This window comes from Nycticebus coucang, chromosome 19 (genome assembly GCF_027406575.1).
Source record: "Nycticebus coucang isolate mNycCou1 chromosome 19, mNycCou1.pri, whole genome shotgun sequence".
Taxonomy (NCBI): Eukaryota; Metazoa; Chordata; class Mammalia; order Primates; family Lorisidae; genus Nycticebus; species Nycticebus coucang.
In genome coordinates this window covers 33,557,035-33,629,123 of record NC_069798.1, presented here as the reverse complement: position 1 = coordinate 33,629,123, position 72,089 = coordinate 33,557,035, and positions in this window count along the sequence as shown.

Genomic DNA, 72,089 nt, shown 5'->3' with positions numbered 1-72,089 from the left:
ATTACAAGTACTCATTATAATCCTTGTGAAGCAATCTATCTTTCAGCACAGTTGACCCCTCTTCATCTTCATTAGTGAACATGGAAGGCTCAGACTGGTGTGAATTTATATAGAGGAATGTGCAAACACAGTTAGATAGGACAAAATTTTCAAGGAAATAGAAATATTTTAAGGAAGAGTCAATTCATAAAAAGCTTTCATTTTGGAAATATTTTCCCTTTTCTAGTGCCACCAATCTCTGTTTTACTATCCCATCCATGAAATAAATTCATGGATGATGAATCTATAATGGGTGATAAAGAGAAATGAAGTTAATAACAATAACTCTCATTTATCTACTGCTCTATACATTTCAAAGTGCTTTCAATCATAAATGGTATTTGATGAAATACCCTACTGAGGTTGGCAGGGTGGAGATTCGTAGTGCTCTAGGAAGAGCACTAGTTAAATGAGAACATTATTTTGTAAAACTTGAAAGCCTTATGAAACACATACTATATATACATATATACATAAAAATCTCCCCCAAAGAGTGATGATAATCCAATTCAAAACAGAAATATTGAAATTCTCTAATGGAACTATAGTAACTGCACACAGTTGCAGTGTATGCTAGCTTTAATTTAAAGATGAGGAAACAAAGGCAGCTAGAAAGGTATGCTTGATTATCCAGCTAGAGTGCTTGAAGTTTTGAAGACAAGATAACAGGGGACAACCCATTTCCTTATTTTATATTCCCTATTGTCTCTGTTAGAAGCAAAATCTGCACTGAATGGCCCATGTGTCCAATCAGTGTAGCTTTTCTTGTTACTTTTGAGAAGATTTTCTCAGGGAGTAAAACACTTTATTTTCTGTGTGAGTTTTGCAGAAGCTTTTTCTCTTTTCACATGACTAGGTTGTGGACTATTGTATTGGGAAGCACTTTGAACTCCTAGGAAGATAAGTACTATTTAATTGTGAAGTGTTATTAGTCCGGTGACTGTCATTATGTGCATCAGCACAATTTTCCTGTTAATGCATCTCAATATTATGCTGTTGACTTTTTTAACTTTTTCCCTTTTTTTTTTTTTTATTGTTGGGGATTCATTGAGGGTACAATAAGCCAGGTTACACTGATTGCAATTGTTAGGTAAAGCCCCTCTTGCAATCATGTCTTGCCCCCAGAAGGTGTGGCACACACCAAGGCCCCACCCCCTCACTCCTTCCCTCTCTCTGCTTTTCCTCCCACCCCCATGGATGTCTCTGGGGACTGGTTACTAGAAAGTAGATTCAGAGTCTCTTGCTTCTAGGTCTTTAATATCAAACACATTGTACATTACCTCATGGTGAATGGTATTTCTGTAACATCAATACTATCTCACCCATGATAGGCAATGCTGCAACATTACTCACCAGGTTTACTTGATTGGAAGACATCAATTTGAAGAGAAATGCAGGTCTTATTCTGAGCTTATGATGCCAACATTTCTATCCTGCAAAAATAATTTGTTTCGCTATTTGTATTCCATTACCTTTCTTTCTTTCTAGAAGGGATATTGTAGTTAAAGATTTTAATATTGTCAAGATATCTTAACTTGTCAAGATAATTTCATATGGTACATTCTTTTAGGTTCCCACTTCCCTCCACTAGCTCTGCCCATGACCATCTTTAAGCACTCAATTCTTTTCCATACTGTGAGTTCTATGTCTTTTTCATTGTTTGCCTCTTATAATATGTTGTCAACGATCATTCTCTAAATCACCAAATTCTCTATTTCCTACTACACAGAGGTACAAGCTAATTGAGTGATTTAGAGGAATATTCTTAGAAGTCAAAGAATGGAATTTATATTTAAGGGGAGGGGGCTAAAACATTTTTGTAGGAAAGAAATATATACAGAACTTATTATCAAATAAGCCAAAGAGTTTTATAATTATTAAAACTCCCAGAACAAGCTATATAGGGGGACAACCTTTTATCCTTGCTATTACTTTTTTGTATATAAAAATATGCTTAACAATTATAAATAAAACTGATTTGGGAAGAGAAACATGTTATGTAACGACAAAATATGCTTTGGAATTGAAACGAGTAATAGTACATAATCTTTTTATAGGAATTTTTTTGTGATACTTAACTATTGATGCACATTAAATATAGCTCAGTTTAATTGGAATCGATTCATTACATTTTCCATGGTCATTCATAAGTGTATACCAATGTTCTTTCTACATTTGCTTGCCATCAAGGACCTTAGAGAATCAGTGGGTAAATAGAGAGTAAGTACATGAAAAAAATAAGAAGGCAAAAGATATGACTTAATAGATACTTTAGCTCCAAAGCATTCTGACAAAACATAGCATTATACAATTCAAATCAGTATTATTATCATGACATAATAAATTATGCAGTAAAAACAAGATGTACTTTAGCGAATCAGAAGGCAGATACTAAAGTCATTTAGATGACAGTACAATAACCTCAGGGAACAGCTATGTTTTGATATCAGCCCTAAAAGTTATGCTGGGCTTGGATGATCAGAAGCAGGAAACTGATCTTTGTCTTCGTTTAGATTTCCCCAGATGTGAAACCTGAGATAAGGATCCAAGTACACAGAATTTATTCAGAAGGTGCCAGTATGCAACATGATACAGGGAAGGGGAGGAAGTAAGTTTGGGAATGTGACTAGAACTTAATTCTGCTGGGAAACTTGAGGAAACATGCTAATGACCTCCTCGAAAGGTAAAAGAGCTAGGTTGTTTGCAGACCTGCTACAGAGTCATGAGTTTCTTTTCCTTTTCTTTCTTTTTTTTTCTTTTAATGGAATGACTTTTAATTTTTTTATTAAGTCTTTTGTACATAGATCATAAATACATTTGTGCCATTTTCAATTTGTTGATTATTTGTACAAATTGGAGTGCTTACATCATGCTAATCAACATAGCTTTCACCTCATTTACCCAATTATAGCATTAGGACATTTGTGTTCTACACATGATAGATCCAACTTGTACTTGAAATATGCTCATGGATTTCATGCTGCTGGTGAGGCTGTTAATTCCTGGGCACTTGTTTCCAGACATAAAGTAGCCTTCCAGAGTTCCAGAAAAAAAGTTCTCAGATACCGGCAAGCAGTTTGTAGCCTGCCAAAGCCATTGTAATACTAGAAGGATATACGGGAGGGACCTATAATTTCTACTGAGAGATTTATAAACAAGACTAAAAGGAAACAAACAAACCTCAACCAAATGAAAGAAGAAGAGGAACCTGCAAGAGGAAGGTGCATATGTTGTAGGAACATCAAAGTACAGAAGTATCCATAATTAAAGTGGTCCACTTATATGTAGATCCTTAAAATCATGGATTTAAGGTCGTGGAAAAAGTAAAATTACTTCCTAGAGGTGTATTAGTGATTTAGAGGAATATTCTTAGAAGTCAAAGAATGGAATTTATATTTAAGGGGGAGGGATAAAACTTTTCGGTAGGAAAGAAATATATACAGAACACTAATGAGTGCAAGCATCCACTCATTAACATTTTTACAAAGAATATTTAGCATATTATGCCACATTGTCTCATTAGAAGGATTGGGAGTAAGGCAGGAAGGAGAAAATTTATGTTGGCTGGAGTAAATGGAGAAATTGCTTTAAAGTGGGCAAGAAATTGACTTGTTCCTTAGAAAATGGTTGAAAGATTAACCATGTGTCTAGATATGTATTATTTTAAAGGACACTAATCACTTCCTGAAAAATATAAATGTCATAATTTTCTCAAGGCGGAAATCATTTAAATATACCAATAATCATTTTTTAAAAATTGAAAAGTTAAAAAATAAGTTAACTCACAGAAAAGGAGCTAGACATCATAATTTTAAAATAAGTTTTATCAAACCTTCAAGAACAGATTGCCCATTTCGTAGTTACCTTTTTCTTTTTTTTCTGAGTCTGGTTGAACATTGGTTCAAACAAAGGGCTAAGGACAGAATAAGAAAATATTATAGTATTGTTTCATTTATGAATATAGACATAAATTTCTAATTAAAATACTAGTTTACCAAGTTCCATAACATACTTAACAGAGGTACATTATAATAAAAAATAACATAGGACATATTCCAGGAATGTAAAGGATGACTGGTGAGTGTCTTAGCATGTAGAGTGTTGCTTTAAAGGAATACCTGATGCTGGGTAATTTATAAAGAACAGAGGTTTATTTGGCTCATGTTTCTGAAGGCTGTTCGAGAAGCACGGCACCATCTTGTACCTCTGTTGTGGGCATAAGAAAGCTTCCACTCATCCCAGAAAGCAAAGGTGGGTAGGCATCACATGTCAAGAGGACACAAGCAAGAAAGAGGGGCAAGGTGTCAGGCTCTTAGCAATTAAAAGAAAGAGAACTCACTAATTGCTATTGGGACAGCACCAAGCCGTTCATGAGGGATCTACCTCCACAATCCAAGCACCTCATTTTAGAACTCACAGCCAACATTAGGAATCACATTTTGATAGGAGATTTGGAGGGAACAAGTATATAAATGAGGGAAAAAAGAAAATAAAAATAAAATAATATTAGTAGATGCGTGAAAAGCATGTGATAAATTATAAAACAACTTATAATGTTTAATAGGAGTAGAAGAGAAATTTTTTAATGTAAAAAAATCTACAATAAACTTTCTGAAATATAATTGAAAAAGACATTTTAGACACAATTATTTTAAAAGCTGTACTCACACAATATACTTATTGTCAGCACTAGTATTTAATACAGCTCTGGGCCAATATAATAGGACATATGAAGGAAATAAAATTTATAAAAATTACAAAGGAAGACAAGTTATTATTTTAAAATGAAATAATTGTGTATCTAGAAAACCCAACAAAATATAACTTCTAAGTGTGTGTGGGGAAAACTAATTAGAAATTTGGGCAGGATTTCTGTACGTTATACACACACATACAATCACACAATATATTTATATATGTATAATAAAATATCATTTATGATAATAAGAGTATCTAGGATTTAACCCTAGAGAAAATATAAAATAACTTCATACCTAACATTTTAACATCCTGAAGAAGAATATAAAGAAAGACTGGACCAAGACAATAAGTGGAATAAATATACAAGATACCAATTCTACTCAAATATACTCAATGCAATTTTATATGTATTCTAGCAAGACTGGAACAAAAAGCACTTGGCAAGTTCATTCTAAAATATGTATGGAAGAATTAAAAAAGACAAAGACTTTTTTAGTTGGGGTATGGAAAGAGACTTTAACTTAAAAACCATTACGATTTTAAAAATCATTGTATAGGAGAACTTATAAATAGATAAGGAGTGTAAATTAAGGAGTAAACAGGCTTATTATCAAATTAGTGTATAGTTCAGGTCACATCACAAATCAGTATATACGTGATGGATTATTTTATAAATGGCATTGGGAAAACTGATTTACTCTGAAGGAAAAATAAACTCTATCTCCTACTACATAATGAAATTTGGGTGAAAGAAAGATTTCAACTTGAAGGGTAAAACTATACATTGCTGAAAAAGAAGTGGAGATTTTCTATATTCCTGACCTTGGATTGGAATAGGATTTTTTACACAGAACATAAAAAATACAATCCCTAGCAGGAGATGATGAATTTGACTGATTGAAATGAAAATTTTCTGTCTATTAAAGAGTATCACAGATAAAATGGAAGCTGAAACTTAGGATAACTTATTCAAAGTATTGAAGAGTTCATAAGAATATCCATTCGAATTAAGTGACACCAGAGTTATTCCCCACTACCTTTGAAGCATGAACAAGGGGAGGTTACATCAACTGTTATTAGTGGCAGGGCTAGAAGACATTACATTGTGTGACATCATGCTTTGTAGCAGGAGATTTGACTTCCAGCAGGTTCTGCTCCTTCGGTTCCTTTCTAGCTGTTAGAGCTCAAGAAATTAATTTCTCCACTGGAAATAGAAAGCAGATACTACATATTATAATATCCACATATTTAGTATTCTCCGTATCTGTAATGATGCACACCTCATAAGAAGGGTAATCTAATGTTAACATATATATATTTAGCTATCAATTATTCCTCTTGTCTATCATCATTTTTTTCTTTATTTTTTCCTTCTGCCCTCTTCCTTTCCTTCATGCAGATGACTGTGCCAGCAAATGGAAATGTACTTGGGATCAGTTCTCCAAGAAATGTTAGCCTAAACCTTTAGAAATTGACAATAATAATAAATAGAGAGTGATGGCAATAAAAATTCAGTAAGGAATACCTTGTCAAAAACACTACTGAGAGATGTAGGAAAGCATGAATTTCACAGCTTACAAAACTCAAGTTTACAAAAGCAGAAATAACTTCCCAAGCACATAATTCCACTGATGACAGAAAATTTAACCATGTCAATTTAAAGTAAACTCAGACATTTCTGCTTAACATCAATCTTTTTTAGGTAAAAATCTCATGGAGTATTTTTCCTTTCCCTTCACCTGTCTCTTGGAGGGAGACAAACCCCCTGGTATTGGTTGTAAGAGAATTATCACTGTAGTATCATCTTCTTAATATTGGCTTCTTCCAGGATATAAGAGTAACAACAAAAACAATGAACACCATAAAAATTATCATAATAAATGATGCTTACTAAATACCTATTATTTTTCAGCTGATATTATAAATAATACATGTGTATTAATTCTTTTTATTTTCACACCAGTGCAAAGAGCGGTATTCTATTATTCCTCATGGTACTGATAAGAAACTCCCATTGATCCTCACACTTTATTTTGATTGTTTCCCCATGTAATGTCTATATCCCTTTCTGCTTCCCAGGCATAAGCCCACACATATTTATCTACCCTTTTCACCCTAGCCTTGAAGACTTTCCAGATCTGCTGGCTTGCTATTGAATTTTCATCCACTGAAATCACAGGGAACTGTAGATTTTACTCCACATCATACTGTCCCATAAAAGACAGTGTGAGGCAACACCTAGCCATCATACTGGGCAATTGTTTCTCTCCCTGAACGTACCATGCCCAAATGAAAAGGCGTAACTTTTCTTACTTAAGAAACATTAAGAAACTTAATGTTTCTTTATTCCCACAGTGATGAGCTAACATTTGAGATTAATATATGCAAAAGAGGGAGTAGAGACAAGGAAACAGTCATAACTCAAATCAGAAGACTGTCCTCTCCTCTGCCTAACCCTGGTAAAGTATGTCCTTTGAGACCGTACTTACTATTGATCTCTGGATCAGGACCCTTCTTTTTTTTCACTTCTAAACACATAGGACTAAAATATCCATAGGAGGGCTGTGTTCAATCTTTTCTGAAAGTAATCCTGCTTTCTCAAGGTGAACTAGAAGGCACTGAGTGGGTCATCAAAGAATGTCTTTGAATTGGCAATACAGGGGAGAAAATATAATTCACTGGATTAAAATTTCAGTGGAAATGTGAATTGGAGATGGGGTTTTATAAAGGATAGACTGTCAGTTACACTAAGGAACTAATAAGCTGATTTTTATCCACTGGGACAAAGGAGAGGAAAGTAGAATGAATCACCATTTCCACTGCAACAATGACAGTTGGAAGACTGTTATGACTCTTCCGATTATAATAATTTCCATTTCGATGGGCTCCTTTTCCAAGACATCTGAAATATTTCACAAATGATTTTTGCTATCCATCCTCATGTCTCAAAGAGAAGAGATACAAATAATCATATCCTCATTTCATAGGCAGCAGATGTGTCTGAAAGTTTCTGAATATGCCATGCATTTTCCAAAGAAATTTTTAATAAGGTATGCTGGGGAAACTGAAGTATTCAGTCATATCTGAGGGGGGAAAAGAAGTATAATACGTGGACACAAAATTCCCTACAAGTGCTCATTGTTTTCTTACAACCCATCTATTGAAAATGAGACAAGTAAATTCTAAAAATAATATTTTCTGAATGCATATTACATTGTAGCTTTTGATTAATGTCAGTTTTAGTCCTTTAACTTTCGACTTTCTTTCTTTTTTTTTTAATTTCCGAATAATACGAGGGTACAAATGATTTGATTATATTGTTTGCATTTTTGTTAGGTAAAGTTCAAATCTCAATTGAGCCCTTCACCCAGGAGGTGTGCTGTATATCCCTATGTTCTGCCCATTAGGTAAGAGTTTACTTACCAATCCCTCTCACTCCTTCCCTCTTTCCTTTCCCTCCTCTTCCCTCCCCTACTTGAATTTAATTGTGTTTTTCTCTCATGCAGAAGTGCAGTTGTTTATCTATTGGTTTCATGTTAGTACTGCACACAACTTTTGATTTTCTGTACCACCCTGATTTAGATGTTATTTTATTCCTTATATCATAATATATGCTATTTTTTCTTTTACCTGTGCTAACATTTGGGACAGGCTGAACATACCTTAGATGATTCGTAAAGTTATACTTACTTGCTGAGTGTACATAATCTTAGAAATGGAGTGGGGGTCTACAAAATTATTTAGCACAAGAAATACCTAAAGACTGTACCAATCAAAGGAGTAGAAAATATCCTGTAAGTTATAAGGATTTTCCCTGATTCTTCAGTTGCCTTCTAGTTTAGGACATAATTGCACCACGGTCCTTCTTTCAGTGTTTAATTTATTAAAAAAGGATTTCTGGTAATTATGTGCAATATGCAGAAAAATGGCTACTTAAAGATATCCATATCCTAATCCTTGTAACCCCTGAAAATGTTATGTTACATAGGAAAGGGAAATTTTTAGGTGGCAGATGAAATTAATGCTGTTAATAAGCTGACCTTAAATAAAGAGATTATCCTATATTATCCAGCTTAATTGCAAGGATTCTTAACTGTCAGTGCCAGAGTGATGTGATATGAAAAAGACTAAATCAGCCATGGCTGACTTTCTCTTTCCGTGGATCAACGAAAGTGGGCTGCCTCTAGAATCTGGAAAAGCAAGGAAACGAAACAGATTTCTCCCTAGAGCCATCAGAAAATAATGCATTCTTGATGATACATTTATTTTAGACCTAAGAGACACATTTTTTTTATTATTAAATCATAAACACGTAGATCATATATGCATTAATGCATTTATGATTTACAATGTGCTGATTTCATATAGAATTAGGAATGTTTGCATCACACTGGTTAATATATACCTCGTCTCATTTACTTAGTTAATTGTGTTAAGACTTTTATAGTCTATACTAATAGATCCAACATGTACCCTTGCATTATGCACCATTGGTGTGATCCCAGTATTCACCCTCCCTTGATCTGATCTCCCTCCTCCCTTCCTACCCCTCTCTCATTCTTCCTTCATCTTGGGCAATAGTTGTGATCTATTCTTCAAGTGCGAGTGATTGGGAATGGGTTTCATAATAGTACTGAGTACATGGGATATTTTTTCTTCCATTCTTGAGATACTTTACTAAGTAGGATATGTTCTAGCTCCACCCATGTAAACATAAAAGAGGTAAAGTCTTAATCTTTTTTAAGACTGCATAATATTCCATGGTATATGTATATCACAATTTATTAATCCATTCATTGGTCGATGGGCACTTGGACTTCTTTCATGACTTGGCTATTATGAATTGAGCTGTAATGAACAATCTGGTGCAAATATCTTTGTTATAAAGTGATTTTTGGTCTTTTGGATATACACCTAGTAGAGGAATTGCAGGATCAAACAGCAGGTCTACTTTTAGATCCCTGAATATTCTCCATATTTCTTTCCATTAGGGACATATTAGCTTGCACTCCCAGAATAGTGCAGAAGTGTTCCCTTTACTCCACATCCACACCAACATCTGTAGTTATGCAATTTTGTTATGTGAGCCAGTCTTACGGGAGTTAGATGATATCTCAAAGTGGTTTTTATTTTCATTTCTCTGATGATTATAGATGATGAGCATTTCAAACTTCTGACCTCCAGAACTGTAAGACAATACATTTGTGTTATTTTAAGCACCCAAGTTTATGGCAATTTGCTACAACAACGGGAAACTAATGTTGTTTGCAACGCACGTTTAGAACATAACTGAATAAATGAATGAACCAAATAATATTAAGTCAAACCCTATCATTTACTGATATTCCAAAGTCTGAATAAGGGCTAAAAAAACTTGAATTTATGGGATATTTTCAAAGAGTATAGTTTAATTGTATTTAGTTTTTTTAAATCACAGCCCTAGCAATAGTAATGCTATGTGCTATGATTTATTTTAATCTTTATTTCATACCTTCACTTACATATGTGATAAAGAGCATAGTGTGGTTGTCCATAAGGCATCTTAAATAAAATTTAGGAAGTCCTCTAATTCTACAATGGTAATTATAGTGCTTACTTTGAGTTTATTATGTGCATTGTGTGTACATTTACATACATACATGAATTAGTTGACATTGAAACTTTGGATGTAATTATCAAGTTTCCAAAACAAAAACTATATCTAGTCAACGAGTTACGTACGAACATACTTATTCAAAATTTTGGAAATTTTGTTAAAGAAGGAATATTTGAACTAATTGGAATTTTTCTAAATTGTGGTGTATACTAACAAAATAAAGGCAATATTGAATATCTTTTCTGTGAGAAAGATTTTCCAGTTTACCATGTTATATTTTCAGAACACAGAATGTGAATCCTACTGAAATGTCTACATTTTGATGATGCCACAAGTGAAGCTTGTATCACAAGTCTGTCAATGAGGAATTGGTGTCTTTACATGGGCATTACCCATTCACACTTTACATAGCAAATAAACCTGGGAGGTACAGAATTGTAATGTATTGGTAGAAAAGAAGCCATGTTCTGTAAAATAATTTAAAGAGGTTTATTCTGAGCCATATTTGAAGACTATGACCTGGAGCCACACTCTAGAAACCTCAGGCAAGTCGGCTCACAGTGGTGGGGCTACAATTTAGTTTTATACATTTCAGGGAGACAGGAATTACCAATTAATTCACAAATCAACATTTGGAAGACACACATTGGTTTGGCCTTGGACATCTCAAAGTGGGAGCTTGCAGGCCATAGGTGGGTTTAAAGATTCTTTAGTTAACAATTGGCTAAAAGAATTAGGTTTTGTTTAATTAAGACAAGGGTCTATTAATCAGAAACAAATTACCAAACATTTGCTTAGACTCAAGTGGTTGTATATATTGAGGACATGCAGTCAAATATACATGATATATTTGACAAATATACTCTGTCATATATATATGACAGAGTTTCACTTTTTTACCCCAGTAGAATGCCATGGTGTCACAGCTCACAGCAACCTCAAACACTTAGGGTCAAGCAATTTTCTCTCCTCAGCTTCCCAAGTAGCTGGGAGTATAGGTGCCTACCACAACACCCAGCTATTTTTAGGGACGAGGTCTCACTCTGGCTCAGGCTAGTCTTGTCCTTGTGAGCTCAGGCAATCCACTGGCCTTGCCCTTCCAGAGTTTTAGGATTATAGGCTTGAGCCACCGTGCCTGACCTCTGACATGCAGGCATATTTTACATAGACTTATGCCTATTAATGAGTCACAAAGGACTGCTCTAAGATGAAGAGGAGGGCAGGATTAGGCAAGTCTGATTTCCTTAGTTATGGCTAGTAACTCAGTTTTAGGGATCCCCTTGGCCAAGAGGGATTCAGTTAGTCACTGGCTTAAAATTTTATTTTAGTTCAAGTGAATCTTTTCTGTGATTCCTATATAAACTATTGTTTTCAGAAAACCTGAGAAATTATAATAGTGGCTCTGAGGTTTTAGAAAAACTGGTTCAGAACTGTCATTTGGGTCAGTCTGGAAGAAATATTACTGTGGACAGAAATTTTACCTCCACTGCCCTTACTTTCTACTTGCTTCAAAAGAACATAACCATATTTGGTATTATTTATAAGTATAAAAAGGATTTGCCTCTAGAACTCAGGCCAGCATCAATGAAAATTCTCCATCTGATAAAGTAAGATTTGCCTTCTCTCTCCATGTGACATTAGTAAGTTATGTTCCAAAGACTGGAAAAGTACTTACAGTACTTTCCATATAGCATGGAGATATGAAGGTGATGAATAAAAAACCTGATGTAATCCACTTTTATGATGCTACTGATGCAGGTGTTGACACCCTTAATAACCTTGTGAGAACATATTTCTGTTGTTGAAGAACTCAATGTTGGCCCCTGGCAACTTTTTTCATCATCATTGACATTGCAATATACAATTCATATGTGATTTTTCAGGAAACAAATAACCACTGATGGCTACTTCTTTCAAAGAAATAATTGTGAAGAAAATAATTTTTGAAAGATTTGACATAACAACTCCATGAAGAAAATGTAAGAAGGAGTGCTTAAAATGTCCATGGTCTCCAAAGAAAAACATACAAGGGTCCTGAATCTTTATGGACATAAGTACAATCCAAGACAAGGAATGGTGACAAGAGGAACAGTTTATACCAAACCAAAAGGAAAAGTTACAGGACACAGGAGTGAAAAGCTTACCAAAAAAATAAATAAATAAAAAAAAGTCATCATTACCTTTGTCCCTGTGGGAGAGACTGGACATATATGAAGGCGTGCAGTGAATGCAGCAAATATATCTGTTGAGGATTTACATGGAAAGAAGAAAATATAACAAAAAGAACATTCAAAGAATATGTAATGGCATAGGAAATATATAGGTTTTTTGTGAAATTATGTACTATTTATTCTGGAGTTAGTCACTGACCCCCCATTGGTGTTCATCTGGTACCAAATTGGCACTAGTAGCGACTGCTATTGTTTATTTCATCATTAGTAGAAAATTTAGCTTAGTTGTTTTTTATTTTTTGTTAAAGCACTGAAATAATATCGAAATTTATTGTGAAGACATTTGACATATATTGGTTTCTGTGGAAGGGACGACAGTAGACACAATGAGGCATGAAATTCAGTAAGACAATGATACTCTCACAAATGAAGGATGCCAAGAATCTGAGTAAGAGAAGTGACTACTGGAGTGAGAGAGAGGGATATCAGGGAGATAGAACTGACTTGCAAATTTCCTGAAGCGTAGGGACATTAGAAAGCTATTTGCCTTTTAGACTGTGTAATGGGCAGACAGATAAATGGAAAGGTGGTGAAGCCCGGGGGGGGGTCCCCAGTTTAGGGGAAAACCCCACTGTAACTGAAGGAATTATTTAAAAGTATTGAGCCCCAGGAATAATAAGTACTGGATTTGTGATTGACTTTCAGATGTTCTCCAAAGCCTTTCATTGAGGCTTCCATTTTGAAGCTATCATTCTAAATTCCACTGACCATAATGACATTCATATCACATAAAAATTCCCAGGATCTTACTTTGATTCATAGATATTCCATCAACATTTCCTAAGTCCTCCTCCCCTGCTACCTGTCTACATCCTCGGTTTTAATTTGCTTGTTTCTCTACCCATTGAAGAGTGTAACTCCTGATCAAAATATGTGTCTTTGTAACTAGTAGCAGTCCTGCTGAGTAACCAGATGTGACCACATAATATGCACCAGGAGTAGAACTCCCAGTCTCTCTTGGAAATCTTCAAAAGGTCTCCCGAATAAGATCTGTCTCCTAAAAGTTAAGGCTGACTATACTTCCTACCCATTTACTACACAAGAATAAGATCCCAAGAACATTAAAATATTGCTATTCTACCATTATGATAGTAAAACCTATGGAACTTCAGTGCTTTCCTCTGGGCCAGCCAGTTGTTGCAAACATAGAAATAGGTTAGCTTAGCTTATTCTCTGTCCTACTAGAATCTGGTTCTTCACTGCTTATATCAAATTCCCAAGCCATGAACATCTATAATATTGCTTGGCAATATTTTTTTCAATTGACTGCCCCATTTTTATGTAGTATAAAAAATTCATCATACTTGAAAGTCATAATGGATGTGTAAATTCTCATTTTTGTTAGAATCTGTCATAATGCCTCACAATCCAACAATTACATCCAATCATTATAGGAAAACTCTCACAGAGTTTATTACAATGATGTTAAATACAGCTTCTCCACTGGTCTTTAACCAAAGCAATTTTTTATGTTGGAATATAGTTTTATGAAGTTTTTCAATGTCTTTTCAGATCAAAGAAACTTCCAAATGTGTGTTTGGTTATTTGCGTCTTTCTGGCTCCCACCTCCTCTACCCCCAGTTGAGTTATTATTTCTTTCTTCTATTCTTCCACTAAACCTTCTATATAGTTCTACTATTATATATATAATGCCATAAGTTCTTTTATTTCCTACTTGTTTAATCATCCCAGTAAACAACAAAATCTCCAAGGTCAGTGCGATTTGGTCTGCAAAAGCTAGAATCAGAACTATTTGGTTTTGCATTCAGGCTTCATCAGATTTTTATGGAATGTGACCAAATCTCTTTAATTTTCACTTTGCTCATTTGAAATATATAATTGATTGCAACATCTTATATTCTTATATCTTACTGGGATGTTTGCTAATCAAATGAGGATGGTTTGTAAATTGGCGGGACTTTAGAGCTGCAGATCTGATTTTCACATGCTGGCCCATTTCCCCTCCCCCGTTAAGTTTTCTTGGCCCATCCTTGTCTGTTCTTGACAGATACTAACATGATACATGTTTGTGGTATAAAATAAAAGACATTGCTAAAAATGCATGTGAACATGTTTAAATACACACACAAGCATGTAAGTACATACACATGCACAAATAGATAGCAATTGCTGCCTATAGTGTCCTCCTTGAATAGAGAGAAAAATGACACAAATAGCTACTGTGTTCAAGAACAGTGATCCACACCAGTGTCAGACCTTTGCAAAGTCCACTGGGAAATTAGACTTCATCAGTGTCAAGCATCGATCCACAATCACCACAACAAAGTGGCAGAAGTTGCTGGAGTGACACGCTCTGCTGCTGAGGCCAGAACTCTTGTCATAAAGAAAGGAAGAAGGACAATTATCCTCAGATTTAAGTCTGTGTAGACAGCCACCTTCTATCATTCAGGACCACAAATTTCACATTGTTAGAGTTCCCCAATGACAGTGTCCAACTACCTCCATATCATTTCCTATAGTTTACATTACTTTTTACAGAGTAAACTGGGTCTGAACTTGGTCTAAAGAGGGAGAAGGGCCACCCCCAAATTATACACAATAATCTTGACAGCTTGAGACAAACCAGGGAAGCCTGGAGCTATTGTCCCTCATGGGGCCCCCCTCAAAAATGACATATGTATCTCATGAAGACATCCTAGTGGATAGGATTTGAAAATAAATAAGTCTTACTAGAGAACATTGTAAGGTAATAAGTATTGAGTGACTTCAGCAACTAAAGGCATCAGTCTCTTGGGGATATGTTAATCTGCTTGTATCTGCTAGGAGGAAGAATGAACTGGTAGATGAAAGTCTGAGGCTGTCAGTGCCTTTAGGGAAGCAATGAGTGAACATCAGACTTCATTTCAGATGAATATCGCCTGGGTAGGAATTCTACTGTCAGGATTGGTTGATTGGGAGGAGTCAGAAGGAGAGGACATATACTGCACTGTCACAACACACACCTCACTAAGACAACATGACTCTAATGAAGACAGTGAATTTCCATAAAGAACAAGTAGAAAAAAAATAGATGCTAGATTCAGATAGCTACTCAAGATCGACTATATAAGTGTTAGTGACAACAGGAAACATGCTTCAGAACAATCTTTTATGAATTCTGGCCAAAAATTAGTATGGTACACTAACAAATAAAAATACCATTGAGTGTGCTTATAAGGAAAGAAGAAAAAAGCTTAAATTAAAATATAATGCACACAATGATGGAATGTTTAATATTTGGAATAATTAAGAATAGATTATGAAACATTACCATTAGGGTAAGATATCTTGTCCCAATTACCAGCATAGGCAAGAATTCTACCTAAAGTTACATAAACTTCATTTTTTGAATTTTTTCCCTTTATAATATTCAGTAATTTGACTAATTCACCTTCAAATTTTATAAATTAAAAATTTAAGGAAAATGACAACAAATCCGTATTTATTTATCATATGACTGGTGGGGATCACTTAGAGATTTAAATTTTTAAATATTCACTTCTTAAAGTGTCTTCCTATTATTATTATTTTTTTTTATTGTTGGGGATTCATTGAGGGTACAATAAGCCAGGTTACACTGATTGCATTTGTTAGGTAATGTCTTCCTATTATTTAATGTCGATTGGCCACTGGATACAAAACCATACAGCATCACTGGCACTAAAGTAATAATAATTATGCTTGGAGTGTTGTTTTTATCTTACAGGTCCTATGTCCTACATTTTAAATGGTTTAAAATGTTTGATCCTTACCCTAATCATATAAAGTTAGTATTATTTCCCTTTAATAGACAGGTAAACTGATATTTAGAAAGTCTAAATAATATAATTTGGATTATATACTAGTAATGAGTAAAGCAAAAATTTTTGAATTCAAGAAATGTAAAAATGTAAAAAATAAAAAAAAGAAATGTAAATGTAAAACCACAGACCCTTCTCTAGGGATATTTATAATATTATCTTTCTTTTATTTAACTTACATAATCAACCATGATCAGGTTTTGTGCTGAGAACTTTTTTCTTGCAACATGACACAGATTGACTGGCCAAGCAGTATAATAGTGTATTATGAGTGTCCAGTGTCCTGTATGCCACATGATGACTTCATGAAGTTTTCTTGTCTTATCTGTAGTGTTGGCTATCGTGAAAAGTTTGCAAAGACCTTTTTTAGCTAAACAGCTTCCATTAGTGTTTGTGTATTTAATGTGACCCAAAACAACTTTTATTCTTTCAATGTGTGGCAGAGAAGAAAAAAAGTTTTTACACCCCTGGGTATATCATATCTCTTCCGGGAAAAGTTCTAATCCATCAATATTGCTGACTAAATAGGCTTAAAAGTAAACAATTTAACAGAACAACCTGGAGAGTTTTAGTAATGAATATTATGAAAACCTCTATGGTAAAAATTTTATATTATAAAAGCTACAATTTTTTTTCTTTTTTACTTTCTTAATTTGGGAGGAAGAATAAAATACTGTGGAACTACAGCTATGTGTAAAAAGGTTAACTCCTGGACATAATACTCACAGGTCACATGTTAATACATATTTCTTGATTTTCTAAGGTAGGTCCTTATTCCATGTAGTGTACCCTTTATATTTCTCAGACTGTGCATACCCAAGTTTTATTGGAAAATATAATTACTGCATATTTAAGAGTATTGATGTTCCTTACTTTAAGAAATTAAATGTAGCTTTGTTTATATACATAGCAACTAATTAATGTGCTCATCAATTCACATGCATATAGAAGATACACACATCTATGCTTTAAGTTCTCCACACTAAATTTTAGATTTCTGCTTATTACCATTATATAATGAAGGTTGTAGTTTTGGGGAAGCAAACAAAACTATAACTTAACCTTAAGACATAATCTGATCATATTTCAAAATGCAGCAAATCCTCTAAAGTAATATATGGAAAGGAAAATTAGTCTGATAAGAAAATTCTAATGGTACTAGAGACATATATCATTTTACAAATGCTAATTAATTAGTATTCTTTTTTCTTTTTTCTTTTTTTTGCAGTTTTTGGCCGGGGCTGGGTTTGAACCTGCCACCTCTGGCATATGGGGCCAGCGCCCTACTCTGTTGAGCCACAGACACCACCCTTAATTAGTATTCTTTTTATGTTTGAGGAAATGCACTGAATATATACAGAGGAGAAAAGACTGATAGCCTAAGAGGAGAGATCTTTACAGCGGTCAGTACATTTTTTTTTTTAGCTTTGAAAACTGTTTGTCCCAAATACTCTACAAGAGGAGGACAGGCCGCTGTCTTTCTTCCTGAGAACTTTTGCCCAGCACTTCATGGAAGTTACTGCCTTAAGTTGAGCAGAAGTGTCATTGGAGGGAGGAGTGGAGAGAAGAAATCTGAGTCTCACTCTCTCCTACAGATAAGTAATAAAACAGTCCATGTTTGAAAGTAATAACAACTATATAAATTTATATATAAATCAAATTATAATGCAATATCAAAGTTAACATTCACTCAGAATTTTTCCCTTATCTTGGAATTAGACTTATATATGTAAATAAGTGTCTACTTCATAGACTAGCTATGTTAATTCAAATGTACTATTTTACATATTTTTCAAAATGCTGAATTTATTGATGTATCTTGTTATGTTCCTTTTACTTTCCAGGCAAAAATTGCTAAGCTACTTTTGGCAATAACGTGATATCCCCCAAGAGCTTTAAAGTAGGGGAAGCAAAATCGGTCTCCAGTTGACAAACTAATAAATGCATATTGTGCCATCAAAAAATATGCATAAACATAGCATTAAAATGAGTCCTGGGCTAAAATGACAGAATTATAGTCTGGCTGAAGACTTACATATGTAGAGCACAAAAAGGACCTTGGATGAAGAAGAGGTAATCTAGAGATATTCATCTAAATAGTCCCGGGGTGGAGGGTACCTGTTTCAGGGGTCTGACTTACTCTTCCACTCTCTGTTTCCATGTTCGCTTAGTAAATTGCAGATTATAATTTAACTTCTCACTCATGCAGTACTACAACAGAGACTGGTGGTCAGAACATATTTCATCCAGGCTATGGGATGAATAAAAAAATAAAAGATATATTTATTTTGCTAATTGTCAGTTATACTGACATAAGGTTAGGTCGTGTGGATATGCACATTAGCATGTTTCTGTCCCAGGATTCTGTATAGTTTCTTTCCTTTCAAGGCTAAAGACCAGATCGTAGCATTGCTTTGATGAGTTATATAAGTCTTTATTAAAAATACACAGTATGTGATCCATGACTTCTCTGGCCAGCTCCAGAATCAATATCTCTGTGGCAATATCACAAACTCTCTGTACCCCTCTATTTGGAAGCCCACACAAGTATGTTTCATTGCTACTGGGTTCACTGAGTGGAGTGACAAAAGAAAAAGAAGAGGAAGATAAAAATGGATTTAGCTGTGACTGGAATCTCCAAAGGTGAGTAGCATGTAATAAACTGAATTAAGGAAGGTAATAGTACAGGAGTTGATATGTGTAATAAAATTGTACAGGATTAATGGCTATTCATAGTGCACCAGCAGATAAAGAAAGCAAAAGGATGGGCGGCGCCTATGGCTCAAAGGGGTAGGGTGCTGGCCCCATATGCCGGAGGTGGCAGGTTCAAACCCAGCCCCGGCCAAAAACTGAAAAAAAAAAAAAAAAAATAGCAAAAGGAAATCTTGCTACTGCTTAAGAGGGAGGAGAGGAAATGTGTAACATAGCTAAATCTGTACAATTTAGGGCAAAAATTAATGATCATTTTTAACAGAAAGGCCAGTGTCCTAAAGCAAAAGGTTTCATGATATGCCTGATTTTCAAAGACCTTTTTGAACCTTCTAATTAGATGATGTTTCATTATGTTCAACATGCCTTTTTATATCATTTAATTGAGTTGAGTATGTGGACCCTAATTCATTAATAACATTCCTCTGGCAATTTCATATCCTATTATTATTCAAACAAAAATGCAATTTTTTAAACATTTGATTTTTTTTTTTGTAGAGACAGAGTTTCACTTTATGGCCCTTGGTAGAGTGCCATGGCATCACACAGCTCACAGCAACCTCCAACTCCTGGGCTTAAGCGATTCTCTTGCCTCAGCCTCCCAAGTAGCTGGGACTACAACGCCCAGTTATTTTTTGGTTGCAGTTCAGCCGGGGCCGGGTTTGAACCCGCCACCCTCGGTATATGGGGCTGGTGCCTTACTGACTGAGCCACAGGCGCCGCCCCCCCCAAAATGCAATTTTTTAACTAGCAAAATTCTTAGGATAATTTACCAATATCCATTTCTCTATAAAACCTATTTCCACATAATGATATTAATTCTGAGCTATACATATTATAAAGCTTTGCTAACCTTCCCAATTCATTTACCACTTGACAAGTACTTATTTAACATCTGTAAGTGTATAGGCAGGGTCACCTTGATAAATAACTTCTGAGGCACCATCAACACTTAAACTGGCATCTTGGAATTGTACAGGGTAAGAACCACATGGCTACACATGGCAAAGTTTACCTGGCCTCTGCTGAGAGCTCTGTGTAGACAATAGCCTGAGATGCCTGAGTCTTGCCTGAGAAGTTGCAGCTTTTAAGCTTACATGATAGTTTAAGTTGGAAAGACAACCAATGGGATTTAGATTTAGATTGGAGAGTGAAAGAGGCAATACTACCACTCTATCTGTTATCTGATAACCACTTCTAAATGTCTTATAATGGCACAAGAGCCTTGCAACCACCATAGGAATGTTCAGAGACAGGGTTTCTTGAATGTAGGTGACACAGCTGTTTGGGGAGAAAGAATTGGACTTCTATCCATACTTAGAATGCAGATATACTGAGACCTGATGATAATTTAACAAATGCTGGGAAAGTCAGATTGGAGTAAAAGGATTCTGTGTAAAAGTATAAATAAAGAGGAATTTATTCCCAGGGCAGCAGCTATGTGCCCTGGGAACACTGCAGGGAAAGCCTAAAAGGGATAGGTGACAGGTTATTTAGAGGAAGAAGCTAGCCTGTCACTATTTCTTAGGGACCAGCCCCAAACTATATGGTGAGTTCCCTCCCAGTAGCTAGCTGAGTCGAGAGGATGAGGGAAAAACAAATAGTCAAGACATGAAGAGAAAGTTTTCTACTGGTCAGGGACTCTCCACCTTTAAATGTGAGGACTATGGATCAGCCCCTTGTTCAAGCTAACTCCATTTTTATTATATACATTAAAAGGGAGAGAGGCTGTACCCTTATATCATGGTTTTTCTGGGCTTGCATTTTCTAACCAAACTACTTTTTTAACTGTCTTAATTTTATTGATTTACTTCTTAATTTATCACTTCACGTTACTTTTGATCTTAACACAAACAAAATCAGGGACAGGAACACAGTCCAGGTGTAGAAGGATTTCAAGACTGACCCAAATTAGACTATATACACAAACCCCAAGATGGGCAATTGAGCCCCTGAGAAGTCTTGTTAGCAGTCGGTGCCATGTCATACTGAGAAATGGGAGGGGAAGGGTATTTCCCCCTCACCTCCCTGAGATACTTTTTCTGTCCTATGAGATGAATGTGCTGGTGTTCATTTTAGCTTGTTCGCCTTCTCTCATCAATCTTTTCGACCCTCTGTGTTCACTCCCTCTGAGAAAGCAGTCCCACCTGTGTGAACCTGGGTTCCCAGGGCCCAAAGACCTTGGGGTCAAGTCATGATGGGGAAGGCTGAAGTTCCAGCAAGTCAGTCCATCTGCCTTAAAGGGCCTCCAGACTTTAGCTGTCACTCTTGTAACAGACTTTGAATTTCTCAGCATAGGTTCTGTGAATGTGTACCTACTTTTCTCTGATCCACTTCCCTGTCATCTCTGTTCCCTTTGTCCATCATCTGTAATTATTTTCTTGATTTAATATCTAACATACTCATAATAAACAATTTAATATTGGCTTTGAGATAATTAAATCATTTTCAGTAACGTAACCATATCAAGATATGACTCTTCCCTTATGTGTCCATATTTCCACTTTCATTATTGAGCTGCCAGGTTTAAAAAGCAAGGAAACTGATTTTATTTGGAATGGAATTTAATATGGAATGTTTTGGCAACAAAAGATTGTGATCATAGGCAAGAAATAAGAACTCCCTAATCTCCACTTATGATTTGGCATCGGAAAAAAGGGAATGATGTGGTGTTAGGATGGAGGTGAGCCTTCCTAAAACTTACACTGCATTGAGGCCTAGAGAACCATTGAGTCACACATGTATACCAATCCCTGGCCAGCTTACTCTCATGCCTATCTCTTTGTCTTCTGTTCCTCTTATTAAATGTGATGACTCTGGCAGGCTTGGCTTTCTGGGCATTTATGGAAGCTATATTCCAGATGTGTTTGGCCATTTGGGAGGCAAATGTGAAAGGCTGGAGGGCAGGAGAAAAATACAGTCAGAGTTCCTCTTCCTCTTTTCCCCTGAATTAGAAGGCATTTGTAGAGTTGGCCACCTCTCTGGTTGGACCCATTTTCCACTGGACAGGATGCTGGGTTTCAGTAATGCCATGTTCCTTCTTTCTAAGCCAACCTGTGGGTGATAGCTTCTTCCTGATATAAATAATCTGGGTCTCTTTACTATTTCTCTTAACTTCTCAGATTCACCATCAGTTGTGTGCACATAATGCAAAGTTGTCTATTTTAAATTGCACAGGAACTTTATGGCCACCTGTATTCCCTAAATAAATCCCTCTGTTGTACATGCTAAGAGAGGTTCTTGTTTCTCTGCCCCGGACCATAACTTAATGCTTGAAAGTGAATATTTTAATAGTTATAGTTTTGTTTGGTGTTTATTTTTGGCTCCTTGTGCCTCTGGATTTGGAGATTTTAAAAACTGAAGATAATTCCATTCAGTATTCCTTATCTTTGCTGATTACCTTGATGACTACAATTTTTTGTCTTAATTTACTGGTCCTGTTTTTCATGAAAATTTGAGAATTTAATATAATCTGAGTTAGATTATAAGGTAGTAATAATACCAGAAACCATGCTGGCTACTCTACTTACAAAACTACAAAGTTTTCTATTATTGCAGAGGCACCTCTGATACCAAGTATATGAGGGTTGTATCCAGCCAGGTAATATGAAAAATGTACACAGCTATGATTAAATAAAAAATAAATAAATAAATAAATAAATAAAATAATAATAATAAATATATTTAAGAGCTTAAAAATATGGATACTTTCAACACAGCCTTATTACTGGTATAATTTATATTAAAAATGATACACATTCAATACACTCTATTATTTGTAATAAAACCTGATATCTTTTGGGTTCTGAGAATACTTAATTGGAAACTTTGAATTTGTTTGCCTGTTTTCTCTTTTCCTTGAATGTTTTTTAAACATCAAACAAATTCTTCAAGAGCTACAACATTAGTAATTGACTTTTCACTAGGGAAATAACGTTGCAAACAGCTCAATTTTATGATGTATCTACAACTTTAGAAAAATCAAGTATGCAGCTTCAAAGAGCTAACAGTTAAAAATAAAACTTCCCATGGAGACTTCCTTATTGATGGGCAAAGTTCTAAAGTTTTTGAGGCTCAGTTCAGTGAAATATTCACGTGTTAGAATAGCCTCTAACTTGTCTGAATATGTTACAACTGTAAATTGGATCTGGAAATAACCTCAGGATATTCTTAGGAAACTTGTCTACTATTAGATATTCTTCCTCTAAACCCAAAGAGTAAATATATATATATATATATACACACACACATATATATACTTGTGTGTGTATATATGAGATATATGTGTGTATGTGTGTGTGTATCTCCTTCTATGTTCTCTGAACTCTGAAGAGGTCCTACAGAACACTTGAAATTAAGTGTTACTAAGTGTTCTGTTTTGATGGGGAGTTCTCAGAGAGTTAGGAAAAAGGTAGACTAACTTCAGGTGTCAAATAAAACCCAAATATATGGCAGACAATTAAAAATTATATTATAAGAGATAGAGGAAAGAGAGAATTAGCAGGACAGAATGGTAGGAATTCAGCAGGAAAAGATTTGAAAATGAATAGTTTTTGTTGTGATGTGCTTTATATTTTATTTTACAGATAATTGTATTCAAATACTTCTAGAAGGAAAAAAAGTAGCCCTTTAGTTTTATGTCAATTTGTTCAAAGATAAAACTTTTTTTTTCCACAAAATGAGAACCATAAGAACATACAGGAAGCATGTCCAATAAACCATAAAGTGGAAGAGACGATCAATTTGCTATCAGTTCTTCTGATCATGTTAGTAAAAAATCAGTTTTGAATCTTGAGTGACTATTAGATTTGAGACAGGGCATTGTTAAAAAAAAATGCTTCCTTACAGAAAAATAGTTTTTTCTGAATTTTCCTATAAGACGAGATTGCATTTGGGATTTAAAAAAAAAAAAAAGCAGAGATGCTCATTTCAAAGCTTTCAAGTCCATACCTCAAATTTCTGAAAACTTAGACAATTCTATCTTAAAGCAACAAAACATATAACTTTAAATATTATTGAGAAGTAATTCTGTATTAGGAAATAGAATGGAAAACTTAGAATATACCGTTTTAAAATAAAGATAGGTGGTTAATAAGACAATGAAATAAAAGATTCAATGCTTTTATATTTTAAGCTTTCGGATGTAGAAATAGTGGCTAATGTACTGAGAAATGAACATGTAAAAATCCCAGCCCTAACTAAAGATTTTTCCATAATCATATGATATGAAATCTATTTCATTGTTAGGAAAGAGTAGAAATGAAAAAAATAATATTTTTAATCTAAATTATATTGAAAAACTTTTCTATTAAGAAAAAATCATTTGACTATGTGGTATTATGTCTCTGCGGGAAAAAAATACAACAATGACTTTATGAGAAAAAGACATTTTGGCTACAGGCACAGTAAATTACCCAGATGTGGGCTATAGAGGGTCCTGTCCAGAAAGTATCCAGCCACATACTATGAAAAATAGAGACATACAGGCCTGGATACTTTCCAGGCAGCCTTCCTACATCATTGAGTTTTCTGAGGAAATGTGTGGAAGGCCTAGCAGAGAATTTGACACAAGCTTTGCTAATTATTTAAAACTGTCTACATGCGTCACTTGTTTTCAGAAAAATTAAGTATCTGGAAAAGAATGACTTTTCCTTTAAAAGGAGGGAAAAGCATAACTCCTAACAATTGTGCCCTGTTTCCAGCAGAATCTAATTCCTTTGCTCTTTTCATTAGTAATGAGGGAAAATTCCAGCTTAATCATGCTTCTGTTATACTGAACTTGTTTCTTTTTTCTCAGCAAAATTATCCCATTATTACTGGGACTGGGGCAAGGCACAAATACCAGAGCAATTGTGTTCCCTAAACAAGATTGCCAACACCATTGCCAGCCTGCAGGGAGGTTTCTGCAAGTGTCTGAATTTCACCCCTCCAGATGGAGACAGCTGTGTGCACAGGTACACAGCTGGAAAAGAGGAGCAGGGACTCAGTTTGAATTCCCAATCCCTAGCTCAACTCCTTTGGGTAAAACACAATGGCAACACCCAAGTGTGGAATCCAGAATTACTCAGAGGTCCCTAAGGAAAGTATACAGTAAGTCAACAGTCACCAACATTTTTGGCACCAGGGACCCAGTTTAATGGAAGACAGCTTTTTTCTACAGATAGGGATAGAGGAAGAGGTGGTGGACAAGTGATGCAGAACAGCTGTAAATACAGATAAAGCTTTGCTTGCTCACCTGATGCTCACCTCCTGCTGTGCACTGAATGAACCTTTTAGACAGCAAGATTGGTTTCATAGAAGGTAATTTTCCACAAATGGGAGTCTGGTGGGGTGGCTGGGAGTGGTGGTGATGCAATGGGAGGCAGAGCTCAGGTGGTATACTATGTGAACAGGTTCCTAACAGAGCATGGACCGGTACTAGTCATGGCCCAGGAGTTAGGGACTGCAACAGTAAGTATCAGCCAGGGTAGGAAAGAGGTGCAAATGACGAGAATTTTTTTTTTTTGAGAGAGAGAGAGATTATGTCTCCCTTGGTAGAGTGCCATGTCATCACAGCAACCTCAAACACTTGGGCTTAAGCAATGCTGTTGCCTCAGCCTCCCAAGTAGCTGGGACTACAGGCGCCCGCCACAATGCCCAGCTATTTTTGTTTTTGTTGTTGTAATTGTCATTGTTGTTTGGCAGACCCTGGCTGGGTTTGAGCCCACCAGCTCTGGTGTATGTGGCTGGTGCCCTAGCTAATGAGCCAAGTGACGAGAAATTAATAGACTATTCATAAGGGCAACAAGTACAAGCACTCAGAGGCTTAGCTAAAAAAAAAAAAAAAAAGGGGGGGAACCATTATTAGATCAAAGAGTTGTAGCAGAGGCTTTCACTGTAATTGCGGTTATACCCAGAAGGTATAAACACAGCAAAATTGTAGGAGAAGATCACCACTAACAACTCATGTCCTTTATGTATGGTGTGTAGGGAATGCCTTAATAAATACCCAGTAATTTTTCTGCTCTTTTCTGCTATCTCTTGCCTTCTTCTTCTTTGATGAAATCCAAATAGAAGTCAGAGGGAAAAACAAAACAAACAAACAAACAAACAAAACAGGTTCATAAAGCCCAAAGTGGTCAGCTTCCTTGGGGAAAGAGCAGGGTTGAGAAGACTAGAAAAGAGATCTGGACAGGAAAAATGGAAAAAATTCAGTGTTGAAAGGCCATGCATGGCCTGATGGTCTTATCTGATGTTGATACAAATCTGTCTGTGCCTGTCTAAAATAATTTTATTCTCTGCTGTTTCCTATTATGGATACATTTTGTATCCTGTTGTTTCTTAAATTCTCATTCAGGAACTGAAGACACCTGTATCTTTATTACACTCTCTTTGTACTGGAGCAAAGCATACAAACCAAAGTATATAAACCATCCTGTACTGTTGGTCTCTGTTCCCCCTAAGCTAAAAATGGGACACTCCCTGGGAGAATATGAAAAGGCAATCCGATGTCTCATGATGTGCAAGAAGATCTGGCATTAATTCCCAAGGTTTTCTAGACATGGAACTTTACCAGGTTCCCTTTCCTCTATTTAAAATCAATGTACATACACCTTTAGTTGAGATATCCAGTGGTAATTTGGTCTGGTTGAGCAAGGATTCAGATCTGGGCATATAGATTGCAGTCACTCTCTGTAACTGTTATCTATTTTTCTCAACTGAGATATAGAAGCATATTCATTTTTGTAACTTAGGAAGATAAATGGTAAGAACGATTTTATTTCAAGACATAGCCCTTGAAAAGAGTTGGTCACTTATTATAACCGTCCCATCACTGGGGTAAAGTGAACAGAGACAACTGCTCTTGACCACAAGCTTGGGAATGAGTTTGAGGAATGAGCAGAAGATGACCCTCTCTCAATGTGCTAGGTAGGGAGCTTTGGGGCAAAAGAAAAAGGTCATTCTTACTAATTATAAGAAAATAATAAAAGAGGTATAGGTAAAAGAAAAAAGTAGTTCTTACTAATTATAAGAAAATAAATGAATAAAAAAGTAGACTTCAACTTATTCTCATTTTTACCAACGTGATAAGCAGATGGTAACTAAGGATTTTACTCTTAATCTCTTCATAAACTTTCATATATCTTTGCAGAATAGAAACCTGTAACATGACCACTAAATTTAAGTCTTGCCAAATTTATAGAAGTAATGAATATTAATCATCAAGATTTGAACCCAAGATCCTATGATTCCCCCTGTTCTTTCTTCATCTCTGCTATCCCTGTAACCTGATATTGCTTTTACAAAAATCACTCTTTATTTCCATATTTAATTTGTTGACCAAAATAACATTATGGCAGGGAGTCCAGAGGAAAAGGAAGAGCCCTGTCAATGGTCAGAGTCTGGGGTTTATTATTTCTGGAAAAATGAATTATTGTTCTATTTCCACTAGAAGTTCTCTATTGAGATGTGATGTTTTTCCATTTCTCCATCCATTCATCTTTCCCTCAGACATTTATTGAGCATCTATTATGTGTCTAATACTCTTTTTGGAATTGAAAGAACATAGTGAACACAGAACCTCTGGAATTCAATTATGCCATTGTAAATATTCACTTTGTTCTCTGATTTACATACTAAAAATAAATGAAAAGTCAAGCCCTACTATATGGCTATATGGAAATTCAAAAATGCAAGTAACATTTTGAAAGCAGTGAGCTATATAGTTGATCTTCTTTCTTCATGGGACAGAGAACTTGCCTCTGTCAAGGTAATTAACATTATTTACCATGATCAAAAATCTTTGAATGGTAGTTACACAGTAAGTTGTACTTTATCCTCACATCACAGTCTGAAATTGGTAGGGAAGTTCTCCATCCTATAGCTAGGTCATTCTGAGCATGTGTCTTCTAAGATTACTGTGGCAGGAGAAAAGAGAAATGAAGCTCAAGTACTTGTTTTTGACCAGGTAAGAAGTACCCCTCACTGCCTATTGTCCAGAAGTAGTCACAGAGCCTCTTCTCAATGGCAAGACAGTCTGGGAAAAGCAGAGAAACAGGGGAATGTTTGGCAAGTATTGTCTCTTCCACAGACAGATCACTAAGCATGTGTTCACAAATTGTTTTGCAGAATGGTGGTTGAAAGAGGGAACTAAGAAAGCAATTCCACTTTAGATTTTAATTCTTCCATGTTAATTTGGTATAAGAATAGTAGTTAAGCAACAGATGTAAACACCATAGAAAATCGTTTCTATACTAACCTGATAAAATGGCTCATTGGAATTTCTGATCTCCATTATAGTTGAGTTCAACTGTCCCATGGATCTTTCTTCAATTATATGTACAAGATTCTATGTAACTTAGTTTAAGTAGCTATTTTCAGAAATATATGATAGATTTTGATTTAATAGAGCAGAGTTATCAAATTTGAGGGGTAGATCATATAAGTAAACCAGTTGCCCTCAAAGAAACAGAACATGTTAAAGTACATTTGGTTTACTGGTTCTATGGAAATTAAGGCAAAATCAGCACTATATAATGCAACACAACATTATTTTCTTCTCAAATTGAGTAGGCCTATGACTTTCCATTACAATTCAACAACCATGTCAAATCTTGAAATCTAATTGTAGCTCACACTCTCTTTGGAAATGGTTGATTTGGGCAAGCAACCAACAACAGAAGCATCAAGCAGGTGTTCCTAAAGCATCTGCTGGTTTCCATTTGGTTATTCTTGCAGACCCTTTGGCAAGGATGCATGCTGATAAATTCAAACCTGTTCATTGCTTGGGATTCATGGTTTAGGAAATGAATGTCTTAAAGAGGACAGTTTCATGTGCAGCTGACACCCAAAGATTTTTCTTTACCTAAGAGACTGTGTGGGGCACAATTTGATTATGAAACATATGCTGCAGCAGCAGGGTCTGAACTAAATACAAACAAAATGCACTATTTGGCTTGTGCATATTGATCAACAAGAGTAAACTATGTTCCCAGATGATATTCACGATACAAATGGACTGATTAAAATTCTGAGGGGTGTTGTTGGGAGTCAAAGTGGCCTAAAGTTATACTGAAGGGGGTAAATGAGCATAAAGGAGTCCAGGATATGGAGGCAGATTGGAGAACTATACAGTTTATCAGTGGACTCAAACCCCCCATGTTTGATTACCATTAGTGTCCAAACTGGGATCAAAATAACTTCGTAAAATCTGTTTTATTACTCTGAAAATAACTTTAATATATTTAGGAATTCTATGGGTGGAAATATGTGCAACCCATTCTCAGTCAACTAGTTTACATGTTTCATGGGTGAAGATTGTACTTATCAGCATGTGCTGTAACTCAAAAGCTGGAGGAATTGCTCCCTTTTCCTCCTAGACTGGGCTGTAATGCAGTGACTTTCAATCTTGTTTGCACTGTGCAATCATCTGTGGAGCTTTATAAACCTGAAACTCCCTAACCCCCCTAAATTAATTGATCTGGGTTGTGGAATAAGCCCTGGGATTCTGAAAACTCCCTAGGTTATCCTAATGTATCCAAATCAAATTTGGGGAACATGGTTCACACTCTTGTTATGGGCAACTCCCCCTTTTAGACTGGCAATGGTCTTTAAAAAACAATATACAGGGAGAAGTTGTTGACAGATTTACTAACACATTCATAAAGCAACATTCTCTTATGTATGTGCATGAGGAAATTAATAAGGTCCAGAAAATGGGAACAAGAAAAAGTAAAAAGCTGATTAATGAAATACTGTGATTAATGTGCCAACATAGCTTAACCATTTTCATATCTAGGATTTGGTCATTTTGAAAAGTAGGGCTCCCACAAGCTTTGTAAGAAATATCATGGTTTATACTTTGGAAAGGATACACGCAAAAGATAAACCAGGTCACATTTATTTTAAAGCCTTAGCTTTCTCATCACAGAAATAAATTTAGTAGATGAGAATATCATGAAATTCCTTTCTAGATAAAAATGTCTATGATTCAAATGTAAACCCAACCTACTCATTCATTCTTTGTCTATTCACACACAGAAAAAAAATACTTGGATGTCAAATACTACAATAGCAGAGATTTTTACTAAAATGTCAGAATTATCCAAAGAAAGATCAGAAAAAAGAAAGAATAAAATGTATACACCATGAAAGTTGCATATCATAATTATATGAAATTGGCTTTCATATTCTTAGTTTCTGTTTGAAAACCCTCTTGGTGACATGTTTATTAGTATATCATTTATCTGTTTAATGTTTTGATATTTTTCAATGCACTTTCACCAGATGTCCTCATTAAATCCTTTCTTAAATCATAGAACAAGTGATTGTAGGAGAGAATTGAAGATGGTAAATTAATAAAAATAAGGAAACTAAATTGGAATCCTAAAATCTAAAAACAAATCACTTCTGCTTTTAAAGTGTGTACCCTAAATCCAGTAGAAAGAACATTCTGCCTAATACCATGCAGCTAGTTAGTTACAGCAAAAGGGTAGAAGTTAGAGCCCAATCCCATACTCTCTTCCATATTTTATATTGCTTTCTTTTGGATAAAATTACATATAAGCGTAAGACAAGTTCTCCTCTTTTATTACTGTCTCCCAAGTAACATGAAAACTCCCCTAGAAGTTTTACTTTTGAACTCCCAGACCCTGGAAGTCCATATAATATGGTATGATCACAGTGTCCCAGACAGACCTTGGGAGCTATAAAAACCAATTTATCACACTACTTTCTGAGAAACTTAAGAGAGAGTACCTGGGGTCATTCTGAGGGAATATATGAGAAATGGCCAAGCAATTATCTCTTACTGATTTAGTGATCTGAGCAGATCTGAAACAATGCTGTCAAAATACTTGTAGATAGATCATTGTTAAAAGATGGATTCTATACCATCCAGAGGTTAGTGTTTTCATCCCAGCTATCTCAGGGCCAAGAAGATAGTCCTTCAAATTTAATTTTCAGAGCTCTCACTGAACATACCAAATTTAAATGTACTTTCATTCTCAAAACCTAACTTAATATGAATCTGTCCTTTATTGAACTCTCACAATTAATATAATAAAACAATTGAAAATAGATGTAGATAAATTGTCTCTTGGAGTTAATTTACTTCCTTTCCTATGTTTTGGTGAAGAGGAAGTGTGATGGCTAAAGTCTCCCATTTAGTTGATTGCAGAGAGAATTTAATCCATTCAGGTTCTTCCCAAAACTATTTCTTTTTCTTTCTTTTCTCTTTTTCCTTTCCTTTCCTTTTTCCTTTCCTTTCCTTTCCTTTTTCCTTTCCTTTTTCCTTTCCTTTCCTTTCCTTTCCTTTCCTTTCCTTTCCTTTTTCCTTTCCTTTTTCCTTTCCTTTCCTTTCCTTTCCTTTCTTTTCTTTTCTTTTCTTTTCTTTCAGAACAAGTCTTATTCTGTTGCTCCAGACAGCTCACGGCAACTTCAAACTCCCCAGCTTAAATAACCTTCTTTCCTCAGCATCCTGAGTAGCTGGACCACAATGTGCACACCACAATGCCTGACAACTTTTTCTATTTTGAGTAGAAATGGAGTCTGGCTGTTGCTCAGGCTGGTCTCAAACTCCTGATCTCCAGCCATCCTCCTGCCTTAGCCTACCAGAGTGCTAGGATTACAGGCATGAGCCCTGTTAATCATAAATTGGTACAGTTTCCTCTATGAAGAGTACATGTTGTCTTCCTTAATGACTTACATTTTGAATATGTAATGGTTCCCATCCCATCTTCCTGAAATTTTATTCCTTTAGAACCAAATTTCCTTCTTTGGCATCTTCCATAGCCTAAGACAAAACACAGCACATACCTCAGGAGAAATACAAAAACACAGTTGGTCAATATATTTCAACCAATTAAAAAGGTCTTTAAGTCACCAGGATGGCACCATGAGCACCCTCCGCCTTCTTATCTGTTGCTGGAGAAGAGCCAACAAGCCCAGTGGGCCAGGGAGGTGGAGACACTTCTCCAGGAACACCGGAAGGAGATGCAGGCCATGGTGGTAGATTTCAGTAGTGCCCAGGCCCAGCTCCAGGCCCGGCTGGCTTCCCTGTAAGCCAAACTTAGAGGAGAGAAGCCCCAGAAGAGAACATCCCAATGGAGGACCTTAAGCTCATAGACCATCTTCAGAGCCTCCTGAAAGAGAGAGAGAACATCATCAAGCAGCTCACGGAAGACAGAAGATTGCACCGTGCAGCACTCCCTGGCTCAACGTCCCATCGGAAATGGTCTTTTTCTTTCAGTCCTCACCTGGGTTAATTGACCCCTTCCATAAAGAAAAAAAAATAGAGGAAGTGCCCAGCCGAGTGGTCAGCATGCCAAACCTCACCTCCTACGCAAAGAACTTCCTGAGTGGTGATCTGAGCTCCAGGATCAATGCTCCTCCAACAACCAAGTCACCAAGCTTGGACCCAGGCCCCAGCGGTAGCTGGCCTTACAAACCCACACAGTCTCTAGATGCAAAAACTGCCACAAGGACATCAGGTGGTGAAACAGCCCAACCCAAAGAAGCCCAGAAAAACCAGGGCTTTGCACACCAAGAATGGTTTGCTAAGTACTTTTCTTTCTAAGCTGATTATTTGGGATACATTACAAAGATGATACTTAAAAAACATTTATTTTACATCATCTGGTTGAAGTAATGAACTAAAACCAACCAACCAAATAACTTGCTTATAGTATAATTTACATATGATATCTAAAACAAATTTTAGCATTAATATTTCATACAGTTTCATTGTGACAACAATTCATTAAAAAGACTTGACATTAAACAAAACAGTGTTATTAAAAAACAATCTTAGGAAAATATTATTAATGCCCTATATATATTGTATTTCTAGCGTCCATATCACTATATTCCACTTTGTGGAATATCAGACTTTGTGATTTCCATGGTCTACTTTGAAAGTTTTGTTTGATTTTAGGATTCTGGTCACCTCCATTTGAAAAGTTGTTTCTATGTAAAATGATACAAATCTAAAACACACATGTAACCTCAATAGGAAAAGGAATAAAAAAAGTTGAAACAAAGTTCAAAATAAACAGGAAAGCCAATTAAAAAGCAAACAAACCAAAACTACTAGAATAGGATGGGAGCATGTTTGGATTGAGTGTTCCGACTTCCTCCATCTAGGACCAGTAGCAAATTGTAGAGATGGTAACATCTGTCTCTAAAGAGGCTTTGCAAGGATTAAGCAAGAGAAAATGGTAAAGATACCAATTGTGATTGAAGTTAAGCACAAGGCTTTTTGTGAATAGCCAGTCTTTGGCTGGTCATACATCTCAGTTTCAGTGATTGTAGTGTTAGCCTGTTCATTCATTTGTGGAGGTTTCTAGACTGTTCTGTTCTTTGAAGTCACAGGTCCCCTGACCCTCTGGCCTTTGGGTTTGGCCCTGTGCCTCATGGCACATTACTTCCTCATTGCATGGACTCTGGACTGGCTGCTCACGATGCTGACCTAGCTCTCAGTCCATACGGAACTGTCTTACCCTCCACTGCTGAAGCAATGCGATTTGACAAGACTCAATGCAACTTTCAGTGGCCAAATTATCTTCTCAACCATTTGGTGCCCCACAGGTGGCCCACAAACAGAGGTCAATTCTATGCACTGTCAAATCTTTGCTCTTTGAATAAAATTTTAAACAACTGGGCAATAAAAAAAAGGTGTTTCATGAAATGAGTCCAGAATTATTTGGAACCAAATGATGCCTATTTTGATCTCTAACACCTCTTTCCCCACCTTATTTCATTTCCAGAGTTGGCTTTCCTGCTGAACTGAGGATGAATCTCTGAAGCAAAATGAAGGGAAAGCAGCCTTTAGTCCAGGTGTTTTGAGAATCAAGAGGGTGTTGGTTTAGTGGGCAAGTTCTGACTGGGATTTTAATAATGGCATTCCCAAGCAATTAGCTGAACACACAGGAGGAAATTAAGGAGGAGGTGGAGAAAGAACAGCAATTTATGAACAGCAGCCTAACAGGCAGCTAAATCGGACTCAATATGGTTCATGAAGAGGTAAGACACTCAGGAGAATTAGGTTACAATGGTACCTTTCTCTGGTTTAGCAAAGGATGGTTAAATTCAGTACATCTTGCAACCAGTTTCTTTTTATTGAGACTGAAAGTCCTGTACATTTATTGTTTTCTGCCATAATCTGTCCTGTTTAATAGGCTATATCATGCCTGCTTTTTATTTGTTTTTGCCAAAAATCAGTTAAAATCAACTGAATGCTTTTTATGTATTTCTTTAAAATCTTTGGTAGAAAATTTTGCAGGGCTAGGACTAAAGTGCAAGGGGGTGGGGAGTAAAGCATCTGTCAATCTGTCATATGTTCATTTCTTCATAATTGTATGTTGGAAGCACTTGGAGTATTGAGAGGTGCAATGCAAGTTTGGAGTATACATTTGTTAAAAAAGATAATGCTCTCCTCTCAAATCTTGGATTTTTAACTTTCCTTTCAGAGAATCTGACTTTTAGTGTAGTAATTAGCCAGTTTACTTAACTGAGAAGCAAACATCTCTAATTGCTCAGGCTAATGGAAAGAAAGCAGGAGAGTGACTCCATATTCTAATAACTGCAGGTGGCAACACCATCACACATCTCATCTGGTCGTAGGTGGAAATTTTCTTATTAATACTTAAATTTATGTTAATTTCACATTGGACATATAACCATTGAATGTGTCATTTATTTATTTTTTATACTGCTACTCATTATCCACTGAGTTGGTAATTAAAAACTCTCCAGAGTAGATCATAGTCAGTCTAAGTTTGTTCTTTCTTCCAGAGCTTTGTAATTGTGAAGTTTCTGCATTCATAGCTGTATGTACTGCCTCATGTTTTCATGTTTTAGTCCTTTCCAAAAAATAGCAGGGTTACAGAGTAGTTTTTAGTTGTTGTTTGTTTATTTGTTTAGCTGGAGGCATGGACAATTAATAGAAATATTTAGCAAGGTTAGAAGCATTGGCAAGTTATAGTTCTACAGTTAAAAAAATAAAAGTCACCAGTATCCAGAAAGGGTGGTCTTTTGGCATGCAGTGGTGAGAGCAACTGCAACAATGACAGTGCTCAGTTGCCAAATTCCTCTTTTGGCTTGGGAACAAATTGCTTTCAGCTGTCCTCTCCTGATAGCCACCTTCATGCTTAAGAAACCTATTACTTATGTGGGCAATGAAAGCTAAGCTCATTTCCTCTTAAAAAATCAGCCTGACCTATTTGCTGCCTCTTTTGATCATCTCAGATGATGATCTAGTTATTTGGGTTTAATACATGAAATGGACATGTTGAGTTCTGTGAGTCTGATTTTTAAGGCTACTCTAATGTACTGGATAAAAGAGTATTAGGGAAATTAATATTTGTCCTTTAATAGATATTAAAAAGGAAAAAAGTCACATTTACTCTAAAGAGATCCTATTGTGCTTTTTTAAAATTGAATGTCTCCATTAATTATTTTGTTGTTTTTAAATACTCTTTTTACTTAAGGAACATATTAAAAGGTGACACAAACTTGGAAGCATAAAAATGAGTGCATAGTTGGTGGATTTTGCACAGTAGTAGATACTCCTTTTAGTCAAAATCATTTTGAGCCATTGGATCCCTGATTTAAAAATGAGTAGTGAATGACCACCTCTCCCAGGGGCTGTTCCTTGTTGTTCTGACACATTCTACTAATCTTTCTATTTCACTGAACATGTACAGAAAGTTCCTCTTGTCTCTTTTAAGGTAAAAGGAGCTTTTCCCATTCTTCCAAAAACCCCAAGACAAACATCCTTGAAAGGTAGGACTGGTTTTGAGTTTCCTATCTGAATTAAAAGAAGTAAATTCATTTTCATGGATTAAATTATAAAGTATTATTTATATGTGGAGATAATATTCCATGGCCTATGATTGAGCTGCTTGTTTTCCATTTTTAAAGAGAGATTTGTGTTAAGGATCATGAATTTCACTCACAAAATACACCACAAAGTTGACAAGAGACTCTGTCATAAGCCATTCTCATGGAATCAATTGAATATCCCACTTTACCTATGAGATTTCCTGACTGGCTTAAAAAGAACTCAGTTGGTTGGAGAAGTATTAGCCATTCAGCTTGACTAAATAGCCATCTAACTGCATGAATTCTTCGTCCCCCGGACTTAGGTCTAAAGTTAAAAAGACAAAAGTATAACACAATTGGATTGATTTTTTTAAATCAAGGAAAATTTATTGAGGAAACTTTTTTAAGAAGAAATGAATGAAATAAATGTGATTAAACTAAAGTGAGATAATTATTTTTAGTATTAATTTCAAACCAAAATCAAAGACCTGTAGTATTATAAGGTTGTCTATAGAATACAGAATATACTAATTTTCTGTCCTGGAAAAATTTACATTTTAAATGTCATTGGAAATTTAATCACTTACATAAAATAATCTTTTTAAATGCATAAAAATGATTTAATTTCTTCTAATCAAATGCCTTAGCATAGCATTGTTTTTCTCCTTGCTGAATTTTCCTGTGGTCCAATATTTATACATTGTGACCATTGCAATTTTATCTAAATAAAACAGTATTATGTAGGAAAATTACAATCTTTTAAGACAAAAATGATTTTTGTATCCATTTTTCAAGAGACTTTTATAAGTTTTGTTTGAAGGCAAATGCAATTATATTGTGCTTATATATTTATAATGTAATATAAACATATTATATTAAATGAGAACTTTATTTTATCAAACTGACAAGTATCTACAGAGAATAGCAGCCCCTATACATCCAAGAACAATGGCCAAAAAAATTTTAAAAATAATAATAACAAAGAATAAATTATGGCAATAGGAAAAAGAATCTAGCAGTTCCTTTCAAATGGATATCTAGAACAAGGTCTCTCCATCTACACTTATTTTTTTCTAGAATAATACATGACTATTCTACAGAATTTTCATATTATATCTTTTTAGAAACTCTAAGAAATATTTTTAGCATAAGACTAAGTATGGTAAGTAATCTGCTTCAGTAGTTGGGCGACATAAGTTAGGCAAGTATTATCAAAACTAAATTTAAAGATAAGAGGACTGAGGCACAGAGTAGTAAATCTTCTGTCCAGGGCCTTAGGGATTATACACAACAAACCTGGAACTAGAATCTACATCTTTGGAACTAAGTAATGTTTCTCAACAAACAAGAGCTTGAAATTCAAGAAGCTGGTGTTAATGGACCATTAGCAAAGTGAAAGCAACCATAGAATTCCCTTCAAGATACTTTTTGATGGTGTGAACCTGATATCAAAGGGGTTGACTATTAAGATATCCCAGGGAAAACTCCTTGTGATGCAGATTTTAAATTCTCAAACTTTGCTTTGTGCCATCTGGTTGTAAAATTTACAAGCTTAAAAGGCATAATGATGCAGCTATTCCCTAAAGAGACAAGTTTTGAAGATCTCATCCAATCTAAATCTCACTATCAAAACAGCAGATTTTAAGCTTCAGTGAGGCTATGGTTTGCCCAAGGAGCTTACTAAAATGCAGAATCTCATTCTGGGGCAGAGCCCAGAAATCTGCATGTTAAACAAATGTGCATCCCAAGTGATGCTGATGAAGGCAATTCAGAGATCCCATTTTGTGTAAAACTAAATAGATTTTGAATTAGTTTAGAGTACCACATGATAGAATATAGTAAATTAAGTAGGTGAACTATTAGTCTGTATTTAAAATAAGTAGCAGTGCTTTTTTAATCCACAAACCAGATTCTGTTAGACCAGAAGAAGCATGTTCCCTAGCACGGCCAGACCAGCTAGCCCCATTACTGACCTAAAGGGACAGCTTCAGGTTGTAGCTAAATTTGTATGGCCCATTTAGTCCTTGGCCTTTCTGTTTTGCCTGACAACAAAGGGGCCAATTAACAAACATGTTTTCAGTACTTTTTTCAAACATAAATCCCTTCCCACTGGGGAATGGTATAAGCCCAGCAGTGTACTTTGCATAATGTGAAAAGTCAGTCCTAGGAGGGGCTGAGAATTCCGATTATGAACTAGAGGAAAACAAAGCCATTAATTTTTTGTGGATGAGTGAAAGGTTGGCCCACCTGGTAGGTACTTGGGTAAGACAAAATCAAACTTTTGGAAGGTGGTGGCAAAAAGCAGTCATTTTGTCTGAGTGTTTAAATCGTAATGATGATGATGAACTCTTATATTTTTATTCCCGAGGCATCAAAATAGTGCAGTATATATTTATTCAGGACTATCTAGAAAACAACACAAAATGAAGAAATCTAGCTACATAAAGGGGGAAACAAAATATAGCCTTTACACTAAATTTTCACAGCAGTATCTTATAAAATCTCTGTGTTTCAGGAAGCTTTTATCTACATCAAACTCTGAAGTTTACCATTGAAAATAAGTTTTCATTGAATTGCATTTGAATTATTTAGCCCTTTTTATAGGCATAAGGTAATCAGATACATGTACCATACAGATCCCTAAACGTCCCTGACGGATGCTTTCTGTTAATTAAGTCTACACCATCGTTAAGAGACAAGGGGTGAGGTTTCTGCTTTTTTTCTTTCTCCCACACTTCTTTCCTCCCTTCCTTTCTTCCTTTATTTCCTTACTTTTTTGTTTATTTTCATTATACTCAGTTCATTTCCTTTAAAAGGAAAATAAAAGGTCAGCTGTTAATTAGCCACTTTCAAAAAACATCCATTAATATTTCATAAATTACTGCCTACAAATCCAATTAAATTCTTAGGTCATATTAAAACTAAATAGATAATTTAATTTTTAGAACACATTATGAAATGAGGTCTATAAGAGAAATAATACAAGTACATCAGAGAACTACATTGTAAGTACATATATATCTCCAGGTTTTCTATATATGTTTTCAAATGCTAAGTTCTACTATGATTAAATGAAGGTATCCTGGCAATTAAAAATTGCCTAACAATTAACCCTCTGCATCACTGATACAGTCCAACAGCCAAAATTTATCCAGAGCACCTCAATGATAAAATAATAATAATTAGGTATACAGGGGAAACAAAGAAACAAACAAATTTAGAAATGTTTTTTATATTTGGGTCCAAGAAATAGAGTGCTCTCAATATTTATGCATCAATTTGTTGACTCAGACCTTCGGCAAATATGTGTATTCATATGCCCAGGTCTCGTATGTAAGGTAGCATATATAACAATCAAGTTCTATCAATATTGTAGAAAAATTGCACATTTGAAGGAAAGGTGCAGAGTAATGAAATAATTATCCCCAAAGTTATCTTTAACTCGTAATACTTTTCAATTATTATTTTCCCCTGTTGATCCATGAGATTATGGCTTTAGAAGGTGTATTCATTTTCCAGGGCTGCCGTAAGCAAATACTGCAGACTGGTGGCTTCAACAACATTTTTTTTTTTTTTCACAGTTCTGGAGGCTGGAAACTCAAGCTGAATGTGCTGGTAGGATAGCTTTTCTCTGTGTGTGTATCTCTGGTTATCTTCTGTGTCTTCTGCCTTTCCTTATAATAACCCCTGTCAGATGAAATTAGAGCCCACCCTAATGATTTCGTTAATAACCTCTATAAAGATGCTATTGCCAAATAAGATCATAACCTAAGGTAGTTTGGCTTAGGCCTTCAACACATGAATTTGGGGGAAACACAATTCATTTCCTAGTATAAGGGTACCATTGTATATTTACATGAATGAAGAGCATGACACTTCATCAATATAGATTAAGTGGCACAACCAAGGAATTATTCCGTGACTTTAGGGAGTATAATGTAATAGTTAAAGTCATGACCTTTGAATCCACAAGTAATTGAAAAAGCTAGAGTATATTGTTTTACCTTGTTGAGTTTGAGTTTCATCATCGGAACCATGACAAATATTTCTGAAGATTTGAAACTAGGATTCCAGGGCTTTAGGGTTCTGTTCAGTACTGCATTTTACTGTGGTTGGGCTGATACCCAGGTTGCAAAGCAAAGTTCTCCCAACTTTTTGTTTTCTTTCCCCAAGTAGAATAAGACCATCCATTAGTTATACTGTCTGGATTTGGGAGAAGAGTGACAGATCTGGGGTTGGCCATCACACTGGGTTTCATGCACCTCAATTCCACTGGCTTTGAGTCAGCACAGTTGCTGGACTTGCCAAAGGACTTCGGCCTTTGTGGCCTGTCTTAAGAATTTAGTCCACTTCGGGCGGCGTCTGTGGCTCAGTGAGTAGGGCGCCAGCCCCATATGCCGAGGGTGGCGGGTTCAAACCCAGCCCTGGCCAAACTGCAACCAAAAAATAGCCGGGCGTTGTGGCGGGCGCCTGTAGTCCCAGCTGCTCAGGAGGCTGAGGCAAGAGAATCGCGGAAGCCCAAGAGTTAGAGGTTGCTGTGAGCCGTGTGACGCCACGGCACTCTACCCGAGGGCGGTACAGTGAGACTCTGTCTCTACCAAAAAAAAAAAAAAAAAGAATTTAGTCCACTTCATAGGTTTCTTTCCAGCTGGTCAGAACCTAGGTTTTTTGGGGGGTGGGTTTCCTTCTGACAAGGCTGTTCTAAATGCTCCCTCCATGGATACCTTTGAGTCCTGCCCTGTGCTTCCCTGTACTAGGACATCCCTGAATTTTAAAGCAATGTTCCACAATCACTTTACTCTCTCTCCCCTCTGCAAACAGATTAGCTTTCCTCTAGGATTTCTGGGGAAGCATTGCTGGGGAAAGGTGGTACTAGCAGTTCAAGGTCGTCCTTTCTGCTCTCTCCATTGCCTCTTTCCTTGATACAATGTTAAAGCTAAGTAGTAAGGTCTTTTACCTAATTTTTGGTTCTCCTAAAGGTTCTTGCTTGCCTGCATAGTTGTTAGAATTTAGTGTTTGAGTGGAGGGATGAAGGGATGATCCCTAGAGTTTCTCTTTGCCCACCTTACTCTGCCTTCTCTAATAGTGTCTCTTAAAGTGCACAAGTGTTTAATTTTAAGAATGTCCAACTTATTTTTTTTTGCTTTTTGAATCTTGCCTTCTGTGCCATACCTAGGAAATCTTTGCCTAATGGTTAGGAAGACTTTCTCCTATGTTGTTTTCCCAAAGTTATATAATTACTTATATTTCTGGTCATCTGTTTTAAGTTAATGCTTTTTCATATTACGAAAAAATAAGCCAAGTGAATCTTTTCGTATGTGGATATCCATTTGGTTTACCATGATCCCTTTAAGAGATCATACTTATGGACTACTGTGATACATACATCAAAAAGAAATTGACCACAACATGAGTTTATTTCTGGACTCATATTGTTGTTAATGTTATTAATTCTGTTATTAACACATTTATCTGTGTGTCTATCTTATGGGAATCACACACTGAGTTGGTTACTATGGCTTTATATCTTTAAAATTAAATAGTATTAATTCTCTAAGTTTATTCTTCTTTTTTAAAAATTGTTTTGGCCACTCTAGATCCTTTGCATTTCCATATAAAGTTAAATCAACTTGCTTATTTCTGCCTAAAAGAAAAAAAAGTAGTTGCCAAGGTTTGGGTAAGGATTGCACTGAACTTATTGATCCATTTTGTGAAGAAATGTCATCTACATTGACATCCAATCCATAAACATAGAGTGTCATTCCATTTGTTAGTATCTTTTATAATTTTTTCAGCAATATTTTCTATCTACAACAAGTTCCTGATTTTAGGGGAAAATATCTAGCCTTTTGCCTCTAAGGATAACTAATTTCAGTTGCAAAGCCTTTTTTAATCAGATGTCTTTTATACGGTTGAAAATTTTTTCTTTTGTATTTAGTTTGTTGACAGTTTTTATCTCAATAGATTTTGAATTGTGTTAAATGCTTTTCCCACATCTATTGAGATGATCATGTGACTCTTGCTTTTCATTCTTCTTCAGTGTCATAAACCTGGAGAAGGTATGAAAGTATTCTAAAACTAAAACACAGACAAACTCTAACCCATTAACATTTAACTTTTTCTTCAATAAATAATTCTGAGTTCAGTGTATCCTTTGTCAATGTCCAGCCAGGATCCAGAAGTTACTGTTTTGACAATATATTTCCAGTTTTATTATTTGTTTCATTCCAGAAAGCAGTGCACCATGAACTATAGGCATTATTCTTGGTCCAATTATTTAATTTTACATTTAATACATCCTCTATGAAATGAGATTAATAAGCATCCAGTGGGTTGTTAGGAATATTTGATGTTCATTGATGCATTATGTACATGGCATATTCAACAGATATTAATTTTGTTTGAAGCCTACATGTCTGTAATAGAACAGGATTATTAAGAGGTGATTGAAAAAGTCTTTATGGAAGGTCAGTAAACTTGAGATTCCCCGTCAAACTGATAAAGACTCAAAACTAATTTTTGCCAGTGTATTCCAATTCATTATTCTCATGGATAAATTATTTTATATCTTTTTTCTTCTATTTCTTTATTAAATAAGGGTTATTTTGTCATAATCTGCCTTTCTTTTTGCCTTAAACACTTGACATTTAGCTGCACCTTACCTAATACATAGAACAGAAATTTTGATATATACCTAATTTATTGAACTGCTTTGGAAAGGCCTGTAGCAATTAGGCTTGGTACTAACATACCATAATATCGCAGATGCATTGAAAATAAAAGTTACTGCTCGTGGGAAGGTTCTGTATATCACAAACATCTAACATAAATAAGCAGAAGATAAAGATACTCAAAGTCTATATAAAATCAAATTTTCCATCTTGAGGTTTGTTTTTGCATCCTCCTCTGTAAGCTTTTGATTGTTTCTTGTAGAATATATGTTCTTGTCTGTTCCAATAGTGATAAGCTTGTAGGAAATTCTGTGGCAAGAGTGACAAAAATGTTATGAGCAACTTTTATAAGTTTTACTAATTTAAGCTAGTAGGATTCCATAAGTATAACTGATCCTTGTATAATCAACATTATATTCAGTCCAAAAGAGACTGTTCTCTGCTTTCTTACCATAAATTACAGTATAATACAATTCAGTGTCTACCAATGCTAACTTCTTGTGGGGCAAATGTTATCCTGCTTATGATACTACATTTATTTCATTAAATATTTATATGACTGTGGTAATATACATTAGAAATTTTTTAAATCCCAGAATAAAATTAACACAAATAAATAGAAAGGGAATATAATAAATAATGACACCTAGATTTAGCTATTTTGATTTTGCATACATATTTTGATCCATTCTTTGTTCCCTGTTCTCTACTCCTGCCCTTTTCATAATTTTCTCAGCTTACTTTGTCTTATTTCTCATATCTGCTTCCATGACCACTTTTTCCTACACACTATCTTACCTTTCTCTGTATTTTCCACACAAAATGCCTCACACATACCTTTTCTATCTTTTCTCTACCATTCCAGACATGTCCACATATATTGGATGCAGTTTGTACTCCCCAAATAATCCACCCTAAGAAGTAGCTAATGTTATCTTTCAAATAAACAATTTCAATCCTAGTAGCTCTAAATATCTCAAAGATGATTCTCTTTAAAACATTTTCATTAAAGCTGGGGATTTGTTTGGTGTTTTGGTTTTAAGAAAACACTCATCCCAGCAGTGCAACTCACAAGCATAGAACAGAATTACAATGTACTTCCAGCCAAATTCAGTTTATTGTCAATTTTAGTAGTGTTTCTTATGGTAGCAATTATTCTCTGTAAGCCTGCAAGCAAGCAGCAGAAAAGTGAAATCATCAAAGAGTTTTTATCTACAGTAATTCCAGAAATGGCAGGTAGCTGATAGTTTAAAGTTTAGTTCTCTGCAGTGGAATAGTGCAAATAGGAGAATGCCATCTGTCTGATCCTGGAGGCTTTCTGAAAAATGTATTCAAGTTAATAAAGTTTTTGGGTGGTGTCTGATAACTTTGGTTACTATTACACTGGCTGCCCTGGCATATACATGATCCACTGATGGATACTCCTAAGACTAATTTTGTAAGTTGGAGTGTCATTGCTTTTTCATGTGTATGAATTAGATAGCTGGATATTTATTTTAATTTTCTATTTATCTGAAGCCAGATGATCTAAATGTTAAGTTCTTTGATTTAATCTGGTTAGTAGACTGACTGCTAAATGTTACGTGAACAGGAACAAGTACTTGAAAAGGTCACCGGCATTGGTTATTCTTGAAAGAGTTCTCTTAGGAATTTTCAAGATCATAGACAGTTACACCTTAAAACAAAGGGAACAAATTAAGGGATGTTTGTAAAATGTCATCCAGATTATTCCTTCTGCTGTTGATAATTTATTTAAAACATCTAGAGAGTTAACTGCTATTTTCTATAAATGTTCTTAAATAATCTTTTTATTTCTTTAATTGTTAACTCATGAAATATTTATTGATCTCCTTTGTTCCCAAGATTCAGAAAAAACAGTGGTAGAGAAAGCTTTGAAGTTAAAACCATGAACAAGATAGAACTATTCTCTTAAAGTCTATATACCAATATAGAAGAATACTAATGATATAGATGTTTAAGTACAACTGTAAAAAGTATACAAAGGAGTTAAATAGAGGATGTTGTAAAGATACACAACAAAGGAACCTCCTCTTGCCTCTAGAGACTTCAGTGAGAAATTTTCCAGGCATATACGATAAGTTAAAATAATTGAGGAAGGAGTATGGAAAAGGCCATTCAGGCAGAAGGGCAAAGTGAGCAAAAATCCTAAAATAGGAAAGAACATAAAATTATTTGGAAACATGAAAGAAAATCAGTATAGTTAGAGCATAAAGAATAATGATAAAGTGATGCAAGGTGAAGTAGTCAGGGTGGTCAATTTTGTTTCCTCTAAATTTCTAGTCTGTAAAGGAAAGCATGTGAAATGAATGTCTGCATAGCCAAACAACATAAAAGCATGGCACAGAAGATAGAGAAATCAAATCAGGAAAGTTCACGTAGGTGCACATCAACTTATAAAATAATTTCAGGGAGGGGCAAGATGGCTGACTGGAGCCAGCCTCCAACAGAAGTTCCCATCCAGAGGGAAGGATAATGACCAGAAAATACCCCAAAAAGCTGAAGACTGGGAGTGAGCTGAGAGAGGAGTGATAACAGCAGTTCACCTCTGCTGAGCAAGCTGTGACTCCAAAAAATCAAACTTCAGGTACAAAATGCATCCCAAAGGAAAAGTGTCCTTCCCCTCCCCCAAGAAAGTTGTGTTTTGGGGTTTTCTTTTTGTTTTTTATTTTTCTCTTCATTTGATACTGTAGGTTTTCTACAGGTAAGCGATGAATTAAGGACCTCTTGTCTCACCCCATGGGCGAAAGCTGTAGTAAGTGGGGTCTACTTCCCCAGAGGGACCCTGTTGTGACACTGAGCACTCTCTTACCAGGCAGAAAAATTGAACTAACATTTTCCCTGACATTCTGAATTCCAGTCCACCCTTTCCCCCTTGCCAGACGAATCAGAAGCCTAACCCCTGCAGAGACTGTGGGAGGAGGCTCATGAGCAGCACCCTCCCCCACTGCTGGCCAAGTGTCCCATCCCCCACCCAGCCAGAGCCTGCTAGAGCTGAGCATCCTGCACCTTGCCCCCATACCCGCCCTGCCCCCAAGCCACGCCCCACCTGCCCAGAGTCATGAGCTGAGCTCTTTTCTTGCTGAAGTCACCAGACACCAGGCACTGCCAGAACCATGTGCAGCATCTCCCACCCTGCTGCTGGATCCAAGTTCCCCGTGCTCCCAGAGCTGCTCCTACAGCCTGAACTCCCTGTCTTTGGCAGTTGCCTAGGAGCTGTGCAGGGTCATATCCCACAAAGATCCAGCAACAACAGAGCGATCCTGCCAGGGTCTAATCTTGGAGAGACACCTCCCCAACTCTGAGGATTGCCAGCGGAAACCAGAATTTGCTCTATAGGGATACCAGTGTTGCAGAGTGGCAGGGGGAAAGGCTCAGTGGCTAAGTGAGGAAAGCATTTGCTGACTTGTTACCCTCAGGATTAGACTGAGTCCAAGTGGAACACTCACCAGTGGGTATTGAGTACCTGATGCAGACAGACCTCAGCTTCCCCAGTCAGCTGGTATCAGAGGGTAGCAGCCAGGCCGCAGGAGCATTGACCTCCCTTTGGCCCTTACAGGCACAAAGCCCTGGCACATCTGCTTATTGGAGGGAGCAGGACTTCAGCCCTGTGGGGTCACCAGTGACTGGGCATAAAAGAGGAGCAAAGTGGAGAAAGAGACTCAGCCCCCTGGTTCAACTCTGCTACCAGGCGGGCCTTTCTGAGTCCACAGAGCACTGGAGAGAGCCAAATATGAGCAGCCAGTAGACCTCTGCTATTTAGTTGCTGGAGACCATTTGAACTCTCCCACTTGAGAGTTCATACTGACTGGGTCAATGGTTTGGAACTCCTAACCTGGGCCAATCACCCAAGGACCCTAATGGGTGGCATCCTGGTTGTGTGGTAATGGGAAGGGTTGATTTTCCTTTTCCAGTTGTTGTGCATGGGGGGGGTGGGGTGTCTTAGTTGCTTGTATTTCTCCACAGTTAACTTCACCACAGTCACTGATCCACTAGGATCAGATAAGAACCAGCTGAATACCAGACAGAGCCACCTAACCCCACCAAACAAAGCATGTTTCCTCAGCCTCAGACTGTAGTACTGTATGGGTCCTTTGCAAAGTTACAGGAAAAAGCTGCATTCATCAGTCCCAGATCCTTGACAAAGGGCTGGTTAAGCACAACTCCAGGAACTCTCAATCCAATTTCACCCTAGCTGCCCATCTAACCAATGGTGAAAAACAATCATGAGGCGGAATCAGTGAAAAAACTCTGGCAACCTGAATAATCAGAGTTGAATAACTCTCCCAAGGAACGATAAGGCAGACACAGCACAAGATCTCATTCCTAAACAAATGGCTGAGATGTCAGAAATCAACTTCAGAATTTGGATAGCAAATAAAATCAACAGAATGGTGGTAAAGATGGAATTAGAATTTCAAGGATTAATTCAAAAGAAGTCTCAAGAATTCGATGAATTCAAAGACAAAATTACCAAAGAATTTGACACATTGAGGCAAGAACTTGCAGCCCTCAAAGATCTGAGAAATATAGTAGAATCCCTCAGTAACAAAATGGAGCAGGCAGAAGAAAGGATCTCTGACACCGAAGACAAAGTCTTTGAATAATCCCAAATACTCAAAGAGGAAAAGAAGTGGAGAACAAAATTGGATCATTCTCTCAGAGAGCTCTGGGATAATTCAAAGAGATTGAATATTTGCCTTATAGGAATACCTGAAGGTGATGCGGATGCTGCAAAGGATACAGATGCTTTACTACACAAAATAATCAAAGAGACTTTTTCAGACATGCCAAGAGATTCTGAAATTCAGATAGCAGACAGTTTCAGAACACTGGCACTACTCAACCCACATAAAAATTCTCATAGACACATTACAATTAGCTTTGCCAGAGTTAATTTGAAAAAGAAAATTATGCAAGCATCCAGACATAAGAAAACCATAATCTACAAGGGGGAGAACATTAGAATGCCTAAAGATCACTCTGCTGAAATCTTTCAAGCTAGAAGATGGTGGTCATTGACCTTTAATCTCCTTAAACAAAATAACTTTCAACCCAGGATCTTGTATCCGCTAAACTGACTTTCATCTATGATGGAGAAATTAAATACTTTAATGACATGCACATGTTGAAGAAATTTTCCATAACTAAACCAGCTCTCCAGGATATTCTCAGACCTATCCTCATAATGAACAGCACAGTCCTCCACCACAAAAGTAAACTCACTCAGAAACTGTTGATCAAATTGCAACTTCCACAGTGGTGAAAGGATTAAAAATGTCCACTGGACATTCAAAAACCCAATACCCAAAATAATATCTGGCTTATCAATACACTCAGTTAATGTGAATGGCTTAAATTGTCCTCTAAAGAGGCACTGGTTGGCTGACTGGATAAAAAAACTCAGGCCAGACATCTGCTGCATTCAAGAATCTTACCTTAAAAGATAAACATAGCCTCAGGGTGAAGAGATGGTCATCTATATTCCAGGCAAATGGAAATCAGAAAAAAAGCAGGTGTTGCAATTCTATTTGCAGATACAATAGGATTTAAACCAACAAAAGTAACGAAGGATAACAATGGTCACTTCATATTTGTTAAGGGCAATACTCAACATGATGAGATTTCAATTATCAACATTTACGCACCCAACCACAATGCACCTCAATTTATAAGAGAGACTCTAACATAAATGAGCAACTTGATTTCCTCCAGCACCATAACTGTCAGAGATTTTAATACTCTTTTTGCAGTGTTAGATAGATCCTCCAAAAAGAAGCTAAGCAAAGAAATTTTAGACGTAAACTTAACAATTCAACATTTGCATCTAACAGACATCTATAGAACATTTCATCGTTACAAAACTGAATACACATTCTTCCCATAAGCCCATGGATCATCATCCAACTTTGATCACATCTTAGGTCACAAGTCTAACCTCAGAAATTTAAAAGAATAGAAATCATTCTTGTATTTTCTTGAACCATAATAGAATAAAATTTGAACTCAGTAACAACAGGAATCTGCATATGCATACAAAAACATGGAAACTAAATAACCTCTTGCTGAATGATAGCTGGGTCATACATGAGATTAAGAAGGAAATTACCAAATTTTTGGAACAAAATTATAACGAAGGTATGAACAATCAGACCTCTGGGATACCACAAAGGCAGTTCTAAGAGAAAAATTTATAGCATTGCAAGCCTTCCTCAAAAGAACAGAAAGAGAGGAATTCAACAACCTAATGAGACACCTCAAGCAATTGGAAAGGAAGAACATTCCAACCCTAACCCCAGAAAAAGAAAACAAAAATTACTAAAATTAGAGCAGAACTAAATGAAATTGAAAACAAAAGAATCATACAACAGATCAACCTATCAAAGAGTTGGGTTTTTTAAAAGGTCAATAAAATAGATAAACTGTTGGCAAACCTAACCATAAGTAGAAGAGTAAAATCCCTAATTTCCAAAGACCAAATTATAAAGACCAAATAACAACAGATTCCTCAGAAATTCAACATATTATTAATGAATATTACATAAAACTCTATTCTCAGAAGTATGAACAATTAAGGAAATAGATCAATTCTTGGAAACATGCCACCCTTATAGACTTAGCTAGAAAGAAGGGGAAATGTTGAACGAGCCTATAACAAGTTCTGAAATAGCATCAACTATAAGAAATCTCCCCCCCAAAAAAAGCCCGGGAACAGATGGCTTCACATCAGAATTCTTTCAAACCTTTAAAGAGGAACTAATACCTATGTTCCTTAACCTTTTCCAAAACATAGAAAAAGAAGGAATATTCTGCAACACATTCTATGAAGCAAATAACACCCTGATACCCAAATCTGGAAAAGACCAGAAAATTATAGACCAATATCTCTAATGAATATGTATGCTAAAATATTCAATAAGATCCTAACAAATGGAATCCAACAACACATCAAACTCATGACCAGTTGAGTTTCATCCCAGGGTCCCCAGGATGATTCAATATATGTAAATCCATAAATACAATACATCACATAAACAAATTAAAAAACAAAGACCATATGATTCTCTCAATTGATACAGAAAAAGCTTTTGATAATATCCAGCATCCTTTCTTGATCAGAACACTTAAGAAAATAAGTATAGTGTGGTGCCTGTGGCTCAAAGGGTAGGGCGCTGGATGTGGCAGGTTCAAACCCAGCCCCAGGAAAAAACTGCAAAAAAAATAAAAAAAGAAAGAAAATAAGTATAGAGGAACATTTCTTAAATTGATAGAGGCCATCTACAGCAAACCCACAGCCAATATCATAGTGAATGGAGTAAAATTGAAATCATTTCCACTCAGATCAGGAACCAGGCAAGGATGTTCACTGTCTCCACTACTTTTTGACATTGTAATGGAAATCTTAGCCACCATAATCAGGCAAGAAAAGACAATCAAGAGGATCCAAATAGGACCAGCAGAGATCAAACTGTCACTCTTTGCAGACAATATGATTACGAAATGAAAAACCCTGGGAAATCAACTACAAAACTGCTAGAAGTGATCAAGGAAAAGAGCAACACCTCAGGATACAAAATTAACACTCACAAATCTGTAGCCTTTATATATACCAATGATAGTCGAGGGGAAAAAACCATCAAGGACTCTATTCCCTTTACAATACTTCCAAAGAAGATGAAATATCTGGGAGTGTATCTAACTAAGGATGTGAAAGATCTCTATAAAGAGAACTAAGAAACTCTGAGAAAAGAAATAGCTGAAGATGTTAACAAATAGAAAAATATATCATGCTCATGGCTGGGAAAAATCAACATTGATAAAATGTCTATACTACCTAAAGCAATCTACAGATTTAGCACAATCCCTATTAAAGCACCTATGTCATACTTTAAAGACCTGGAAAAATTAGTCCTTTGTTTTATATGGAAACAGAAAAAACCTTGAATAGCCAAGACATTACTCAGAAATAAAAAAAAAAAATTAGGAGGAATCACGTTTCTCGACTTCAGACTATACTATAAATCAATAGTGATCAAAACAGCATGGTACTGGCATAAAAAATAGAGAGGTAGATGTATGGAACAGAAATGAAGACCAAGAGGTGAACTTAGATACTTATCATCATTTGATATTTTATAAGCCTATTAAAAATATAAATTGAGGTAAAGATTCCCTATTCAACAAATGGTTCTGGGTGAATTGGCTGGCAACCTGTAGACAACTCAAACTGGACCCACACCTTTCTCCTCTAACAAAAATTGACTCTTACTGGTTAAAGGACTTAAACGTAAGACATGAAACTTTAAAAATTCTTAGAGAGTGCAGGGTAAAAGCTTAAAAATATTGACCTGGGAGAATACTTTATGAGGAGGACACGCCGGGCAATTGAAGCAACATCAAAGAATACATTACTGGGATCTGATCAAAGTAAAAAGCTTCTGCACTGCCAAGAACACACTAAGTAAAGCAAATAGACAGCCCTCAGAATGGGAGATCATTTTTGCAAGTTACATTTCCAACAAAGGTCTAATAACCAGAATCCGCGATTTTTGCAAATTACATTTCCAACAATGGTCTAATAACCAGAATCCACAGAGAACTCAAACTTATTACTAAGAAAAAAACAAGTGATCACATTTAATTGTGGGAAAGAGACACAAACAGAAGCTTCTCTGAAGAAGACAGGCACACAGTCTACAGACACATGAAAAAATGCTCATCATCTTTAATCATCAGAGAAATGCAAACCAAAACCACTCTGAGATACCATCTAACCCCAGTAAGAATAGCCCACATCACAAAATCCCAAAACTACAGATGTTGGGGTGGATGTGGAGAAAAGTGAACACTTCTGCACTGCTGGTGGAAATGCAAGCTAGTATGCTCCTTTTGGAAGGAAGTTTGGAGAACACTCAGGGATCTAAATGTAGACCTGCCATTTGATCCTGCAATTCCTCTTTTAGGTGTCTATCCAAAGGACCAAAAATCATTTAGCAATAAAGATATTTGCACCAGATTGTTCATTGCAACTCAATTCATAATTGCCAAGTCATGCAAGAATCCCAAGTGCCCATTGACCCATGAATGGATTTATAAATTGTGGTATATGTATACCATGGAATACTATGCAGCATTAAAAAAAATGGAGACTTTAACTCTTTTATGTTTACATTGATGGAGCTGGAAAATATTCTTCTTAGTAAAGTATCTCAGGAATTGAAAAAAATATATCCAATGTACTCAATAGCACTGTGAATTTATAATCACTCACACTTGCACATGAAATTGCAATTTATAATCACTCACAATTGCACATGAAAAATAAAACACAGCTATAGCCTAGGATGAAAGAGGGAAAAGGAGGCAGACGGGGAGGTGGGGAGTTGAGTCGATAGAGGGAGGGTTAGTTGGGGGACCACACCGAAGGAGCATATTGCAAGTACAAATTGAATCTATCAGATGTAGAATGCAAATGTCTTAATGCTGTAATTGGGTGAACGAGGTGAAGGCTATGCTGATTAGTAGGATAAAGCGCTCCAATTTGTACAAATAATCAACACATTGAATCCCATAATGGCATAAATGTATTTATGATCTATGTACAAATAACTTAATAAAATAAATAAATTGGGTGGCACCTGTGGCTCAAAGGAGTAGGGCACCAGCCCCATATGCCAAAGGTGGTGGGTTCAAACCCAGCCTAGGTCAAAAACTGCAAAAAAAAAAAAAAAAAAAAAATTAAAGAGGGTGGGTGGTGCCTGTGACTCACAGGTAGGGTGCTGGCCCATATACCAAGGGTGGTGGGTTCAAACTCAGCCCCAGCCAAACTGCAACAACAATAATGAAAAATACCTGGGCATTGTGGTTGGCACCTGTAGTCCCAGCTGCTCAGGGGTCTGAGGCAAGAGAATCACCTGAGTCTGGGAGTTGGAAGTTGCTGTGAGCTGTGATACCATAGCTCTCTCTTGAGGGTGATAAAGTGAGACTCTATCGCTAAAAAAATATGAACAGTACCACCTATAAAATGAATATGAATGTATTCCTTGAGGAAAGAACAACAATAAAGCAGCAAATCATAATAATGCAAGACTTCAAAATATAATTAATACTGATAAAATTCAGCCAGCTCTTATGAAGTACTTCTGTGCCCACAATCTGTCCCTGTTATGCATTCTTTTGTATGTCAAAATTTGGGGGTGGGTGGGTGGGTATTATTTTTATTTACTTTTAGTTGAGTTCAAATTCATATTATGCATTTTTTTCTTTTTTCTTTTTTTTTTTTTTTTACAAATTTGAGTCTACAAAAGTGCACTAGCACAATGTTGACTCTGTGTACAAGTGTTGTGTTTTCTCCTTGGCAAATGCCATACATGATTTCAAAGTAATTTTCACAATCTTTAATTTCTATTATAATGGTATTTATCCTGGGATTGGTTCTTTTGCAGACAGGTTGTTCTTTTGCACATAATTGTATGTGTGGATCAGTCCTCTTGCCTCAGCCTCCAAAGCTATATTAATCAGTTTAATGTAAGCACTCCAAATTGTATAAAAAAAAGAATTTACATTTTATACATCTATATTTGTGAAAGATAAAAGTTCTTGAAAGTCAATAAAAGGGCAAATGCACCATATTAAAAAATTTATCAGAGTAATTTAACAAAAATAATGAAATAATTTAAAAAAAACAAATCTTGAAACTGAAAAAATATATTGGCTGGGTTGAAAAACTTTTTAGAGCCTTCAGAAGCAGAATGAACCAAGCAGGGGAAAGAGTCAGTTCACTCAAAGAAGGTTCTTTGAAAATACACAGTTGAGGGAGACATAACATAAAGTAAAATAAAATAGAACAAAACAGAATGAATACAACAGGTAACATATATAAAATTACCTAAGAAGATCAAATCTAAGAATTATTGGTGTTTAAGAGGGAGATGAAATATGAATCAAGGAAACAGTAACAAGAAATTTCCCAAAATGTCAGGAGGGTGTAAATATTCATCCACATTAAAGTCCTATAACACTGAATAGATTCGATTCAAATAAGACTACACCAAGAAATTTTATAATCAAAGCATTAAAGGTCAAGGACAAGGAGGACTCTAAACATGAGAAATAAAGATCAAATAACATGAAAAGCAGCTCAAACTTATCTGTCAACCAACTTCTCAGTGAAAACCATACAGACCAAATAGAAGTGAAGTAACATTTTCAAAGTACTCAAAGAAAAAAAAAATACTGCAATTCAAGAATATTGTATCCAGCAAAATTGCCATTTAAATTTAAGAAGCAATAACATTTTCCACAACACTAACTGAGATAATTAAATAATAGCAAAGCATTCTCATAAGAAATAGCAAAAAGAGTTCTTCAGTTTGAAAGAAAAATAATTAATAACATGCAAAAGAAAACACTTCAAGGCATGAAATCCACTAGTAAAATTGAACACATAGATTAACACACAATACTCCATTACTGTATCTGTGATATACAATTCACCCATAACTCTGGTATTAAGACAAAAGACAAATCTATCAAAAATTTCAAAAAGCTACTGCAACCTGCTAAGAAAAGGGTAAATGTAAAATATATAAGTTTAGACAGCTAGGAGTCAAAATGTGGGAGAGATGTAATTAAAGTGTGGAGTTTTTTTTGGGGGGGGGTTGTTTGGCTTTGTTTTTTTTTTTTCTTTTATTTAAGATCATTTGTTATCTTTTTAAATTAAATTACTGTATCTATAAAATATTTATTGCAAACCTCATGGTAATCACAGTATAAAAACCTACAATTATACATTAAAATTTAAAGAAAGCAATAAATTAAAATATAGTGCAAGAGATATTCCCCCAAACCATAAAAGGAAAACAGTAAGAAAAAAATAAGAGAGTAGTCTCAAACTAACTAGAAAACAAGCACAAAAATGGGAGAAGCAAATCCTATTTATCAGTAATACAAATCATAAATGATCTTGATTCTCTAATTAAAATGCATAAAGAGGCTGAATTCATAAAGAAATAACACCCAACTATATGCTGCCTTCAAGAAACCCACTTAACTCATAAAAAGGGTGGAAAAAGATATTCATGCAACTGGAAACCAAATAGAAAAAAAAAAAAAAAGGAAAGAAAACCAATAGCAACTATAGTCATATGGGATAAAATAAACTAAAAAATAAATGACTAGTAAAAAGATAAAAAAGATCACTATGTGATGAGGTCAACTGAGAAGTGAACTGAGCAAGAGTATAGACTAGTTATGAACTCAACACTAGAGATCCAATTATGTAACACAAACTTCAGTAGACATAGCAGGAGAGATAGGATACAATATAACAATGATATAAGATTTTAACACCCACTCTTAGTAATGAATAAATCATCCAGACAGAAAATCAACATAGAAACAGTGGAGTTGAACTACACACTGAATCTAATAGGTCTAACACATAATTCCTGAAGAATACACATTCTTTTCAGCAACACGTGGAGCATTTTGCAAAATAGACAATATACTAGGCCATAAAATAAGTCTGTACAAATTCAAAAGATAGACATGGAATTAAGTCTCTTCTCCATTCATTTGATAAAACTAGAAATCAAAAACAAGAGGAACTTGAACAATACAAATATGTGGAAATTAAACAACAAGCTCCTGAATGACTATTAGGTCAAGAAAGCAATTAAAGAGAAAGTTTTAAAATGTCCTCAAACTGGGCGGCGCCTGTGGCTCAGTTGGTAGGACGCCGGCCCCATATACCGACGGTGGCGGGTTCAAACCCAGCCCCAGCCAAACTGCAACCAAAAAATAGCTGGGCGTTGTGGCGGGCGCCTGTAGTCCCAGCTACTCGGGAGGCTGAGGCAAGAGAATCGCTTAAGCCCAGGAGTTGGAGGTTGCTGTGAGCTGTGTGAGGCCACGGCACTCTACCAAGGGCCATAAAGTGAGACTCTGTCTCTAAAAAAAAAAAAAAAAAAAAGTCCTCAAACTAATAAAAATGCAACACATTAAAATACATTATGACAATAGTGGACTCAGGGGTGGCTCCTGTGGCTCAGTGAGTAGGGTGCTGGCCCCATATATGGAGGGTGGTGGGTTCAAACCCAGCCTGGCCAAACTGCAACGAAAAATAGCTGGGCATTATGGAGGGAGCCTGTAGTCCCAGTCACTTGGAGGCTGAGGCAAGATATCACCTAAGCCCAGGAGTTGGAGGTTGCTGTGAGCTGTGTGATGCCACGACACTCTACAGAGGGCGATAAAGTGAGACTATGTCTCTATAAAAAAAAAAAAAAAAAGGACTCAGAGGGAAGTTTTATAATAATAAAAACCTGTATCAGAAAAACACAAAGATTTTTTTCTTAAGAACATTACGGTGTACCTCAAGGAATTAGAAAATCAAGAACAAAAGAAGGAAAAGTTTAATAAAGACCCTAAAGAAATAAATTAATCGGGGAAATAAAATATAATACAGATGATCAAAGAAAACAAATGTTAGTTTTGGAGAAAGATAAAATTGACAAAACTTTAGCTAACTAACCTAAAATAAGAGACAACCCAAGTAAATGAAATTAGAAACAAATAAGGAAGACATGACAGTTGATACCTCAGAAGTACAAAAAATTATTAGAGACTGTTATGTACTACTATCCACCAACAAGTCAGAAAACCTGGAAGAAATGGAAAGCTTTCCAGACACATATAACCTACCAATATTGCACCAGGAAGAAAAAGAAAACCTCAACAAACCCATAACAAGTAATGAATTTGAAGTTGTAATAAAATATCTCCCATCAAATAAAAGCCTAAGAACTGATGGATTTGCTGCTGAATTTAACTAAATATGTAAAGAAGAATAAATGCCAATGCTATTCAAACTCACTCCCCCCCCCAAAAAAACCTGAAAAGGGAATACTTCCAAACTCATCCTTGGAGGTCAGCATTATCTGATCCCAAAACCAGACAAGGACACAACAACAACAAAAGAAAAAACTGCAGGTCAATATCACTAAGAAACATACAAATGAAAATCCCTCAAAAAATACTAATAAATGAAATGCAACAAAATTTTTGAAAGATTATTTGCTGTGAATAAGTGGTGCAAGGGATGCAAGGATGGTTCAACATATACAAATCAATAAATGTAATTCACCACATTAACAGAAACAATAATAAAACTCCTATGATAGTGTCCATAGATGCTGACAAAATATTTAATGAAATTCAACATTATTTAATAATAAATATCATCATCAAAATGAGTATAGAAGTAACATACTTAAAAATAATAAAACCACCTATGTCCAATCCATGGCTAACATTTAATGAATGGGGAAAAATTTGAAGGCTTTGACTCTAAAGACTTGAACAGCACAAAAATGACCACTGTAGTGTTATTATTCAACATAATACCTGAAGTCCTGGCCAGAACAATAAGGCAAGAGAAATAAATACATGGATCCAAATTGGAAAGGAGGAAAGCAAATTAACTTTGTTTAAACAGCAGACACGATTGTCTACCTAAATAAATATAAAGACTCTACCACAAAACTGTTAGAAGTAATAAATGAATTCAGTAAATTTTCAGGATACGAAGTTAACATACAAAAATCAATAGCACTCACATATGCCAGTATAAAAATCTCTGAAAAAGAAATAAAAGAAGCAATTCTATTTACAATAGCTGTAAAAATTATAAAATAACTAGGAATCAACCCAAGCAAAGCAGTGAAATATCTATACAGGGAAAGATATAAAACTGTGATGAAAATAATAGAAAAGGGCACACAAAAAGGAAAAATATATTGTAGTCATGGATGAGAAGAATTAGTATTGTTAAAATGACAATATTACCCAATAAAATTTACAGATTCAGTGCAATCCTTATCAAAATTCTAATGCCATCACTCACAAAAACAGAAATCTGTTTGAAATCTATATGAAACCACAAAAGACCTCAAATAGCCAAGGCAATCCTGAACAAAAGAAATAAGGCTAGAGGTATAAGAGTACATGACTTTAAAATTTATTACAAGGCTTTAGTGGCCAAACAGAATGGTCCTGGCATAAAGACAGACACATGGAGAAATATGAAACAGATTAGAGAACTCACATATGACATATGCACTTAAAACCACCTTATTTTAGATAAAGAAGCCAAGAAATTTCGATGAGGAAACCACAGTCTTTTCAATTAAGGCTCCTGGGAAAATTAGATGACTATATTCAGAAGAATGAAACTAGGCCCCTGTCTCTCAGTACAGATATACACACACAAAAATAAAAATGTATCGAATATCTGAAAATCTAAAAGTGCTATAAGAAAACATGGAAACAATAATTCCAGGACATTGATTTGGGCAAAGGTTTTTCTGTTTAAGAACTCAAAAAGCAAATGCAACCAAAGCAAAAATAGAGAATCACAATTCATCAAGCTAAAAAGTTCTTGCACCACACACACACAAAACAATAATCAAGTAAATATACAAAAGAAAATATTTGTATACTATTTATCTGACAAGGAACTAATAACAGAACATACAAGGAACTCAAACAACTCAATAGCAAAAGTATAAATAAAAGTCCTGTTTTTTTTTAATGGGAAAACATCTGAATAGATATATCTCAAGACATACAAATGTCCAACAAATATATGAAAAAAATGCTAAAATAATTAATCATCAGAGAAATGCAAATCAAAATCATGATATGATATTAACTGACTCTATTTAAAGCCAGATTGTTTCAAAATTTTCAAAAGATAGGAAATTACACGTTTTGGGAGAATGTGAACAAAGGAGACCCCTCATATGATGTGGGTGGGACTGTAAATTAGTACAGCAACTATAGAGAACAATATAGAGGTTCCTAAAATGTTACAATGAAAACTTTCATATAGTTCAGGAAGTTCATTAGTGGGTATATATCTAAAAGAAAGTAAATAAATATATCAAGGTGGTATCTGCACGCCTGTTTCCTGCAGCACTTTTAACAATAGCAAAATATGAAACAAACTTAAGTGTTCATTAATGGATTAAGGAATAAAAAAAGTGATACATATGCATAAAAAGTTTTGAGGAGTTAATACCATACAGAATATGCTTCTTGATCATATTAAATCAAATTATATGAGTAGTAGATAAAGTATGATAACTAAATACTAGAAAGTTAAATAACACATTTCTTTATAATTTAAGAATTATAAATAAACTCCAAAGATACATTAGAAAAACGTATTGCATAAAAATGAAAACACATGTCAGAATCTACAGAATGTAACTATAGCAGTATTTAGAAGAAAATTTGTAGTTCTAAATGCTTATTCTAAAAAAGAAGAATGAGAGCCAAAAATATAAACTTCCATCTTGCAAAAACACAAATAAATAAATGAATAAGGGAAACCTAAAGCAAGAAGAAGAAAGGACAAAAAAGAAAGACCATGCCAGAACTGGTGACATTAAAGACAGGAAAAACTAGTACAATACAGTCCCCCAGTTTGTTCATTTTAAAGCTCTGTAATTGCTAAAATTTTATCACAGCTCACCAGACTAAAAAAAAAAAGATACAAGTTACTCATTTAAGCAATGAAAAAGGGATACAACTACAAGCAATAAAAACATTAAGTGAATGAGGAAAATACTATCAAAAACGTTATATGCATAAATTTGGCAATTTAGATGAAAAGACCAATTCCTAAAAACCTACAAACTTCCCAAACTCACCCAACACGGAATGATATGAATGATTATTTGACTATGAAAGTAATTAAATTTTGAGCTTAAACATATCAAAAAAATTTTCTAGCCTCATATATTTTCAACAGAGAAATCTGACAATGACTTAAAGAAAAAAAAATCACAATTTTATAAAATCTTTTTTACAAAGTAGAGGTGTTAACAGTTCCCAACTCATTTTACATCAGCATCACTCTGATACTGTAACCAGTCAAAGATAGTTTAAACAAATAATGAACATCATATCCATATAATTTATGAACATTGTCGGTACAGACAAAGCCTTCAACAAAGTATTAATATAATATTACAAGATACATGGTCTTTAATACACAAAAATCAATTGTATTTCTATATGGTAATAAGGAACAATTGGGAATACATTTTTAATATATTATTTATACTAGTTACAAATGAAAATAACATATTTAGGTGTAAATGTAATGAATCTTATAGAGGCTATTTATGCTCGTAACTACAAAAACACTGATGGACAGAATTAAAACCTAAATAATTGGAGAGAATATCATGTTCATGTATAGAAAGACTCAATATGGTAAATATGATAGTTTTTCCCAAATTGATGTGGAGATTTACTCAATTTCCATCAAAATCTCTGAAGGGTATCTGGAGATACAGCAGAGATAATTCTAAAATTATATGGAAAGACAAAGAAACTACAGCTAAAACAAATGTGAAAATGTTGAACAAAGTTAATAAGAGAAGCCATGGACCTTCAAGAAATAATGGCAAGTAATTTATCTGGTAAAAGATTTGTATACAGAATATAGAAATAATTTTCTATATTAACCAATGAGAAAAAAATCCAATTGCAAAACAAATGACTTGAACAGATATTTTACAAAAAGGATATACTGATAGAAAATAAGCAAATAAAAAGATGTCCCAAAACATTAGACATTAGGGTTTCACAATTTAAAGTCAATATGATATATTACTACATTACTACTAGAATTGCCTATACATATCCTATAACTAACATATTATTGCCCCTATAAATATATTATATATAACATTATATATAGTGTTACATTATACATATATCTACATTATATATAATTATATATATATATATATATATATAATTTATAACACTGCATGGCATAGCTTAGCCCTACAGTCACTGTGGTATTTTTATGCTCTATACTCAGTGTATACTTGTTTCTACTTTCTTAATATTTATTACATTATTCCTACCACTTCAAATTCTTTACTTGTTACTCTCTATGCAAATAATTTTTTCTTGGATCTTAGTCTTTTAGACTCTTTTAGATATTGGTAATATATTAAGCTTCTTTTATTTCAACAAATTACCCAATTTGGTATCTATGGTCTATTTTTAATCATTGTTTTTGAGACACAATCTGTTTTAAATAAAAATAATTTTAATACAATTTTCAATAATGTGTTCAACTAGGAGGATTGAGTATAATGTATAGGTTATTTTCTCTTTCCTAGAATACTATAAAAATATGTTAAATAGGCACTCTGGTAATATATTTGTAAAATGTGCCATTTACAAGAAAAATAAATTATTTGGATTAAATGGTCCTTTGAAATAATAATAATAAAAGCAGGTTGTGTTCATTTATTTGGACATTTATTCTCTCACTTTAAAATAATACTGTTTTCAGTCCATACCCCAAAGCTATCACACATGTTTTATAACAGATGTTTTATTACCTGGCACTTCTCAAAACTCTTTCATCCAAAGTACTATAATAATAACCATGACTGAAAATAAAACAGTAAGAATGCAAAGCAATGCCAAAACGAACTTCCCCACCTCTCAAAAAATTCATTCTGGAGCTTAGGAACTCTTTTGTCCTTGAGTTTTTCCACATGATATGTTTTCTTTCTTAATTAAACTCTGGTCTTAAAAATTGGGAACTGTAAAGATTTTTTTTTTTATTAAATCATAATTGTATACATTGATATGATCATGGGGCATCATACACTCGCTTCATAGACCATTTGACACATTTTCATCACAATGGTTAACATAGCCTTCCTGGCATTATCTCAGTTACTGTGCCAAAACATTTACATTCTACATTTACCAAGTTTCGCAAATACCCCTGTAAGATGCACCACAGGTATGATCCCACCGATCCCCCTCCCTCTACCCACCACCCCCCTCCCTCCCCTCCCTTTCCCACTTCCCCCTATTGTTAGGTTGTACTGGGTTATAGCTTTCATGTGAGAGCCTCAAATTAGTTCCATAGTAGGGCTGAGTACATTGGGTACTTTTTCTTCCATTCTTGAGATACTTTACTAAGAAGAATATGTTCCAGCTCCATCCATGTAAACATGAAAGAGGTAAAGTCTCCATCTTTCTTTAAGGCTGCATAATATTCCATGGTGTACATATACCACAATTTATTAATCCATTCGTGGATCGATGGGCACTTGGGCATTTTCCATGACTTAGCAATTATGAGTTGGGCTGCAGTAAACATTCTGGTACAAATATCTTTGTTATGTTGTGATTTTTGGTCTTCTGGGTATATGCACAGCAGAGGAATTACAGGATTGAATGGGAGATCCATTTTTAGATCTCTGTAAAGTTTTATTTTTCTGCTTTTCCTTTGCGCCAGTTCTTCCTGTTCCTCAGGAATAATAGTAGTGGGTCATATAACTTGTACACCATCACTACTTTGAACTTTCATTAGGATTTATTAGTAGTCTCTTCTAGAATTCTTAACATAATGGTAGAAAGTTATGCCAGAGGGAGAAATCTATTCTACATTAAACATTTGTGTAAATATTATTTGACTTCAAATCTTCATGCCAGATAGTGTAAATACAAGGTTTGTAAGTTCAAATGCTTCAAGTGTCTGGACAAATAAGAAAGCCAGTCAATGTAAAAGATAATGGTGGTTAGGAATAAAGTAACATGAATGGAAATAACAAATTTAAAATAATTCATATTAAATACGTTCAAATAACACTGTTTTACTAGAAGAAAACTTAGCTTTTGATGTACCAGTTTGCCAGTGTAACTGGTTGTTGTTTCGGTCGAACTTACATAAAGATTCATACTAGAAAGAACAGTGTTCAGACAAATCGTTAGGTTTCTGGGACTGGCATAAAATTGGTGGCATGCCATGATATGTGCCAACACTTAATTTGAAAGCCATTATGCCCTTACATTTGTTCATTCATATCCATTGTCCTCAACTATACTTCTTATCTAAGGACCCACAAACAGCTGTTCTCTATTTCTTTTTCTGAACCTCTGACATTATTTCTTCTAATTATCAGCTTTTTATTTTAAATATTTAAAAGGGAACAGTTTCCTCAGTTTCTGTGACCTCGTATACATTTTGTGAACATTAATCATGTAAAAATAAGCATAAGACATTTCTCTGAAAAAATCAGAAATTATACATTTTCTTTTAGAAAAAATTAATAAAGCAAATAAATGTTTATTATTATTTTGAAAAAGGTTCAAAATATGCCAGTCTCTTTTATTTTTTAAAGTTCATATGCAATTTATTTTTTAAACTTTTTTCATTAAGTTAAATACACATAGATCGTGAATACATTTATGCGTATGTGAGGTACAATAGTTGATTTTTTTATATACAATCTGATGTGGTTACATCAAACCAATCAACATAGCTTTCACCTCATTTACTTAATATTGTGTTAAGACATTTATGTTCTACACTTGACAGATTTGACTTGTACCCATAATTGTATACATTTATGGGGTACAATGTGATGATTTGATATACAATGTGGAATGCTTAAATCAAACTGATTAACATAACCGTCACCTCACTTATTTTTTTGTGGTAAGACATTTATAATTTACTCTTAGTTGTTTTGAAATGTACCTTTGCATTGTGCACGCACTCGCCCTCCTCGCCCCTACTTCTTGCTGGACTATATTTGTGTTTTATCATTTGTATGAATGTGTAAGTGATTATATGTTGGTTTCATAAGAGCATTGAGTACATTTGATATTTTTTTTCCATTTTTGAAATACTTTACTAAGAAGATTATGTTCCAACTCCTTCCAAGTAAATTTAAAAGATGTAAAGTTTCTATCTTTTTATGGCTGAATAGTATTCCATGATACATATACCACAATGTGTTAATCCATTCATAGGTTGATTGGCATTTGGGCTGCTTCCATAGCTGCAAATCTTCTTGACACTTGTTCTACCTTTGAAAGCAAATAAATAGAAAACAAAGAGAAAAGGAACCCTGTAGTGACTGTTGTTTTGTTTTAATGACAGTTTTGTGTTCAAGCTCCAAGAGATCTGACCTTCATTATAACGTTGTAGTCACTATGTTCCAGGAACAGATAGATTCACAGTAAATGTCAGATAACTTATTGGCCCGAAGTTTTTTTCCCCACACATTACAAGTCCTTAATAATTATTACTACATTATTAAATAAAACTGAATTACTTTATTATTATCAGGTAATTATGGTAATTTTCCTTTCTTTGGAATATGTGAAAGTCACTAGACTATGGTACACAGCAGAAGGCTTTTTGAAAATTAGCTCTTTGTACACACCTAGAAGGCATCTGAGTAGGTTGGAAAAGGTGGCATTCATAAAGTATTTAATATTCTTTGAGGAGCACATTACACACTAGAAGAATAGGGCCTTATATGTCTGTCTTTCTCTATATCATCATCTATATGTATATTTATCTCTATCTGCATCTATATATAAGTGATCATTCACAAAGCACTCCTATAACAGACTTGGAGGTTAAAAGTGTTTATATAATTCTTTCTTTGGAGCCTTTTGTAAATCTAAAAGTTGCCAATAAGGTCTAACTGTAGAAGATCATAAAATTTCCCTAATATGCATTTGATTTCATGGATGAGTTAACATTTGAAAAGTACCCACAGGAAATATGAGACTATAAGATATCTATCATTAATCATATTCACTTAATTTTCAGTTTTAGATATAATAAAGAGGTCCTAAAATTAAGAAGCTTCTTCATTTCTTCTGCCTTTGTCTACTTTACAAACCTCAAAGTGGTTCTATTTACATTCTCTAAATCGTCACAAAATCACATTAAATGCAGAGCATGGAACTGAAGATCTAACCAGCTGCTAGGTTCCTGTGCTTCCAAAGTCTCTACCAGTGATAATTAGTTCTGGATGTCACCGCACCAGAGCCACAGCCTCCCACAATGGCAGCACTCCTATCTTCTGTGTTCTGAGAGAGGACCCCATTGATTCTATTCCAATCATCTTTCCTTGTTGATAAAGAGAACAAAGTAAAGCTACTATGGCAAAGGCTATTTGGAGTATTGCCAAGTATGTCACCAAAAGTCATTGCTTGTCCTAAAATGTGTAAATCTCAAAAAATGAAAATGGACTATGGGGCCAAGAAACTAAGCCATAGGCTGCAAGAAGACAGCTTCGTTTGTTATCTTTGCTAATTATGAGGTGACACATTTACACAGAATAAATACAGGGTTAAATTGGGATCCGGATAGGGGCTGAGATGGGGGAAAGATTGAAGGAATATACAGCAATCCTCATTTATTCATGGATTCCATACTTGTGTATACTCTATTCATAAATTTGCTAGCTCAGTAAAATATATTGTAACCCCACAAATCAATAGTTGCATACTTTTGTGGTCTTGCAACAGTGAGTGAAAACGTTCGTTGCCCAATAAGAACATGCTTCCTTATGGGGAGCAAAGTAAAATTCTGTCTTCTTGCTTCAGCTTTCATAGCACAAACAAGTGTCCTTTTCATGGTCTATTTAGTGCCACATTTTTTTCCTGCATGTATGCACCTTTGGCAGTTGATTTTACTGTTTAAAATGGCCCTCAAGTGTGGTGCTGAATTGCTGTCTAAAGTTCCTAAGTGCAAAAAGCCTGTCACATGCCTTACTAAGAGAGTAAATTAAGCTTTATTCAGGCAGGAGTTATAGTGCTATTGCATCTGAGTTCGATATTAATGAATCAACAATATATATGATATATGGTGTCTGAAACACATCCAAAACATGGTTGTATATTGATTGGTTGACAGAGACATTGTGACCAGAAGCTCACAGGAAACTAACCCTGCACAGTTCAGTATTTGCTAATTCAGTGTTAATGGCCAACTTATGAAATACAGCAATCACAAATAATAAAAACCAACTGGAATTTGTTGTCTGACTTTTGTATTTGGCTTTTGCATGCCCAGGTTGGAAATGAACACCTCTCTAGTACATTAAGTCAGTGGAACTTTTTCTAAAAGCAGAGCATTAGTTCTAATCATTTTCCAAATGCTTCTTCTATAAGTATACCCAAATCCTTTGGTATGACTTGTGTCCAGCCACGTCCTACCCCTATGTGAAAAAATTGCCTTCAGGTTTTGTGCAGATGAAAATTTGCAGCAGGCACCTGACACACTTACTTCAGTGATGGACAATTCTCTGGCTCTGGATATATACTTAATATTGAAAGAGTGAAGCCAAACTCAAGATTTGCTCGCTTGCTCTCTTTCTTTTTTTTTGGTCTTTTAACCAGATACAAGAATCTGCAACGTCAGGTGTTGTTGTTTACATGTATGTAACAACATGTAAGCAAAGGGGGAAACTACGACAGTCATAGACTTCTTTTATGTACTACTCACTTCTCTCTCTCTCTTTTTTTTTTTTTTTTGCAGAAATGAAGGAAACTGATGTGAATAAATTGAAAAAATAAATGAAATAAAAAACATTTTGTCAATCTTTTTTGACTTTAGACTCAGCCTGTTTTCTGGAATGGGAGAAATTCAGGGCTAGTATTGAGCTCAATGAGTACAGGTTCCAACTACATACCTGTGTGTATAATCACCATTACTTCTAGAGGCTCTTGCTAGCCAGAATTGGGACACAAAGCTTGTAACAAAGCTGCAAAATATCTACTCGTCATCTTGGAGTTACTAATTCATTGTTATAACATGGTTCTCATAAAATTATGTAAAAAACTAATTTTACGGTTGTCAGGGGAAATAACTACCCAGATAAATAAGCATGAAAATACCATAACTACAGTAGAGAAAGCCAATTCAGAATTAGGCCCCAACCCTAGTCTTTTAATTGGCTTTATTAAAATGTCATCTGAATGAAAAAGTTTTATTAGCAATGGTCTTAACTTTAGTCCTCTGTTCTACAAGAAATTGCCCTATATAAATTATTGCTTAGAGATAATTCTGTATTATACCATAACATAAAAACATTTTTACACTGATTGCTATAAAATTTTGAAGTACTTGGACAAAAAAGGCACAAGTTTCTGTTGTTTAATTCTCATACTCATTTCTAGTATTTATTTTATACCAGAAAAGATTTTTATTTTAATTAAGCAGGCATCACGGTCTAGAATATTTTTAGGTGTGAGTTTGCCCTTTGCAGGGCTTCTTATCTTTTGCTACCATATCCTCAAATAAACATAAACATGATAGAACAATTTGTTCATAATTTATTTTAAATAAAAAATATAATAGCTGTACTTTTGGGTTTTCAGAGTCTGAAAGTGTATGTGTGAATGAAGCCAATTATTAATACTTCAAAACATTAGGGCATAAATTATAACAGTTTATTAAAATATGTATGCTAATCACTTTTCACTTTTAATTCAAATGTGTATCTTAACATGCATATGAGGTTTTATATATACACACACATAAATAAACTGAAATGTAATGTTGAAGTTAGATAAGGAGAAAACATTATGTACACATATATTTGTGTGTTTAGACACAAGCCTATCATAATTAAAAGTACATGTTCTCATATACATCCCATAAAACAGGGTGCATTACCCTCATATCCACTTTTTCTAGGACAGAAGTATATATTCCCTGTTTTCCAGGAATCCTAAAACTGAGGGGGAAATGTTGTAACTTATTTTCTTCACAAGAACATTTATGATATAAACCAAAGAAAGATGTATTGGCCTGGGGAAGTGGTGATAAAGATTCTAAGTTTGACAGAAAAATTATTAATCCCTTTGTCTATTTGCCATTATGTACAGATTTATAATGAAAGAAGCATGATTTTCAGCAGTCTATGGGATGAAGAATTGTGCTGTGGATTACATAGGTATGGGAGAATATTCCCAATCCAGGAAAACCGAATGAGGATGATACTGTACATTGATGACTTTATGAATGTTAAATGTTTGTGTTTTTGTGGTTTACCTTGATCATGACTAATCTAGCAATTGAGAATAATTTAGTTCACATCAACACTAAATTCAAGTATTTAATGTTATATTAAACTCCTGGAATATGCTGGTGAGTGTACATAACATATACCACTGGCATTATTTTTCCAGGAGAAACTCCAGGAGGATGAGAAAGGGGGGAAAGATGGGAGCTGGTAAAACCAGAATCCTGAACAGCTCATCTGAGGACAATAGACACTATCAGAGCCTTTATTTATTTATTTTAATTACTTTTCTCTTCCTCCTATTAAATGCCCCCTCCTTTGTTCTTCATTTGAGAGCCTCCCCATTCCCATTTAATTACTGTGCTTTTGATTGACAACAGCAGAGGAGAGGAAAAGAAGAAAAGCTGTCTCCTTCATGTCCTTTTTGACACAATATAATGAATGTGTGATGGCTAGTTTATTTTTTTTCCTTGACAACTTAAATATTTGAAGATGAAATGCGGAATTTCAGAGCATAATGCTGGAACGCTGAGAGAAAGAACAACAAGAAGAAAGGAAGTTAATTGGACCAGGAACTAAATACAATACTCATTTGTGAATTTGCCTAATAGTTTAATAACTGCCAATTTGGTGTAGTGTTTCTGTGTAATTGTAATAAGAATTTTATCTCAGTTCTTCCCAGGCAAAGAGGAGTTAGCAAATAGACTGTGTCCACCAGATGCCCTGGTCCCATGTTTACTTTATAATCCCATCATCCCCATGCCACCTGAATGCTTGAGGGAGAGTGAAGACAGCAGTGGCTGCTCCCTCTCTGCCCCCTGTCTTTTAGAGCTACCCTAAGGTACTTAAGAATGACAGTATAAAGAATATCTGTGCAGATGAGCCTGTAGATTTGGGGAATTGGCTGCTTATAGACAGGGATTCTTTTGGTAGATTTAATTCCTTTAGCAAGGGTGAAGTGCCATGTGTGGGGATTCCTGTCATGTATAAGGAAGTTAGTCATGCTCTCTGTGGAGTTGAATTTCTTGAATTTTAATGAAACCTATGTCAATCTGTCTCTCTGTACCCTAGTGTTAAAATCAGTGGTCAGCTGCTCAACAATCACAACAGTAAATCACAGCCGATAGATACACCAACCAGGGCAGCTCTGAAGAATTTAAGGTTGTGTTTCCCTCTTCCTCCAAGTAGGACAGTAATAGAATACATAATGAACTGGTGGCATTTCTGCTTTAAAAGGACAGGCTTGCATTCAATCTGGGAATCTAGATTTTCTGTAAATGTCTTTCCTCATTCAGAACTTTTCCTTCTCTGTAATTATTTATATTCCTTTTAATAGATCTGTCATAGGTTCTGAGGCTTTTGTACAGGTTATGTATGATAAAGCTGTACTTTTACAAAATGCCCTGAGAGAAATGCTGATTCTAACTAAAGAAAATGAAGTATTATGCATAAATTAAGAGAAAATGTTGTGCATGCCACCCGAAAATAATTAACTGTAAATGATGTAACTCAGGAAAGCAGGTGGCAGTTCTATATGAGATGTTTACAATTAGCTGTATGCATCACTTTGAGAGCACAGCCTAGGAAATATCTCACCCTGATTGGATTGGCTCTCATTGGGCTATAATAGCATTACAGACCTCAGTGTAACTTTAATTCTTCTATGATGTGTCACCATCATCTCAAAGACAAGGTCCTTGGAATAACTTTCATTGTCACTTTGTTTTCATGAACAAGCCAAAAAATGTTTCTATGGAGGGTATTTGGAACTGAAAGTACTTTTTGGCAGAACTGTCCTGGCACAAAAAGGAACTCCAACTGGTTCCTTAATGGTAAATGCTACAACCTCCATTTGTCTTCTCCTTTGAGCTAGTAGTTGAAATTACAGGCTGGCTGTTTTCACAGATCTATTGTCTCTAAGTGGTGGTGTGTTTCTCCTTGTTTTGTTCTTCTTGTTGGTGATGGTATATGCCACTAGAGCAGGGTGATGAGATTTATTTTTTAAATCAAAATTAACACTCTCCATTTAAATTAATTAATATTTCTATCCTTAATAATTTATTTGGGTTAAAGAAGGTAATATGTCAATGTACATGCTAACTTACATTAAATCTCCTTTTAAATATCCTGTTTCTTTTTTGAATTAACATGTGAAGGTGTATTATGTTTTCTTTTTTAAAAATGGCTTCATTGATTAAATTTATTTGATATTTTAATGTGTCTGGAATTACTGATGTCAATTATGGCACATAATACTGATGTTAGCCCTTAACATACAGACAAAAGACAATGTGGAAAGAAACACTTTACTTACTTTCAAGAAATAAAGAAAAGTATCACTTTGATTTTTTAAAAGACAATATAAAAAAAGCACCCCAGATTTTTCTCTTAGCATTTGCTGCCTGATCATGTCTCACACCTTTATAGTTTACTCAGTAGAAGGGGCATATACTAGATACTCAATAATTATATTTGATTAATAATAATATAATGTGCTAGTTATTATATGGAAATTATTTTTATTCATTTGCAAACTTCATTTTTGTGGAAATCTATAAGTTTACACGTTGGAACCCAGCAGAGTTCACAAATGTTTTATATTTAAAATCATGTATTAATTAATTTAGTCATTACTTTCAGTAAGTATTTGTAAGTATCCACTATGTGTAACTAGTGGCTTTAAAGTCCTGGCAGGGTGAGGTGAAGCAGAGCATGGTGGCTCACGTCTATAATTCCAGCACTTGGGAGGCCCAGGTGGGTGGATTGCCTGAGCTCACAGGTTTGAGACCGGCCTGAGCCAGAGCCAGATCCCATCTCTAAAAACTATCTAGGTATTGTGGAGGGCATCTGTAGTCCCAGCTACTTGGGAGGCCGAGGCAAGAGGATTGCTTGAGCCCAAAACTTTGAGGTTGCTATGAGCTAAGACACCATGACATTCTACCAAAGGTGACCAAATGAGATTGTCTAAAAAAAAAAAAAAAAAAAAAAAATTACCTTCTAGGAAGTATCACCTATGAGTGATCCAAATGGTTCAATGTCTTTAATACAGATTTCAGTAATCTTTTTACCTTTTTCACTTTCTTCCTGCTCTTTTTCACTCTCCTCTAAAATTTCAGCCCTATTTTTAACACTAGTTGAAAATGATTATAACAAGTAGTTAACCAACTTTTATTCACTAGTCATCTAATCTGTGTAAAAAAAGATTCTAAACTGTCTGTTTTCTAGATTCAAACTTTTCTAGAGAGATATTTTCACCTTCTTTGAACCCACTTTATTAATAGTAATAATGTCCACCATCTACAGAGTGCTCACTATGTACCAGGCATTGTGCTAATTCCCCTGAATATTGTTTTGTATTATTTTTAATACTTAAAATAACCCAAAGGAATGATTACAACTTGATCAAAGAACATGATTATTGAAATCAGTTTTGCCTTCCTAGACCACATTCATAATTACCAGGCTACATTTCTTCCATCAAACACACTGTCAATAACCAAGTTGTGAATGCAAAGTTGAGGCCTGTAGTAGATGCTTTAGTGGTGCAACTCAGATTTCCCCTTCCCCACTCAAGTTCTTATTTCTCCCAGTGGTCAAAAGTGTTTGCAGCTGACTGGTTGTTCAAATTTGGATTTTCTCTAAACATTTCCCTTTATCAGTGTGAACTTTCTTTAGTTTTATATTCCATCCTTAGGATAGCCCTCATCCATTGACTAATGAATGGGGGATTTAAAAATCTGGCATTCTTTCCCCAAGGTGGGATATCCATCCAGATTCAGGGCTCTTGTGAGAGTGGCTGAGCCTTTGGTACAATTGTATCACTATTCAGTTTTTCCCTATGCATAATCCTGCTTCTAACATTCCATAAAGGAGAAGTCCACAGAAAATATGCTACAACAAAACTTTTAGGAGAAGACTTCTATCTCAAACTCTCATTTCATTGACATGCTCCATTTAAATTAATTAATATTAATTAATATTTAATTGTAATATTAATAGGTTAATTATTAATAATTATAATATTAAGAGATTAATTAATTAGCTGGAAGTGAAACTAAGTTAAAGGCTTGGAAGGTACCAGTGATGAGGTGCAGTCTATGACTTTCTAGGGATAACATCACAAATCGAAAACAAACTAAAACGTGGCATTTGAATCTACTTTATTATGAAAAGAGGCAAAAAGCTGAAAAATGGGTCTGCTATGATTCTTGTAATATCAAAACACATAGAATTATATCAGAAGGAACATATTTTAGTTTTTTCCTTTAAGATGTTTTTCTCTTAGTTGTCCACATTAATGAATGTGGGAATTAGAATCAGTAGAAATTCTAAGTTGACTTTGCAAAGAATGTTCTCTTTTCAATCTCTTTTGCATCTGCATATTTCTTAATTTTAATTGCTTGTCAATACTATTGCCACGCAATTATCATTCAGTTTTATACTCCACTTTATTCTATGCTTTTGTACACATAGGCTTTTTCTTTTGTGTTTAATTTGATTTTTTGAAACGTCTTTGAGGACAGATGCCATATTTTCAACTTCAATATCTTTCCACACTTCCAACCATTCCTAGAATTTGGTAAGGTTTAGAATATATAGGGTGACTCAACCTTTGAGACCTACTAAAGGAGAAAAAAAGATGAATGCAG